Genomic DNA, 66,906 nt, shown 5'->3' on the forward strand with positions numbered 1-66,906 from the left:
CAAACCACAGGCGGGATGCCCTCTGGTCAAGCTTCCACGGTGGCCCTGCACCCGGGTGGGGAGGACACATGTGGCAAGAGGGGCCAGGATTCCCCACAGGTTGAAGGCCCAGGTGCTGAGGATCAGGGTACCCCGAACAGAAGAAGGGCAGCTAGCAGAGGACACTGGGTGGCTGGGAGAAGGGGGACCGGGACCCCGGGTTCCAGGGGTGGTATGGGGAGGTCGCCTGAGGCAGGGCCCCTCCCCCCCCCAAAGTCACGTCACTCTGAGCTCTCCCTGTTGCTGTCCCTCAAGGACCTCTGAAGTGACCTTTTGAGAGGGACGGTCAGATTACAGGCCAGCTTTGGCTGGAGGCCACCAGCCTAGAGCAGGGGTCCCTGGGAACTGCAGTCCTGTGGCCCACAGGGGTAGAACTGAAGCACCCCCTACACAGACACACACACACAACATTGGCCAGTGGCATTAGGTCTCCCCATGACGCAGCTGCCAGGTGACTGAGTGAAGGCCTTCTCCCATTCATTTCTCCCACCTGGGGCCTCACACTGGACAGGCCTAAAGAGTGGGTCAGAAACGTATGGACCCCAAGGGGGGAAAACTGCGGGGGTGTGGGAATGGTGGTGTGCTGAATTGGGCGATTGGGATTGACATGTATACACTGATGTGTATAAAGTTGATGACTAATAAGAACCTGCTGTATAAAAAAAAGAGTGGGCCAGGTTCCCAAATGTGACTTCACCCGTAAAATGGGAGCTCCTGCACCCCGGGAATGTTACACCATTCCTCCCCAGGGCCTGGCAGCTACAGATCCTTCCTTCTGCGGCTTTGGCTGCCCCCAGTTCACTGCTGGTGTCCTGGCCCCAGCACTGATTTGCTGTGGGAACTTAGGGTGGTTGCTTTACTTTTCTGAGCCTTGAATTCCTTCAAGAAATGTATACTCTCAAGTGAGAATATAATTCCCTGCTTCCTCCAGCCACTGCCTCCTAGTCTTGTGGAGGCTGATCTCAGATCCTGCTTTGTTCTTTGAGCAAAAGGAGCCCAGGGCCTGGAGCTATTTCAAAGGATGCCTGGGCTTCCTGGGGCCGGGTGGTGGGCCGGTGGAAGGGGAGAACTGGGTGCTCCGGTCTGAGGGCCAAGAAAGCAGGTCAGAGGCCGGGACAGCAGCAGGATGCTATCGAGTCTGGTTCAAGGAAGGCCAAGCTGTTTCTGAGGACTCTCTGCGCCACAGCAGACCCAGCCCTGGAATTACCACCCTAGTATGGGGGCCAAACTCCAAGTCTTCCAAAGGCCAAGCTCTGCTCTACCCCTACTCCCAAACAGCGTCTGTTCTGGTCTTCCATAGTGCGTGCTCCAGAGCAGAGAAAAAAGACCATGAAGAGAACACCAAAACACAGATGCCATGAGAACATAGAAACCTTCCTCTTAAAACGTTTGCATTTTAAGTTTTTTACACCTTGTATTTCAAAAGAATGCCTGGTGGCTCTCAGGTCTCACAGTTCCCACCCTCAGCCTTTCGTCCCGGGCTGTGCCTCTGGGGAGGTTCACCCCACCCTCCACCAAGCACCTGGTCTCTGCACTTGGCCAGCATCTTGGGCTGCCTGGCCCGTGGTTCCTTGTGGAGGGCCGGGTAGAGCTCAGAAGCTCCTTGGTACAGTTGTCGACAAGGTAGCGCCAGTTCCCCTGTTGTCACCTCATGCCCCAACTGTGGCTGCGTGCTCTGGCCACACAAACCTTTGCACTGACCCCTAATTTTCCTGCCACTATGGACCTGCTCCTAACAGAGCATTCCTAGCTTCTTATCCTGCTCCCCATGTCAACTCAATCCACGCCCCCTCCCTGCTCATCAACTTAGTGCTCACGCCGCCCCTGCACTCAAGGCACTTGCTGAACTGGGACACATCCTGTTTCTCTTGGGAAACAGATGTACTTTGAACTGGTTTCTCCAACTACCTTTCTTGTGGGCTCTTTCGGTCTTTGTTGCGTCATTGGCACCCACTCAAACTTTCCAGTCTTTTCCAAAGGTGACGCCACCTCAGGAGACCCTCTTTTATTTTGCTTCCCCCAGGCCCAGCAGGATGGAAACTTGAAGGCTGAAACTGACCTGTTTCCCCAAGTCCTTCTCCCCTTTCACCCCCAGTAGTGTTGCATGCATAGATTTTAAAGAACCCTGAGAGCACCTTCCCAACCTGAAATAACTCAAGTTGTTTACATCCGACTAGGTTTCTAATCAGAAATCCTGCCTCCTTCCCAGGACCAATCTTGGGTTCCTCCAGAGGCCTTGGCTGGGTCTCAGTAACACATCCCTGACGGTGACCTTTCCCAACCGACATTCCTTTCACCAACCTAGCTTTGAGGAGGTGGGGAGACACTGCTGCTGCAGCAGAACAGAAACAGGGTCAAGTAGAGGGCTCTTCTCTACCCTAGGTGTCCAAGGCAGGTGGGAGAGCACTTCTCCCTCCCGTTCCACCACAAAGGCAGGTGCTTGCTGTGGTTCCGAGGGCCAAGCCTTCCTGCTGTCTCTCTTCCATTTCAGGGCCTTGAGCTGCTTGGAGAAAGGCCACTGATGCCTCCTTCAGCCACTTGTTACCCCCCCAAAACCTTAACGAAAGCTGACGGCAGGGAACAGAAAGGGAGTGAGCCCAGGAATGGAGCTGGCCCCAGGGGAGAGAAACGGAGATAGCTGGGCTGTGGTTAAGTCATTTATTGATTTTATTTCTAAAACCCACATAGCGCCACTTTGCCTCTTCCAGAGCTTCAAAGAGCTAATTAACTGCCCCATGAGCCCACCAGGGAAACCAAGCTTGTGGGGGGAAGCAATGAGATGAAGCCGAAGTCAAGGAGAGTTGCCAGGCCCCAGGCCCTGCCCCCATTCTGTCACCTAAGAACAAAGAGAAAAGATCTCCCTGCTCCCTTTCAGTCAACTGAAGTTTAGGGCTTGCTTAGGAAGACCCAGGGAACAGGTCTGGGTTCTGAGGCTTCATTAACCCCTGCTGGGCCTACAGCAAACACAGGCACCCTGGATGGGACCCAGACACGCAAGGCTCTGCTCCAGATAAAACAGCAGCAGCCAGCCCCAGCCTGAAGCTGGAAAGCAGCCCAGGCCAGCGTTGTGCCGTCCCCGCTGGCCAGGAGCCGTGGGCAACAGAAGCTTGCTGTCCCTCAGCCTCCTGGAAGGAAGGAAAGCTAGTGGGAAAGGGCAGGCCCCAGCGCAGCTCTCCCCAAGGGAACTGTAGCAAAGCAGCAGCAGCTAAACAAGACCCTCACTGCCCCATGTTATGTCCTGAGATGTACTTTTCTGGTGCCACCATGGGCCCTATCTACCACCCCAGACACCAAAGACCAAAACAGCCTGAGACCCTCTGTGAAGTGCTTACAAAGCACAAGGCGAGTGCCCTTCTCCTGCCCCACCTCTCCCCGAAGCCTGCAGTGTGGCAGGCTGCGAGTCACCAGCAGAGAGAGAAAAAGCCACTTGACGGTTTTAACTTTAGCAGCTCTGAGCCTGACAGGCAGGATTAGTTGGCTTGACCTTTAGTGCCGATGCCTCCCTAGGCCCAGGACCTCACAGTCAGGTGGCAGCTTCCAAGTACAAATCACAACTGGAGCTCATCGCATGGGGAGGTCCAAGCCCCAGGGAAAGGCCTTCGAAGAGAGAGACCAGGGAGGGGGTCACCAGGTTCTCAGCCATTAACTACTAAGGCAGAGGGAGGAGGTGGGGCCGCCCACACACCAGCTTCCCTTAGCGAAACTGCACAGGGAGGTAGATGGGGGCTTCCTTAATGAAGGTCCCAGAGGCTCTCCAGGAAGAAAAGGACAAGTACGGCCAGGAGCTGAACGCAGGTAAGGTAACTGGTGCTGGTGCTGATGGTGGCAGAGGGGATTTAAAAGAAAAGGAAATAAACAGACCCAGAAAACCACACTGCTCTTTTATTCAATGGAACATCCCCCTTTAACGCAGTGTTGAATCATACACCAAAAAAAAAAAAAAAAAAAAAAAAAAAAAAAAAAAAAGCCCAGAGAAATTTCTGCAGATAAACCAGTGAAGAGAACGCGCATTATACATTATTATCAACATAATCACACCATTAAGAGGAAGGAGGAAAAAAAAGAAGCAGAACGGAAAACAAAGGGCTCAAACCCCTAGACACTGCAAAACACTGACATTTGGGACTAAAATAAATTTGAAAAGGAAACCTTCCAGGAAAGAGAGGAACAAATGGAATCTGAGGCAGCTCAGGTGCTCAGGGGCGTGGAAAGGGCGCTCCTGGCTGGCAGACAAGCCCACGGCAGCATAGGTGGCCCCGACTGCTGGCAGGGATGCCAGGACGGAAATGGACCCTGGACCTGGGGGTCAACCCGCTAGTCTACAAAGGTGACAGAGACAAAACCCCACGCTTAAAATTAGGGGAAAAAAAAATCTCAGGGCGACTATGGCACCTTGAAAATCTTAGAACCAAAGGAACCCCCCACTAGCCTGACATTGGTGGCCAAAAGCCTTTGCCTAAGAACCATTTGTTCCTCTCTCCTTAGAAAGAGAAGAACGAGGAATGAAAAAGGGAAAGGAATCTAATTGCAGCAGAAGACCGGGGAGAGCATCTCCTTGGACGGAGTCTGAAGAAAGGAAAAGATAAGGAAATAACAAAGGAAAAAGAAAAAATTAATAAAAAATTTCACAATATGGAGCCAGCGTGTTCCGATTCCGTCCATAAAAATAACTCAGGCTGCTTTGCCGAACCATCCTGTCCACCAGGGGCGCTGCTGAGGCTGTCTGCCTGGAAGGGTCACCAATGGGCGCGGAAAGTCCTCACTCTCATGGCTCGGGCCATCGCCGCCGCGGGGAGGGATCCTGGCGGCCCGGTTTGGGGAGAGGCAAAGGGATTTGGGTGAGGAGAGAAAGAAGACAAAGAAGACACTCGATGCTACGGGGCGCCAGGAGAGCCCAAGCTGGCGCCCCTACTACCACCTGCCCGTTCCTAAGCGAGGCCTCAGTCGCTTGGCCCAGCCCGGTGCGTGCACACACACACATGCGTGCACACAATCACATGCGTGCGTCCCAATGTCTGGCTCCATATGGTGAGGTTCGGCGTGTGTTTAAACGAGACCAATTCTCTCTATATATAATATATATTTTCTTAAAAAACCGAGTCTAGTTCTGTGGTGGAGGCGGTGGGGGAGCTGGAGGCATCCCGAAGGGTGGCATGCCCGCCACCCCCATGCCCATCATGGTGACAAAGTTAGAAGGGTCCATGGGAGGCGGAGGAGGAGGGGGCGGGGCATACATCATGCCGGCGGAACCAGGCGGCGGAGGCGGCGGAGGGGGAGGGGCCCCGGGCGGCAGAGGCGGCTGGACCCCTGGGGGCAGGGGCACCATAGTGGGGTTGCCTTGCATCTGAGGGGCTCCTGGAGAAGCTGCGGCAGCCGCCTGCTGCTGTTGCCATGGCGGGATGGACCCTGTGCCAGCGCTCGTGGTGGTAGTCGTCGTATCTGGGGTGGTAAAGAAGCCCAAGGTCACACGCGCGGGGGCACACCGCGGTTCTCTGCGGCTGCTGCCTTGGGATGGGGGGGCGAGGGACGCCTGCTCCTGGCTTGGCATGCGGTACGGTGGTGGGGGGCGGGCGGGCAGGGCTGTCCTGGCGATGGGGGTGGAGGGGTGGGCAGGACTACCCTGGGGTCAGCCTCAAGGTCTCTAGGCTTAACAGAGTAAGCCCTTTGTCACCAATGCCCCTGGAAGGGCTGAGGGGAAGGTACCAGACACAAGAACCGGCTCTGACATCCCTCCGCCCATCCGCCGCCACCACCGAACGGCACATTCAACCTCAAGGCCACAGCTACTCTCCCCGCTGCCCCCGATCCCATCCCCACAGTCTCTCAGGCCCCAATCACATCCCTCTGCAGAGCAGGCATGCACCACCCCAACCCGGGCCTAACGCGTAGGCTTGGGCCAGCCAGCAGCTCACCCAGCAGAGCCTGGACTTCTGGCACCCTACCTATGATGGCGGCTCCCCTCCAGGCCCCCTCAAACCTCTCCCCAGACACAACCACACCAAACGTCAGCTCTCCTCCCCGAGGCCCCCGGGGGCCACAAGGCCCTTCTGTTTACCCTGCAGCAGAGACCAGAGTCTCACCCCAAGGTGTCTGCCTGCCTGTCTGCCAGGGTCTCTCATTCCTCTCAGCCCCCTCCCCCGCAATCCCACCCACCCCCACAAGCCCAAAATATTCCACTCACTTTGCTGCCATGGCAAAGGGGTACTGGAAGCCATACTGCTGCTGGGCGGAGGGGGCGGTGGAGGCTGCTGCTGCTGCTGCTGCCATGGGGGAAGAGGACCAGAGGGAGGGGGTGGAGGCTGCCCACTGGGAGGCGGCGGCGGCGGCGGCATCATGCCCATAGGTGGTGGCGGCATCATACCTGCAGCCAGGTGGAGACAAGGGTGAGGCCTCAGTGGAAGAGAGGCATTTGCAACAGAGCCCCCACTCACTCCCAGGCCTGGGAGGCGACACCCCAAAGTGAGCAAACGGCCAGGTTCCATTACCTTTTCCTTGATGCAGGCGATAGACCCCAGAGCCCACAGGCGTACTTCCCAGGTACTGATCTTGATGGAAGGAAAGAGCAGGAACTTAGCAGGACATTGGAACTGGCCAGGGAGGATGCCGCCCCACCAGCAGCTTAGCCGCACAGCTTGCAATCACTACCCGCACAAGAGCAGTTCTGGGACTCCGCCTCTAAGCAGCAGGCTTGTGCCTACCCCACACAGAAGTCCCTCCCTGAACCAGGACGGAACCTTCTTCCTGGCCTGGAGCCCAAGCCTTGGCAAGAGACTCAGTACCAATACCCGATGGCTCTGAGACCTGCTTCCAGTGTGCAGTGACGATACAAACCCTTGCTTATCCCAAAGCCCCAAGGTTTCTGGTCTGACACTTACTTACCCATTGGAGGAGGGCCATGGTGCCCAGGTGGGTGGGGGCCCTGGTTCATCGGTGGTGGCGGCGGCTGCATCCAAGGAGGAGGGGGTCCATTCGGGTTGTGCTGCATGGGATGTCCACCGTGCCCGCCCGTCAGGCTGGGTAACGGGTGTGGGAAGCTGTGCGGGCCACCTCCGGGCCCACCAGGGCCACCTCCGTGCATGCCATGGTAGGGCCGACTCTCTGACGGGCCAGAATTCATCCAGGGTGGGCGGCTCTGGGTAGTGGACATGAGAGACTACGTGAGAGCATTTCCCGCCAGCGTCCCTGCCTGCTCCCCCTGGTGGCAACACTGTTCTTTCGGCTATGCCACAGGACCAGAACACAAGGACAAGATCTTCCCCAAACTGAGAGGTCCCCAAACATTCCTGACGTCCCGAAAGAACAATGTTGCCGCCCATGTCCACCTGTTCTACCCAAATCACCTGGCCACGTTCCCCCAGTCTCTTCAGAAGACAAGGGGGGCCAGGCTGTAAGAACCAGCCCTTGAAGCTCACCGGTGGAGGTGGATTGCTGGCGGGAGCAGCGGGCCGAGGTGCACTGGCCAGGGGTGTGGTGGCAGGCCCAGAGGTGGAGCCCACAGATGCGGGCACAGGTGCCTCCCCCAGTTCGGCCATGAGGGACAAGTATTCCTTATCCATCCGCGCTTTATCCTGAGCTGACTGGGGGTCACCAGGCCTGAAGGTGGGGTGGGGGACACAAAAACAGAAAAGGAAAAAACCCTCCTTAAGATAGAAACCTTTACTCTGAGAAATTTACACAGAGAAAGTTCTGAGGAATTCAGTCACCCTTTCTAACTCCTTCCTCAAAATAGTCTCATCAGCTTTTCAGTTCCATGCCCAGCTCTGCCACTGGGATTACATGTACCTCTGCCACAGCAGAGACCCTTAGGGCAAGCACAGAGGAGAGAGGAAGCACCAGACCAGAGCCAACCACGCCAGCCAGGAAAGCACAGGTTTTTCTACAATAGCAAGTTTCATCAATTTCTACATTCCAGGTCTGAGGGAAGGAACATCTATGCCAAGACCGGAGCAACTGCCAGAACTTCCTTAACAAAGCTTTTTATATTTGCCACCCAAAGTAGAAAAACATTGCTATCAAATGCTGGTTCGCAACTGGTCGGAACTGCACAGGATTGCTGTCTTCTTATACCCACCTTAAGCAACAAATGGCAGTTAACATTAAGCCACTGTGAAAACACCTATACCCAGAAGGGAAGTTTTCCAGTTTCCCTGGGCTCAAGATAAGCAATAAAATAGGGATGTTTTGCATCAGCTGTTTCTAATCATTCTGGGTTTTCGAGCACACCATTACAGACCACATTCACAGAAAGAAAGCTTCTCTTGGGTCTGCAGGTTAACAGGAACTGTCTTGTATACCACGGGCTACCAGGAAACCCTCACCTTTGGAATTTGCAATCGGAAGCAATGTGGCCAGCCCCTCCACACTTGGTACACACTGTGGTATTGGTAATGCTGCGGGTCTCTGAGCTCTGCCAGGGTCTTAAGATCCTGTTGACAGAAAAAAGTCACCTGAAGGGCTATGGCCAATCACCCTTCTTCCATAGGTTCTTCAGGTCTCTGTGCACTCCCCTCTAAACTAATCACATACACACCTGTTATCATCTTCCCGAAGGGTCCCATTCAAACGAGCCAACTCTCGAAGCTGCATCTTCCGTAGATCGTTCTGGTCCTCAGGAGTCTCGATACCCTGCTTCAGAATGTTTCTTATCTGGTGGAGATGCAACGGGCACAGTTATGTAAGTCCTGGGACACCACCTAGAATTCTGGCTAGAGGCTTCCTTTCTGGCTCCCTCACCTGTTCTACTGCTTTCTTCACATTCTCCATGGTATTGGCAGTAACCAGGGCATGAAGCGGCTCATCTTCTCCTGGCAGCATCTGGCCATCTTTGCGCCCGACTTTCCCTTCTTTCACAGAGCCTTTCCCCCGGATCATGATCTTGGCATTACACTCCTTCTCTATGTTCTTCAAGGTGTTCCCTCTGTCAAAGGCAGAAAAGACCATTGTCATACCTGACACACAAATTCACACGCCAGAGTGGCTCGCTGGGCACTGGAAGGAAACCATGAGTGCAGAGAATGGGATTTTCCCACCAAGAGCTCCATGATCTCTAAGTTAAGGTCACAGACACAGCAATCCTCAAGATCTGACTTCCCTGCGGTGAAATGGGGAAGTTAAAAGAGATTTTCTCACAAAAAGGCATGCACTCAGCCAAAGTGAACATCCTACCAAAAACAGGAAGATAAGCCACCAGTGGCACCCAAACAGGCACAAGACAGACACATCTCCCAGGTCCTTAGGAATTCTATATTCCACAGGATAGTAGTTACTCACCTGGGCCCAATCAGCAGCCCCACAAAGTTGATTTCTGGATACTCATCTTGTGGAATCATTACTTTATCGCTCACACGTGTTGCTGGAGGTCTAAGAAAGAAAAGACTCATAGACTCTGCCCACTTCCAAGATGACACAAATCGACAGCTCTTCTAGAACTAACCCGACACCACTTGTTAATTACAGGTGACTGGGGGTAAGGAATAAGAGATTAGTACCAAAACTGCTCTACCAGACCACACCTAATCCGCAGGTGTCCTTGTCCCAGATCACCTGGCCCCCACTTACTTGTAATCTGCAGGTGGCTTGAAATCAGGGTTGAGGGCAACCATTTCCGTGATGAGGTTATGCCGCTCCTCTTCAAGCTTTTTGCGGGTGCGGAACTCGCGAGTGTTAAGCCGCTTCCCCTCGCTATTGTAGATGGGCTCAGGGGAAGGGGACCTGTGGGAAACAGACCACCATCACTGTTCTGCCTTCACTTTTCTCTCATTCCCACACGGGCTAAAATAAGTCTTCCCCAGCCCCTCTGCCTCTCAGACCCTAACTCAACACTCTTCGGAGGAACCGACCATAACGTGTGCTATTCACGATCGTGTGGAATGAGGAGGTGGAAGCTGGCTTAGCATTAGGGGGACTGGGGTGTGTGTGAGAAAGAAAAAAGTAGTTTTGCTTCTAAAAGTGATAAGAGGGAAAAAAAGTCTGTCCTTCTGGGGGGAAATCTCTAGATTGTAAATGGCAAGGACAGTATCATCCTCTGGAGTCTTCTTGCCAGATATGAATTTGCTTTCATTTGAAAAAAAAAATAACATTACAACTTTATGAACCACGGAAACCCCAAGTTTAGGTAAAACGTTAACTCTTGCAGAGCTCATGTCCTATCAGGAAGAGAGTCTACACCCCTACCACATAGTAAGTCTGAGCTCTTTAACCCAATGCAACTGGGACTCAAGGCTACTGCAGCTACTTGGCCCCCACAATGGAGAGAGATGGTTCAAGGCTTCGTCTCTGCTTTTCCTTCAATGGCCTGGCTGGCTGTGTCCAAGGCCCAGGAGGTCAACCTGTTTTCTGGCTGTTCGAGGTTGGGGAGTCTGGGTAGAGAAAACGGTTAAATTGCTAAAGCAGCTTCTGTGAGAGGCTGCAAATGCAGATTTGGTCAAGTACTTGTCTAGGGTCTGAACCTGCAAACAGCAAGGGGAAAACCTATGATTCTCCACCAGAGTTTACAAGTCCAGAAAGCAGATTTTCTCTCTCTCTTTTTTTAAGGAGTAAAATGCTGTTGCTACAAGTAAAAAATAGTAATGATAAAATGGTCAGTTTACCACAGCTGGATTTTGCGGTAATTAAAAAAAAAAGAAAAGTTACACTCCTAGAATTCTGAGTTAAGATTACAAAAAGGACCATAGCTTGATATTCTGAATGAAAATTTAGTAGCAGCTGCAAGAAGGGAAGAGACCATGTGGATCAGGTTATTTTAAAAACATCCTGAAAGTAGTCAAAGACTCCTATACCCTTGATTTAGTTGAGAGAACCTTGCCTAGTTGGAGAGCAAGGACTGAACTCGGCTGCTCCCACTGTCTTCAGCCTAAAGGGAACCATGTCATACCACGTTACACACACGATGGAATAAAAGGTCAGGTTTGTTCATGGCTAATGACGGCTAAATGACACCTCCGTTTCTAGCATTTGTATAAACTGTTAGCACAATCCAATAATAGTGAACAAAAACAAACATACCCCAGCTTATTAGACTATCATCTTACACATTTAAGTCTATAAGAGATTTTAAAGCATTTTTAACTGTGCAACTTGAGCAAAATCAAAATGGCATAAAGTGGCTTCATACTGAGAATACACCTTCTTAAGAAATAATCTTAGTAAGAAACTCATATCATTTCCCTCCAACCTGGGTTCTTTCAAAGCAAAACCATAAGGCATTAATTAAGGCCTCTTTCAAACTGAATACAAGGGAGAAAAAAAAACTCTGCTCTTTTTATTTCTAACATGTTTGACGTTTCTAATTCCCACCTCATTCATAGCTGTCTAGATTAAGCATTTCTGGCTAATCACCAGTTTTACCAGCACCAAATTGGTCATTTAAAAGCCCCGCAACAGTGAACCTCTTTCCAAATTGTGGAAGTGAAAGGCAAAAGCCAATATTCTAGAGGTCAGATTGGCCCAACTTCTTCGCTTTGAATAGGCATTGTATTATAGAACATCTAGTTTCTAATCCAAATTCTCCAGGAAGCAAAGGTTTGTTAAAAATTCAACTTTTTGAGGAATTGCCTGGTAACCTGTAGACATGTCATTAAAGGGAAAAAGGCCAAAAAGGCACTAACAGTTGTGGTCTACAACCTATAATTCAAATCTTAAAAAAAAAGTCAAAATATAAAACATAATACAACCCTCCAACCAAAATCTACTGGTGAAAAAATAATAAATTTAATTAAATAAAATTAAAAGCATCAATATGGAGAAATAAGTTAATTTGTTTCCTGACAAAGGGCAGCAGAAAGATGCTTAAGTGAGTGGCTTCTAAAACCATTACATCATCTTCCTGATTTAACAAGTTATTAAAATGGGTAACAAAACCCAAAACACTACTTTTTTAAAGCAAAGTGTTTTGAACTATGCTGCATGCACTAAGAGAAACTTCACTGAGAGGGAGGCGTACTGCCCTTCTATTAAATGGATCAGATTTTAGCTGCTCAAATATTAACCTGCCAATAAAATTCCTGTTTAAAAAGTTCATTTCCCTCAGACTTTTTACTTTTCAGAGGTGAGAGAAATTATAAACTGAAATGACAAGACCACAGCTGTTTGAAGACCACACTCCCTTAAAAAAAAAAAGTAATTTAGGGTTGGTTGCTTGCCTTCCCAAAACAGGTGAGAATATTCTGGCCCCTCCCAACACCCCCAGGCAATGGCCAAGGCTGAAAATTAACTGGCAGTGAAGGAAGTTGGTTAGAATCTTGTCTACTTTAAAACCATGTCAAAACCATGAGCAAGAGACTGCAGCAATGAGCTAACCAGAATGAATTTCTGGCCTTCTCAGATTCAGTGATGTTCAAAAATATTCTTATTCCCTACATTGTGTAGTACCTGTGAGGAAAACTTTACACGTGGGCTGTCAGCCAAAGCAGGTACTGAAACAGCTGGTTAACGGGCCACCTCACTGTCCCTACCGGTGGGTAAATCAGGTTAAAAATCTACAGGCTTACCAAATGAAAACCGGTTGTCCGTTTTCCTGTAACTTTCGATTCTGCTAGTAATTAAATTTCATTCCAATTTTCTAACTGATGACTGACCATATATACTGCTAATTTACACTCTAGTTCCCAGAATGGTCACAGTACCAGTCTTCTTACTAGGATTTTATTGAACTGACACAACATGTTGCCACCAGTAAAACGTATTGAGAAAAAGGTAAAAGCGTTACTGTCAGCTGGTTAAAACTGTTTCCCAACCTGTCCTCAGGGTTAGGGGGGATGCCCAGGTCTCCTGTGCGCAGTTTACGAGTCAGGTCTTCTATCTGCAGTTGCACTGGAAGAAACCAGGTTAGGAAAGAAAAAAAAAGGATGGAAAAAAGACAATGTTACCAAAAAACATCTCAAATCTCAACAACAAGCATGAAGAACTCGGAGACTTTGAAAGGGACGACTGATCAGTGAACACATTGAGGCAAAAACCCCAACCACCTATTGGCAGGAGTCCATTTACATCTATAAGTATCTTTCACTTCAAAATGGTTATCACTTAAGGAAGCAAACAATTTGTTGGAAGAGGGGTTAGCAGTATAGACTGTTCGCTAAGGCTAACATCAAAGCAATTATTAGGAGGTGTCTCACCTCTCCATCCCCACCAAGGCTTGCTATACAATTGGTACCCAGAACTAAACCACGTTATCACCAGTATCCTGTTCCCACCAAATTACATTCTTGAGTGCAAGACTCTTAGAGTTTATTTTTCCTTCATTAAATATTAAACATAACCCAAAATGAGACTCAATTAACATGGGACAAGGAAAAACACCAGTTAAGCAAAGATCATTTTCATTGATACCAGGCTTAAAATTCCTTAAATAAGACATTTAATAACCAATTCAACAATCTCATATAAGTTTGTACATAACTCTTTGTGTAAAACCAGATCCAAAGGATCTTCCAATACCTGTTGTTTCTTATTCAAATTTTATGACAATCCATATACCTTAATAAACCAGTAACCATTAAGATGCAAGAAGTCTGTTTTTAGACTTGCTCCTTATGCAGGGAGTAAAAGTAGGGGTGCAGAGGATGAAAAGTGTGGGTCAAGGACAGTATGTGTGGCCCTCAGACCTTGACAAATGAGGCTGTATGTGAAAAAGAGAGATGAGGGTTTCACAAAAGTTCAGTGATTCCAGGGAAATATTACCCGGATGATTTCTCAAGATAATGGCACTGCATAGCCAAACCACTTTCTTCGGCATGCTGAAGACCACCTGTTTCTTACCTTTGTAGCATCTGAGTGTTCTAAACAGATACTTCTAAATAAGGGCAAGTTTTACTGGGTTGGGTTAAAGTTGAGTTTGCTCCAAGAATTAATGCATGTCTAACCCCAGACACCCTTCTAATTTTAAATACATCCTACAGGGATATATCACACAGCCACTCAAACTCTGAAGAAATGAAAATCCACGTTAATATCAAGAGAAGATATTGGGGGCATTCTGTACAAGGCAGTATGTACCATGAAAGACAGAAATGCAATAAGACACACATGGGCCCCTAAGCTCTTTTATGCCAGAAATGTTCTGACTTGGCAGTCAAGTATTAGCTCAACAGCTCAAGGTGAAAGTCACCTTCATGGAGATAGGCAGTCATCTTAACTGGACTGTAGGGGTGTGGGATCTGATCTGAGGAAATTGTTGGCACTTAAATCAAAAGGCTGCTATCTTCCTTGGAGCAGAGACCTACAGTAACCTAGGCTCTCATTCTCTCTACTTTGATTATAGCTATAAACAGCCCTTAGGGCCCAGAGCATTAACTCCCTCCAAGGGAAGAGAGCGGGAGATGTAAAGAATGAGTTTGTTTTTCTCATTTTCTACATCTGCTTGTGTCCTTGGGATATCACTCCACTAGGAACATTTTCATAAGGTTATCAAGACCCAGACCAGTCAAATATGAGACATAAAGGGATGGGTGGGAGTAGGTTGAACAGTGGGGAGAGAATTATTAGTATTGTAAAAAAGAGACAGACAATTCCAACACCTCAAAATTCTCAGCAATCTAGAAACACAAGAGATTAAGATCCTCAAGAACAACGGCCTTGAAGTTTTTTTTATTCGTGAAGGCCACAACCTCACGGGTCTAGGAGGCGTCTGCCCTAATTTACTCCAAAGGGGATGTTTACTTGGTTAGTAAGAAATGTTTATCAAGTGAACTTTTTTGAGACACCTGCACAAGTACATAAATAAAGGTAAAACTTGCATTAATAACCTTGTATTTAAAAAAAAGGTAATTTTGAGGTTTATTTCATTTCTACTGTGGACATTCTTACTTCTCAAAATTTCTCAACAGTTAAGATATTTTATCCTAACCACCTCATTATTCCATATCCAAGCAGTATCCCTTTCCCTGCAGAGTTCTTTAGTAGTAAACACAAGAGCCCTCATTTCAAGACAGCTCTCCACAAAAGACCAAACCAGAAAAGATGCTAAAGGAAAGGTTAAATTCAACAAAATGGTAAAAAAGGGGTGCACTGTAAACACACTTTCAGAACCACTTTTTGATTAAACTGAGCTTTTTTTTCCCTTTTAGGAAGTACCTATAAAAAATAAAAGACCACATTTTAGGGAAGGGAGGAATATGAAATTATGGTGAAAGCCCATGCTGTGAAAAAGGTACTTGGTTTACAATACCTGCAGTGTTCTCCAGTGGGGCCGTGTCCAGAGAGGCATAAAACACTCACCTCATCAACTGGCAATGAACAGCAGCTGAAAAGGGTGGGGTGTAGTGCTGGACTGGGGACTATTCTCACTCCTAAGTGGGCCCCTCTACCCTCCTGGCACTCATGGAGAACACTGCTGTTACCAACAGACCAAAACAAGGAGCTACAAATGCAGGACTCACAAAGCAAAAACTGATAGATTATACCAAAGTCGCAAGTACACCTGACCATACCTCCTCTCAAAAAAGAGAAAACTTTAAAGTCCCAAACTTTCAACAGATAAAATGTTGCTCAGAATAGTAACAATCCGAAAATGCATTTGGGTGCAGAACGTGTATTTACCTATATAAGCTCTTTCTTGTTCCCGAGTAAGTCCAGGGGGGATAACTGTAGGCATTCCTGGAATCACCGTCTTCTGTTCCATTGTGTCTTGGTTCCAGCGGCTCCTCTTCCGCTTCTTACTGGGAAAGTCTAAAAGAAATAAAGTTCATCAGATGCAAATATAAACTAGCAGAGAAAGTGCCAACAGAAGTTTAGGATGCTTATGATTATTACACACAACCTCAGCAGACTGTGAAACTGAGAGCTTGACCTAAAATGGAAATGGCAAAGAATGGAAGACAAACCTGAGAAGTCAAGAGACATGGCCACTAGAAGGGGACCTGGACCTGGGTCTGAAAAGTTAACATTTCACATTTATAATTTTTGCCCACAGAAATTCTGTGAAGTACGTAAACAAGGTAACAAATCTCAATGCATAAAGTTTCAAGTAGTAAAATAAAATATTGAGAAGATAATATACTACGTGGTTGTCCATAAACACCTTAACAGCCCCAGAGAAAATAAGAGTAGACTAAACACTCAGACAAGCCTGTAAAGCAATATTGGGACCTGCTGGCTCCTCCCACCTCCCCATCAGCCACCTGTCTAAGGGGGCCAAAACACAACTAAACCTATAGTTACTAACTGAAAAAACTGGATTCTTCCGCAAGATCACTTTTTTCTCAGAAATTTCTCAGAAATCAGCATTCAATTTTCCTGGCCAGTTGGACATTTAGTGTCTAAAAGATGCATCAAAAGTTCAACAAGGAACAAGCTATACAAAAACAGCCAAATCCTCCTTCTCCAGTACACAGGCAGAAACTCCCTAGCATTCAGTACACAAAAGTGTTCTTCTCAGGGGCCAGACCTAGGGGGAACGCCTCAAGAGGAGAAGGCATGTCACATTTCTTAGGTAGACAAAGGGAGATTAGAAAACGTACAGAATTTCCTCCCCCAAAAACAGCCACAAAAAATCAGACCCAACCATCCTCTGAAGACTTTCAACCTCTTTGGTTCTCTGTAGTGAAAACCCTGCCTTACTGTAGCAGTCGAAGAGCTACTCGGGGTACTTTTCTCCCTTTAGGACTCTTCTACAACCAGGAAAAGGACGCTCCACGTCATCAACTGACCCTTTCACACGCTCCAGACTTGCACACCCAACACCCCATTCACTCACTCGACCCCCTCCACACCTCTCCCCTACACCAGGATGGAGAGCAACAGAGGGTCCCCCCCACCTAGGCTTTCAGGCTGGCCGCGAAGCCCGGCCGCCACACTGCGCCTGCGCGCAACAAACTTCCTCCCGCCAGGCCCCCACCCCTAACGCGCGTGCGCACTCGAGGCCCGAGAACTCGGCCGCGCGCCCCGTGGCGCCTCCGCCCGGGTCTCCCCGTGCGCGCGCGCCCCAGCCGCGTGCAGCCGCCGTCGCCGCCGCCGCGCGCCCCTCAGCCGGCCGGGCCCATCCGCGCAGCGCCTGTCGCGCTCTCTCGGCCCGACTCACCTCCTCCGCCACCGGCCGGGCCCGGCTGCTGGTCCTGACGCGGCGGCTGGGGTGGCGGCTGCGGTGGCGACACGCGCTGGTAGAGCGGCGGCGGAGGGGGCGGCTGCGGCGACGGGTACGAGGAGCCCGGGGAGGGCGGCGGCGGCTGCTGGGGAGGCGGGGGGGGCGGCGGCGGGGGCGGCGGGGGCGGCGGCGGCAGCGCCGCGAAGGGGAAGGCCGCGGTCAGGGCCCCCACCGAGCCCACGGGCGGGGGCGGCGGCGGCCCGGACACCAGCAGCCCCGTCCCAGGCCCGGGGGCAGGCGGTGGCCCCGGCTCGAAGCCCCCTTTGGGGCCAGGGAGGCCCAGCTTACCCAGCGGCGTGGCGTTCGCTCCGGTCGCCATGGCGCCCCCCAGGGACCGGCACCGGCGGCTCCTCTTCGGCGGCGGTTTCTCCTTCGCGAATCTTCTGGGGGGAGGGGACCTGACTGTGCTGCCGCGGAGCGCGCGGAGCCCGTCCTCTCACGCGGCGGGCGGCGGCGGCGGCGCGAGACGCACAAAGAGGGAGGAGAGAGGGCGCCGCGGGGGCGGGTCGGGGGCGACGGGGCCGGAGCCTGGATTGGGCCGGGCCGAGGCAAGGGGTCGAAATCGGCGGCCTCCGATTGGCGGAGCCTTAGCCCTTCTCGATGCGCGCTGGGATTGGCCGGACCGTTAGGCCAGGCGAGGAAATGGCGGCTGAGCCTGGAGAGCTGGGAGGTGTCGCAGCGCGCACTTCATTTGTTACTGCGCGAACTGAGCTCGGAGTCCAGAAGGGAGGGGATAGGGTGGGGCAAACCCTGTGACGTTTGGGGCCAAGAGCTCTCCCATTGGCTGGAGATGATGGAGTCAATCAAACTCGGTTGCGTCGTAGTGTCATGGGATTGGCTGTCGCTGGTTCGATTCTTTAGTCTACTCCCTTCCCCCGGGGAGTAGTTTCGCTGGGTTTAAGCGCGAGGTCGCAGCGCAGAAGTCCGGGAGAAGGAGATTTAGGGTCGCGGGGAACGGAGCAGCAGTGCGCATGCGTAGTTGGCCCAAAACCCGCCCCCAGCACCTGGCTTCAGCTTCGGCCCTCGGGTCCGACGCGGAAGCTCTTGGTGACGTCAGTCCTCGATTCGGTTGGTAACCCGGAACCGAGGGACGGGGGAGGGGCTGGCGCGGGCGGGTAAACCAGATTCGTTGACAACTCAGGTAAAAGGGGACTTCCTGCTTTTGAAAAAAATTAAAGTGGAAAAAACAAAAGCTATGAAATAGTCTTGTTGACGGATTAAGAATGATATCTGAGCCGATGGAGGTACATATATCTTACGTGGAAAGCAATATGAAGTTGTCAATTCCAAAATTAGTTTACATATATAGTGCATTTTGATTACAATCCCAACGAGGTTGGGGCTGATTAAATCATCTTTAAGTCATATAAAATAACTGAAAATAGTGGGGAAACTTGTAAACGAGATTGAGGCTGAGCTTGCCTTTCCAGATAATACACAGTATAAAAGACAGTAATGAAACAATGTGTTATTGTTGTAGGAAAAACAGATTAGTGCAACAGAATAGAGTCTGGAAATTGATTCCCTACAATACCTGCCAAAAAGGTGGTATTTCAATTCAGTAAGGAAAAGATTTAGCTAGTAAATGGTATAGAGTCCTAAATCTAAACAATAAAACAGACACGATACAACTTAGGAGATTATCAGGGTCATCTAGGGGTAGAGACTTTATGAAGACAGGAAACTCAAAATATAAAGAGAAAATATACTTGATTACCAAAGAAACCTATGATAGAAGTCAACAGACAATAATACATTAGGAAAATATACTTGCCATACATATGATAAAGAGCTAATATCTATAATATGCAAAGAAGTCTTGAAAACTAATTAGAAAAAAGACAAAAACAAGAGAAAATGAGCAAACACTGAATAGGCAAGTCTCAGAACAGCAAATCCAAACAGCCAAAAAAACATGAAAGGTACTAACAGCCCCAGCAGGGGAGTGCAAATTAAGGTGATAATAAGAAATCTTTAAATAACAATCAAATAGAAAAAAAAAAAGGTGCTAACACCTACTATGAATTCTTTTTTGGAAAGCATTCTGTTACCTGTTAAAATTGTACCCCTTGCAGGAAAAATTTAAAAAATCTTTCAATGTAGCAGTCCAAGTCCTGGGAATCTGCCCCAAAGCAAGGCATGTGATTATATAATGTAATGAGTTCAAAGTCTTCTACTGCATTTACTGCAGCCTTGTTTGTAATGGCAAAAACCTGGAAATGAAGTAAATTACCATCAATATGTGAATGGCTGAATAAACTAGATCACCCATAACCGGGATTAGTAGGCAGCCTTGGAAAGCAGTTAATCCACCAGGTTGGTGAACATATTAATGTAACAGGAGGGTGATGCATCCTGACTCCACGGGTCAGGGTGAAGCTTCTGGGCTCAGGACTCTTCCAGACCTTGCCACCCAATGCATGTCTTCATCTAGCTGTTCATTTAAAAGTAGCCTTTAAAATAAATTGGTAATCATAAATATTGCACTTTCCTGAGTTCTGTGTGTCATTCTAGCAAATCATTGAACCTGAAGGGGGCTGTGGGAAACCCCGAATTTGTAGCCAAGTTGGACAGAGATGTGGGTAGCCTGGTGACCCGGGACTTGTGATTGAACTCCTTAACTTGTGGGGTCTTCCCCAACTCAGGTAATTCATGTCAGAAGTGAATTGCAGGGGACTTCCCTGGTGGTCCAGTGGTTAAGAATCCACCTTCCACTGCAGGGGACCTGGGTTCGATCCCTGGTCAGGGAACTAAGATCTCCATGTGCAGCAGGACAACTAAGCCCACGCACTGCAACTACTGAGCCCCCAGCCAAAACTAAGACCTGATGCAGCCAAAAATAAATTTAAAAAATTTTTTTAAAGAATTGAATTGTAGGACAGTTGGTATCAGAGAATTGGTGTCAGAACATAAAGAGCAAGAAGTTTCAGGATTTCCCTGGTGGTCCAGTGGTTAAGACTCTGCCCTTCCACTGCTGGGGACAATGGTTTGATCCCTGGTTGGGGAAGTAAGATCCTGCATGCCGCAGAGTGCAGCCAAAAAAAAAAAAAAAAAAAAGGTTTTGACCCCTACTTACTAATCCCTGGCATTTTCTATCTTTTAACTCTAATCTGATAGTTGAGAAACCCCAGGCCCCTGGCAAGATCGGGAGGTAGTAACATCATGCAGCTAGCTGAGCCTAGAGGGAGCAAATCCGTGGCTGTTCACCACAACCAACCCCCCTCCACCCTGCATCCAGCCTTTGGAGAGCCCTGTACATGATTCCATTGCCCGAATTAGGAATAATAATATCTACGATGGAGTGAGCACACGTGATGCACCAAGTACTTTTCATAACTTTTTCCTCTGGAAAACCATGTTTATTTACAACTCCCAGTTAAAAGTAATTTGAGCAAGGTGGGGGGATGGGTATTGGAATTTGTGAGTTAGCTACAGATTAGAAATAATAGCAAAGTAGTTATGTACAAATCACATATCTGGTAAAGGACTTTTATCCAGGGTCCCAAAACTCAACAATAATAAACAACTCCTGGGCTTCCCTGGTGGCACAGTGGTTAAGAATCCGCCTGCCAATGCAGGGGACACAGGTTCAAGCCATGGTCTGGGAAGATCCCACATGCCGCAGAGCAACTAAGCCTGTGTAGCAACAGCTACTGAACCTGTGCGCTAGAGCCCCCGAGCCACAACTACTGAGCCCGGGTGCCATAACTACTGAAACCCGCACGCCTGGAGCCTGTGCTCTGCAACAAGAGAAGCCACCGCAATGAGAAGCCCACACATGCTGCAACTAGAGAAAGCCCGCACGCAGCAACGAAGACCCAACACAGCCAAAAATAAATAAAATTTTTTTTAAAAAAGAAAAGAAACAACTTGTGTGGTGATGGAGGTGTCAACTAGTTGTAATCATTTCACAGTATATATATGTGTATCAAATCATCACACTGTATACCTTAAACTTACATGTTTTATGTCACTTATATCTCAATAAAGCTGGAAAAAAACCTATTTTTTAAAAGCAAAAGATTTTTTTTTAATTTATTTATTTATTTTTGGCTACATTGGATCTTTGTTGTTGCGCGGCTTTCTGTAGTTGTGTCGGGGCGGGGGGGGGGCTGCGGTGCGCAGGCTTCTCAATGCGGTAACTTCTCTTGTTGCGGAGCATGGGCTCTAGGCACACGGGCTTCAATAGTTGTGACACGTGGGCTCAGTAGTTGTGGCTCGCGGGCTCTAGAGCACAGGCTCAGTAGTTGTGGCACACGGGCTTAGTTGCTCCGTGGTATGTGGGATCTTCCCGGACCAGGGCTTGAACCTGTATCCCCTGTGTTGGCAGGCAGATTTTAACCACTGTGCCACCAGGGAAGTCCCAAAGCAAAAGATTTGAATCCACACTTTACCAAAGAACTCACTTTATTGTGCTTTGCTTTACTGCACTTCGCAGATTGTGTTTACAGATTGAAGGTTTGTGGCAACAGTGTCAAGCCAGTCTGTTGGTGCCATTTTCCCAACAACATTCGCTCCCTTTGTGTATATCTGTCACATTTTGGCAGTTCTCACAATATTTCAAACGCTCAACCAGCAAAAAGATACAACTCGCTGAAGGATCAGATGATGGTTAGCAATTTTATTTAACAATAAGGTATTTTTTAATTAAGGTGTGTATATTTATTAAAGACATAATGCTATCACACACTTAATAGACTATGGTATAGTGTAAACATAACTTTCATATGCACTGGAAAACCAAAAAATTCACGGGATTCCCTTTATTGTGGTGGCCTGGAACAGAACCTGCAGTATGTCTGAGGTGTACCTGTAGATGGTAAATAAGCACAGGAAAAGATGCTCAACATCATTAGTCATGAAGGAAATACAAATTAAAACCACTATGAGATACCACTACATATGTGTTTGAGTGGCTAAAATTAAACAAGACTGACAATACCAAGTGTTAGCAAGGACTTGGAGGAGCTAGAACTCAACTACCCTGCTGGTGGGAATGCAAAATGGTACAACCACTTTGGAACACAGCTTGGTAGTTTCTTAAAAAGTGAGAGCTTCCCTGGTGGTGCAGTGGTTGAGAGTCCGCCTGCTAATGCAGGGGACATGGGTTCGTGCCCCAGTCCGGGAAGATCCCACATGCCGCGGAGCAGCTGGGCCCATGAGCCATGGCTGCTGAGCCTGTGTGTCCGGAGCCTGTGCTCTGCAATGGGAGAGGCCACAACAGTGAGAGGCCCGTGTACTGCAAAAAAAAATAATAAATATATAAAAAAATTTTTAAAAAGTGAAATAAGGTTTAAAATAATAATTTTTTAAAATTAGAATTAAACAAAAGAGAAAAAAAATGAAACAACACCTACCATATGACCCAGCCCTTCCACTAGAAAGCATTTACTCAAGAGAAATGAAAGTATATATCCACACAAAGACACGTACATGAATGTTCATAGCAACTTTATTTGTAATAAATAGTCCAAAACAGGAAACAGCCAAACGTGTATCAACAGGCAACTAGCTAAACAAACGGTGGTACATCCATATGATGGAATACTACTTGGCAATAAAAGGAATGACCATTAATACATGCAACAACATGGATGAATCTCAAAATAATGATGCTTAGTGAAAGAAGCCAAATAAGGAGTACGTACAATATGATTCTATTTATATAAATTCTGAAAAATTCAAATTCATCTATAGTGACAGAAAACGGATCAGTGGTTACTTCGGGATGGGGAGGCAAGGAGGAACAGGAGGCCCTGATTACAAAGAGGAAGAAGCTCTGCAGGTGATGGAAATGTTTCTCTCGATTGCAATAATGGTTTCACTGATGTGTATGTGTGAAAATCATCAAATAGTACATTTTTAATAGATGCAGTTCATTGTGTGCCAATTATACCTCAGTAAAGCTGTTTTAAAAGAAGCAACAGAAGAAGGCAGCTAGAGGGACCTGCCCATAGCTTGTCACTGGGACATTTTCATTATCTCCACTTGATTTTATCATCTGGGAAAGGATTATGTTGCCTGTTTGATTTTGTTTTTTAAGCCATTACAGAGTTTTTTTAAGTGGTTACTTTAAAATATCTAAACTTACGTTTTCTTACTTTTTTTTTGGCTGTGCGGCGTGGCATGGGGGATCTTAGTTCCCAGATCAGGGAGCGAACCAGTGCCCCCTGCAGTGGAAGCACAGAGTCCTATCCACTGAGCCACCAGGGAATTCCCTCACATAGTATTTGATACATACAAAAGGGTGTGTGGAACCTTATGTGCATTAGGAACTGAGCTATAAATCGAATACTCATGAACCCACCACACAGCCTGAGAAGCAAGATATTACCAACACCTTTGCAAATTCCTGGGATCCTTCCTTACCCCATTCCCACTCCCCTCACAGGGGCCATCATGTGAATTTTGTGCTTTTTCTTCCCCTGATCTCCTAAGTGTTTTATCACACGTGCTTAAATCACCAAACAATAGATGGTTTAGTTTTGCTTATTTTTGCTATCATACTGTGTGTCATTTTATGCAATTTGCTGTTTTCACTCAGCATTACATCTCTATGATTCATCTGTGTCATTGCATTATGTGTACTACAATACTTCCAATCCTCCCTATACCCTGCCGATAGACTTAGGACATGGTCTACCTGGGGAAAACACAGCTCAGCAAACTCATCCAGTCCAGGGGCCCAACTCTAGGGCCTCCTCTTCACAATATCACGCTCATTCCTTCACTCAGAAAGCATGATTGAGGGCCTTCTGTGCACCAGGCAGTGACCAGGCACTGGACATACCACTGTGAGCACGGCCGATGCCCTGCTGTCTTGAAGCACACATTCTGGTTGTCACCTCTCACCTTGACCCTCACTTGACTCGGCTATGGGCCAGCTACCCGAACATCCTGGGGTGCCCTAGCCTCTTCCGCTGACCCACGGGATGGCTTACAGAGGCTGATCTGACCCATCCCAGAGGCTTCTGCCCAGGGAGGGCAGTGTGACAGTAGTTGTCACAAGGACAAAGACAGCCAGCTCTGACCCAGCAAGGCCACTTCCGGGAATTAATCCTACGGGACACTTGAATACCTACACAGTGGCACTGGCGTAAGAGTATTTATTGCTGCATCATTTGTAATAGCAAACTAGTAGAAACAACTGAAATTTCCATCAATAGGGATCTAACTACAGTTAATTCACATTAGTTATGGGAAACCCATACAGTGGAATACCAGCTATAAAAGAACAAAGTGGGAGGCACTGATCATGGAAAGCTCTCAAGGACAGATTTTTTTTTTTTTTTTGGCCACTCACTCAGCTTGCAGGATCTTAGTATCCCGAGTAGGGATCGAACCCGGGCCCTCAGCAGTGAAAGCACGGAGTCCTAACCCCTGGACCGCCGGGGAATTCCCTCCAGGACAGATCTTAAAGGGCAAGATTAGAACAGTGTGTGGAATATATTACCGTGTATGTAAGAAACAGGGAAGACTAAAGCATACCATTACTTCTTAAATATGCATAAGTACTTCCAGAAGGTTTATAAGTAACTGGGACCTGAATAGGAGACTTCTCATTGTATTTACTTTGTATTTTTTTAAAAATTGTGTACCTATGGCCAAGGGCTACCTATTAAAAAACATACAGATAAAATAACAATTTTGGTCTTTCAGTGCATATTCCCTGGCTTCTTGGCCTTTCTTTGGCTGGTGGCCAGACTCTGCTGGCAGCAAATATTTTATCAGGGGCCCCTGCTTTTCCCAGGCACCCCTGCTTTGGCACATTACATTCTGACACCCCCCAACCCTCCTTTAGAGTGTTGGGGCAACCTGCCACAAGGTGGCACTGTCTGCTGCCTGCTGCTCTGTGGGCTGAAAGTCCTCTCCAGGTACCTGGGGTCAAGGGTCAGGGGTCTCTGTCCACGGAGCAGCCTGGTCAGTGCCTGGGGCCACAGGGGGCTCCCTGGTCTGGGGGTGTGGAGCCCGCTAAGAGGGAAATGTAGGAGAATGACGATGCAAAGCACAAGGCCAGCAACAGGTGGACGAATGTGCCCTCGAGATGCAGGCTCCAGCAAGGGCAGCTCCCCTCACTGGGGGCGGGTCCACATCTTGGTAGGGGCCCCTCTGGGAGCCCAGGGATGGGCACTGAAGAGACCCTCTGGGAATTCTTGCTAAATGGACACAGGCTGATCTTCCCAGAGTCTAGCTTGGTGAGCACACCCATGTTCAGTAATCCTGGCCTGACAGAGCAACTGATATCCAGGCAGCAGGTGGGAGGCCGGGAGGCAGCCCCAGGCCTGGGTGGGGGATACAGGTCAGGGCAGGCTGTCTCCAAAGGCTGCAGCCTCCCTGGCGCTGGGTGGAGCAGCCCTTGGCGGGCCTCTCCTGGGCCCTTCCATAGGCTACCTGGTGAGATCTCATATGGGACAGGGGTGCTCGGACGAGTCCCTTGTTTAGTGCCTCCACCGGCCCCATCTGCATGACTCCTTGGCCACAAAAGAGACCTCACACTGCAAGGCTGAGGGCTCATCCTGAGCAAGGGAGCCCAGGAAGACACAGAGACCCTGAGATGCCACGGAGGGCCATGGCCTCCCCCTCACCTCTGCCTGGCTCCCCATGAGAGCCACCAGAACACTGGTGGCCTCCCTTCCATGTTATATCCACAGCACCTGGTGCCACAGAAAGAAAGAAAGGTGTCCTGGAGGGAGAGGTAGAGGGAGATGAGGCAGGTGGGCTCAGCTCCCCCCAAACCAGAGGGACCAGTGGAATAAAATCAAACCAGCTTTAATACCAATATAGTCTCTCTTTTAAATACCATGTTCCCCAGGACAGAGCACAGGGGCAGGCTCTTGGCAGGAAGAGTGGAAAGGAAATGTGGAACCGAATGGAATGGATAGCCCCGGGCCTGCCCCCAACCAGCCCAGGGCCCCTGCCAGGGGGCACTGGGGACTGGCTGCCTGCCGGGGAGGGGGAGGTGACAGCAGCTTCCTCTGGTCCAGTTATTGCAGAGGTGTGGGGTAAGCACCCTTACCCTCCCCAGCCCCCAAACTCTTCTCAGGATTTCTGCCCTTCAGACCAGCAGAGCCGAGGCCTGGGCTCCTCTGATCTGGGAGGGGCCCCTCTGCCTAAAAGAACTGCTGCTAAGGCCTGGAGTGGGCGGGGGATGCCCCCGGCCAGGCCGGCCCACTGGCTCAGTAACTGCTCTGATGGCCTGTGAGAATGTAGAGGTTGCTGTGAGCCCCCGGCTTGTCGGTGGGAATGCTCTCAAGGATGATGTCTCTGGAGGGGAGAGAACCGGAGGTGAGCAAGGTGGGAAGACACTTGGGCACCTCCACCTGGCCTGGAAAGCGTCTGAAGGGGAGGCCAGGGCACTGTGTCCTACCTGTGGGCCCCAAGCACTCGGAAGATCCTTGTCTCGTCTGTGATCTCCTGGGTCACCTGGGAAGAAAAGGGGGACTGAGGCTGCCCCAGAGGTCCTCTCCTAAAAGGTGGGGACACCTGGGTGGGGAGCCACCAGGGTCCTGAGTGTCACTCACCTCATTAGTGTCCAGGCTGCGGCCTTGCATCCCATGGCTCCAGAAGGCCAGCACACTGTCCTGCAGACACACTAGGAGCGGCCAGGCGGCCATCAGCCCTGCACCTGCCCTGGGGACACTGGCTCCCCCAGCTATACCCTGGGCCCAGGTCTGGACCACAGAGGACCTCACGGACTGGGCCGCAGGTGACCAACATGGCTCTCAAGAGGGGCTGGGGGACCTGCCTCCTTGTCCTGCTGCCAGCCCCAGGCCCCGGGGCCACATCATGTGCTCCAGGCCAGGGATACTCCCACTCCCACCTCTGTCTGCTCACTTACCCACAGTCTCAATGGGGAAGTCAAAGGTCAGCACAGGCGCCAGCGTCACCGTGGGCTCGCCCAGCAGGTTGACGATCCTCACGCAGCCTATACAGGGGGCGGGCTGGTGGGCGGGGCGGGGCGGGGTGGCCCCCTTCTGGGGAGACAGACCCACCTGGCCTCCCTCACCACCCCCTTCTAGCCCCCAGCCCTGATACCAGGAACACTCACGGTCAAAGCAGACTAGGACTGTGTCCCTGTCCACCTGGATCACCTGCTGGGCTGAGCCCGGAAGCCCCTCTGCAGGCAGAGAAGGGAGACACAGCCTGGCTGAGCCACCAGCCCCACTCTGGCCCCAAGAGGAAGAGCTGGGGGTGTGCATCAGCCGGCTTTCCCCACAGTGCATTGCGCAATAGCTGGGTGGGGTCACGATGCCCAGTCTCACTGCACAGCAGGGGAACCGATGCTTGGCAGCAAAGTGACCCATCACAAGGGGCAGGGCTGAGGCCCAGGGAGGCTTTGGGGGGCAGAGGCTCTGGAGCCAGGAGAGCCAGGCTTCATGACCCAGTCACTGTGTGACCTCGAATCTCTGGGCCTCAGTTTCTTCATTTGTAACCCAGGCACGACGATGCCTACCTTGCAGGGCCATTGTGGGGATCAAGAGTAGAATCCCATGAGACCCCTGGCTGGGGGTCTGGGCTACCGCAAGGACTTGGTCCAGGGCACCTTCCCCCTGCTTTACCCACTGGCACTCACTCTGCTCCCCTGAGCTGTCCCAACACCCAGTGTCCTTCCTTGCTCAGAATGGAGGCCTCTGGCACCTGCCTTCCCCAGCTTGGCTCTGTCCCTGCAGCCCCTGCAGGGTTGGTCAGGTTTTCTTAGCTGCTGAGCTGAAGAGAAGCTTGGAGCTTCAGGTCCCCAAGGTCTCCGTGGAGCCATAAGCTGTGAGGAACTTCCCCCTCTCCCTTCCCTCCCCCTCCCCCTCCCTCCCCCTCCCCTCCCCTTCTCCCTCTCTCTCTCTATATATATATATCACATGCACATACACACACTCACATACAGCAGCCTGGCCCTCCAGCTCACCGGGTGGGAGGAGGATGTCCGGTGTCAGGCCAGCCTCCAGTGGCAGGACATGGAACAGGACGCGGCAGCCAGGCCCCTCGGGGCCCTCAGCCCCCACGCACACCTGCGGTAGCTCCTTCCCATCCAGCACCAGCGGCTCCAGCATCCTTGCTGGGCTGGGCACGGGGCTGGAGAAGTTCTGGGGGCAGCAGGGGCGCTCAGGTCTACATTTCTCCTCCCAGAAACCCTGCCACCCGCCCGGGGGTCCCCCCACCGGCACCGTACCTTTAGCAGCAGGAATTTCTGCAGCGGCTCATACCACTGCAGCAGAAGCAGACTGGTGGGCAGCGCGGCCAGCAGGAAGGTGCTGCCTGTGTGCGGATTCCGCACTGCGAGAGAGGGGGTGGTGGGGCCGGGGCTGTGCCCACCCGCGCCCACCCGGCCCCGCCCACCACACCCAGCTCTTACCCACGCGACACTGCAGGCAGCCTTTGGTGTCAGGAATCTTGGTGGACAGGGCAAAGCGCCTGTGGGGTGGCAACCAGGGCAGGCGTCACGGGTGCCACCCTGGGCAAGGCCCCCTGCAGAGCCCTAAGGGGAGGGTACTAACACCTTCCCCGCCTCACAGGTGGCAGAGGCTCAGAGAGGTCAAGCCCCTGGCCCGAGTATCCGAGAAGCCACGAAACTGTGAATCGCGCAGGATGTGACGCAGTGCTTGTGGTTCCAGCACCCGCTATACAGCCTGGAGCGTGTACATCCAGTCCAGGGGTTTGGATCACAGAGTTACCTCTCACCGTGCGACTTGGGGCAAGGCACTGAACCTCTCCGGGCCTCAACTGCTTCACCTGCTTCACCTGCAGCTTCACCAGCAGTACCCTCAGGACTTGACCTCTCCGGGCCTCAACTGCTTCACCTGCAGCCTGGGGATAACCGTGGTACCCCCCTCACAGGGTCGCAGTGAGGCCTAAGTGAGTTAACTCAGGGGAGGAGCGTGCAGCAGAGCCTGCCACATCAGGTGCCCTCACAAAAGGCTAACTTTTCTCATCCCGTTATTATTACTTTCCCACCTATTTTCAGTCATCGAAAATACTTTTTAGGCAAAGGCAGGGTGTAAATAAAGAAATAACTGAAAAAAGCGAGGGTGCAGGAGGACGGCAAGCTAATGCGGCCTCCAGCTCCTCCGGCGGCCAGAGCACTCAGGGCCGGTCCCCACCTGACACACTGCAAGTCACAGATGAGCACGCCGGGCCGAGAACATGATGACTCCCGAGAAAACGGCAAACGCCCTGCCCTCTCCTGCTTCAGGGCAGGCTATTCCAGGGGGGCACCAGTGGGTGCCGAGGGAGAAGTGGGGTCCCTTTTTGGTTACTGGCTGTCCCCCAAACCCTCAGGGGACCTTCCAAACCTGCTTCTTCCCTTGGGGAACAGGGCTACACGTCAGCAGCCCTGCCACCTCCTCCCACTGACCCAGCCCTGTCTGCACCCTCTGCTGGGATGTGGGCCCCGCCAAGGAAGCCAGCACCTCTGTCTCCGCCTCTGTCCTCACTCTCCTCTCTCCCCTTGTTCCTTCCACTCTCTTTCCCAGCTGGCCTTCAGATGGGACAGAGGCGGACATTTTTTGTTTTTTTTTCCCAACAATTCAAGATCTCTGCTGTGATACTGTGATTTCCCAAACACACACCCAAAGCTGCCTGTGACTTGGGCCTGTAATGTACCTGTTTCCTGCAGGTCCTGGGCCAAAGCAGAGGTTGGCTTCGGACTGAGGTCAGGAAGCCCCAAGGCCACGGGGCTCCCGATGTGCTCCTCAAGCGAGCCCGCTGAATCATGGCCCTGGGCCCCTCATCTCCCCTCGGCCCGGCCTCCCATGCCCTCCTCACCGGCTTCCACCACCCACCGGGTCATGACGATGTCTAAGCCCACAGCCCGCCTCCCCGCTCAGAACTCAGCACCATCCCCCACCCCCCAGCCCCCGCCAAGGGCCGAGGCCCCACTTGCACATTTCACACTCCATGTGACAACACTGAATTCTGCTCCACCCACAGCTGATGACAGCTCCATCCTTCCCATTGCCTAGGCCAAAAGCTTGGAGTCATCCTTGACTCCCCTTTCTCTTCCATCCACCAACTGTCCGGAAATCCTGTTGGTTCAGTTTTCAAAATAAAACAGGACTCCGACCGCTTTTCTACTCCTTCACGGCCTCCCTGGCCCAAGCCGCCATCATGTCCCACCTGATGGTGCCACAGCCTCCTGATGGGTCTCCGCATCCGCCCGCGTCCCCTCCAGTCTCCTCCCAGCTCAGCAGCCAGAGTGACCCGTGAAAACCTCAGTCATGCCACTCCTCTGCAGCGGCCCTCAGGCTGCTCTGAGTCAGGGGCAAAGCCCTCACTGTAGCTACAGAGCCCTCAGAGGCCAGCTCCCGCTCACTCCGTCCATCTGGACTCACTGGCCTCCTTGCTGTTCCTCATACAGGCAGGACGGCTCCAGCCCCCCAGATACCCTCAGGACCTGCTCCATCAACCCCTCCGAGTCTTTGCTCAAAAAGCACCTTCTCAGCGAGGTCTTTCCTGACCACCCTGCTCTTCTCCACGGGGCACTTTCCCCTCTGTGTCACCACCGCATAGACTCCTTCTCATGTCCGCTGTTGTCTGTCTCAACAGGAGGGTCTCGGGAATATAAGGGTCTCCAGTTCCCAAGTGTATCTCACGCCCAGGACACTGCCTGGCGCATACCGGGTGCTGAATGGCTGAATGAGGGACTCTACTGCCCTGTAAACGCGCCACTCAGTATGCTCTCTGGGGTCTCCCGGTCCCTGCCTTTCCCTCCAGCTCACTCTGATTAGTCCCCAAATCCTGTCAATCCCACTTCCTAAATATTGCTCGAGTCCATCTAGTTCTCACTGCCCTACACTGCCTTGGGTCACTACACCGGCCTCCTTTCCAGGCCCTTTCGCCAGCCTCCCCCTCCATTCCTCCTTCCCACTGTCACCAGAGAGGCCAGCAGATGTTCCTGTTTCCATCTGCCCAGACAAGCCCCTCTCTCCTTCCCCCAGCTCCAAGAGAGGGCACGGGACGCAGGCCTGGGCCCTGGCTCCTCATGCCCTTCCACAGTGACTAGCCCAGGGGTAGGCACGGACCTAAGCTAGGCCAGTGAGAACTGGCCCTGGACTTTTGTGGGAATTACTTGGAAACAGAGGTTCCAGTTCCATTGGGTTGTTAGCTAGTGGAACGCTGGCCTGGACCTGCAGGCAGCCATCACTGGACAAGAAAGCCTGCGTGAGAATGAAGGTGGCAAGAAGAAAACAGAGCCAGGAGATGCAGGAAGATGCCTGAGGATGCCACTTAAGCCTGGATCCAGCTGGACATGCAGCTGAGCCTACTCCTACACGAGCCCTTGTGCTTAAGCCGGTGAGTTGAATCACCTGCAACGGGAAAAATCCTGATTGACGTACAGAGGGATCCTTCTAAGATGCTCCGGGTCCGCTACCAGTCAGACAAAGCCCAGATCCTGGGCCTGGAGTCAACGGCAGGGCTCTGCCACCTGTGCAGCTTCCTCTTGGGCTGCTCCCCGTCCTCGCTCGGGCCAAACACCTTTAACTCCCCCGATCGCCTAGGAGAATTCACACTTGTTCCTCCCACTGCTAGAAGGCGGTTCCCTAACTCATCTGCCTGGATGACCCCCAGCGCTCTGTCAACGCCGCGAGCTCGCCTGGCCTCTCTGAGGCCTCCCCACCCCTTCCAGCTCTCCCCCCCGGCGCACCTCAGTCCCAGGAGCTGACTGTCAAGAACTCATTTGATTTGTCATCCCTAAGCCCAGCCTAATAAGACCTGCCGCATAGTAGGTACTCAGGAAACATTTGCCCCACAGCCTACCCACCGCAGCTCCCAGAGCTTGCCAGGTACATTCACATGCCCTGTCTCCTTCCCTCCCGACAGGTCTGGGTGCAGGGGCAGGGGAGGCTACCAACTATATTGACCTATGAGGAAACTGGGCCTCAGAGAGGCCAAGTGACGTGTCTAAGATCCCAACAGTCTCAGTACCAGGAAAGGCTGCATTCCAGCCCTGGCTCTGTCCCTTTGCCTCTCTCTCCTCCCTCATCCCCGCAGGGCCAGGCTCCCCAGGGTCCCTGACCTGGGGATGATGCGCTGAGTGAGGCGATTGGTGGGGATGGAGAGGGGGACCTGTTGCTGTAGCCGTCGCTGCTCAAACAAGCCTGGGAGGTCGTGGGCCCAGATGTGCGTGGATTTCCCTGCGGAGGGATGGGACGGAGGGGAGAGGGGCTCAGAGAGTGTTGGTGGGTGGGGCGCTGGCCCTGCCCCCGCCTGCCCCAACTGTACCTGAGAGTGACAGCAGCACGTTGTTCACGCAGTAAAGCCAGGCGCAGCGGTGTGAAATCAGCTGGAGGCCACAGAGCCATAGATGGACAGGGGTCAGCACCCCAGACGCCCAAGGCCCTCGGCCCTCCCCCGCCAGCCGGGCCTCACCTTCTCCAGCGTATCCTCATGCAGTTCATGCAGGTTGAGGGTGTAGATGCCTTCCTCGGCCCCCACCACCAGGAACTGGTCTGCAGGTTTGGGTATGGAGTCAGAGGTCAGCCACGTCCCCTGGCCCAAGCTGGGGATTCCCAGGCTCCTGCTTCCTCCCTGCCCCTGGCCTACCCCGGGTGACAGGGTGAATCCAGGTGACAGCAGCGTGGATCCGCAGGGGGCAGCCATTGAAGACCTTGGAGAAGCAGGCGCCCATCTGGAGAGGAGGCCAGAGGCTGATGAGGAAGCACCAGGTGGGGGGACGGGGCGGGGGGAGCCACAGGCGGTGAGGCAGAAGGCGGTGGGGAGGCGGAGCCATGCGCAAACGCTTACGTGCACCTTGGGGGTCGGGGGGAGCCCACGGCAGGATGACCTCTGGGAGGGAAGAAAGGAGTCAGGGCCACACCCCCAGCCTCCCATCTCCCCGACGCCCCCTACAGCACCGCCTCACCTCATGATCTTCCCGGTGCTTCACGGTGGCCCAGGCAGTGGAGAGCAGCGGGGGGCTGTCCGGGCATGGGAGAGCTGCAGGTGCGGTTCCTGCAGGCACAGACCTGCCGTGAATTCCGGTCCTGGACCGCCCCCTGCTTCCAGGGGCCTGCCTCCTCGTCCCCGGAGCCTGGGGCTCACCTGGGAGGCTGGATTGAAGGTCCTCAGCCGGAGGCTCAGTGAGGGATGGCTCCAAGAACGGGGCCCTCTTGATGGTTCCTATGGTATCATCTGGGGAGTCCAGCTCCTGGCAGGAGGGTCAGCGGACCCAGCCCAGCTGTTAGCAGGTGACCCTGTAACCTACCCCCACCCCAACTGCACCCGCTATCGCACTGTCCCCCATCCCCATCCCCCGCTCCCCTCCTCTCCGTACCTTGAGTTCCAAGGCTGGCCGGATGGTCAGGCTCCTGTCGGGGACAAATCAGAGGGAGATGAGGTGTGAGATGTGACTGGGTCCTGAGCCCAGCTGCCCCCCACCTCCTCCGGGCCCTGGCCCCTCACCTTTCCTCCAGGGCCTCCTGGACTGACTGCAGCAGGCTCCTGGGTAGAGAGGGGAAGGGATCAGAGGTCAGCCTTTCCTCCTGCCCCTCCCCCCCCACAGCTCCCCCACCCCCCTCACTCACGAGCTCAGCTCCTCCTTTCCCAGCAGCGTCCACTCCTCTTCCCACTGTGGGGAAACCGAGTCAGAAAGACCGGGAGGGAGGCAGAGAGACAGACAGGCAACGTGAGAGAGTGCTGGAGAGATTGTGGGAGAGAGAGATGGCAGACAGACAGACAGATGGAAAGTGAGATTGGTAACAAGCAGGAGGACTGTGAGAAAGACAACGAGAGGCCGAGAAAGTGTGAAAAAGGGCCAAACAGACAAACAAGGAGAGAGAAGGAGACAGAGAGACAGTGAGGGAAAAGGGCAGGGAGGGACTGAGATCGCGTGGGTGAGAAAGATGCTGATAAGTAGAGACAGCGAGAGAGCAGAGATGGTGAGTCAGCCAACCCAGCAGTCACAGCGACTGAGGCAGAGAAGAACGTGCCGAAGGGGGCGGGGGCGTCCTCAGACGAGTGACAGGCCCACGTTTTAGAAAGGCGTGGTCACCCTGCCACCCCCAGCCGACTGTCCAAAACAACCTGCCCCAGGAAGGAGCCCCCAGGCTTCCGGGTCCCTGGGCGGACAGGCCTGCTTGGACAGCTCTCCCGGGCCGAAGGCCAGGCTGCTGCTGCTTCACGGCTCCTGAGTTTGAGGTGCTCGGTCACCCGCACAGCTCCCCAGCCCAGCCCTCTGCCCCACCCTGCCCCACCGCCAGCCCCTCACCGGCTCATTCAGTGGGTCTGTTTCCTTCCTTCGTGGGGCACCAAACTTCACCTGGTGAACTGGAGGGCCCAGATCCAGGGGTTAGGGGGGCCAGAGCCTCAGGACTGACCCCTTAACTCACACCAGATCCACACGCACAGCCCCCCAATCCACACAGCCCCCCACCAAATCCACACACAGCCGCCAATCCACACAGCCCCCCACGAAAGCAGACTCACACTGGATCTCCGAGGGGGTCCTCTCGGCTGGGCCATGCTGCCCCCGGGAGTGAATGGTGTCGGGAAACATGTCATAAGTCTACGAGAGAGCACAGACAGCGGACACGTGTCCACGCTCACCTCACACCAGGTATTCCTCGAGCTGCTCTACACACACTGACGTGTCTGTTTTCACGAAAACGCCCTGAGATGATCGCGAGATTAAATGGCACCCTCGTTTCACAGGTGAGAAAACCAGCACAGAGAGGCCAGTAACTCGCCAAAGATCACAGAGAAAGCAGAAGATGGCTTAACTAGGGTCACGGTCACGCTGGGCCAAGGGCAAGAACCTATCACAGTGGGGCAGCAAGGAGGCAAACCGGCTCAGGGAAGATTCCTAATGGGTGGGCTCGACCAGACTGAAGCTCCATGTACTGGAAACACACAAGCTGAAGGGCCCTTGACTTCTGTCATCTCTGCATGCCTATGACCAGACCAGGCCAAAGCCCAGTCCCCAGCGGCTCTCACTTACCTCCAGGTCACAGTCTTCTGGGGAGGGGGTTCCCAGGTGGGGGTCATTGGCCTTGTCCAACAGCTGTGTGAGGAGAGCCCGAGGCAACTGCTGGGTCGTGAAGGGGTGCTGGAGGATGGAGGGGGTGCAGGTTGGTCCCTGGCCTCCGGGTCCCTGCTTCTGAGCATCTAGCCCCCTGCCCCACCCCCCTACCTCCCACCTGCAGGAGCTTCTCTGCTGTTGGCCTCTTCTTGGGGTTCTTGGTCAAGGCAAGCTTGAGGAAGTGATGGAAATACTGGGTCCTAGTGGATACAAGAGACCCCACCCGCAGGCCCAGATTAGCCCTCAGGCAGGCCATCCTGCCACCACTACTGAGGAGTCTGCTGGGCCTGCCCAGGAAGGAGCCAGCCTGAGACCAAGGGCAGCTGGCCTGAGCAACACTGCTATTGCGACACGGCAGCGCCTCCATCATCAACCATCTGCCCTTCTTCTTTGTCCACGCTGGTCCCCAGCCCAGAGGCAGGGCCCAGGCCCCTCCCGCGGATGGTCTGTGGAGGCCCAGAGAGGGCAGGGCCCTCGAGGCTGCACGCTGGGGGGTGGCAGAAGGCTCCTCTGCCCCCATGGGGCTGGGCTGAAAAGGGGGCCCCAGCAAGGGATGTGGGCCCTCACCAGCGAGTCTTGTCTCTCAGCTTTGGCGGCTGGAAGCTGCTCTTTGACATCAGCATCAAGGCCCTGTGGAGACCACAGGTCAGGGGTCGAGGATCACAGGGTTCTTGGGGTCACGCAAGGGGCAAGTATTCAGCTGACCTCATGGGGTGCAGGTGGAAGAGAGGGGGCTGCAGCTCGCCCAGCTCGATGGCGGTGATGCCCAGGGCCCAGATGTCACACAGCTCATTGTAGCCACCTTTGCGCTCCACGGCGGCCACCTCTGGGGCCATCCTAGAGGCGGGGTCACAGATGAGACGGCCAGGTGCCCCGCTGTGGCCCCCACCCCCTCAGCCAGAGGTGCAGCCTCACCAGTATGGAGTCCCAATGAAAGACCTCCTCTTCGCCACAGACGCCGTCAGCTCGCCTGACACCCCAAAGTCAGCTACAGGGAGAAAGAGCTGCTCTCACCCGACCTCTGGCTGCCACTCCCCACCCCCTTTCAGGGCTCAGGCTCAGGATGCACCTGGCAGGGCTCAGAAAACAGGCAGCCCAGGTTCAGCCACAACTGCCACAGGCACAAGGCAAAGCCAGGTCCCCTCCTGGGAGGGATCAACCACCTTCTCTCCACGACCAAGTGCCCGGTCCCATGTTAGACTCCATACGAACCCAACCACATCCAACTTCTAGCAGGAAGGGAGAACTGTTCCACTTTCTAAATGGGGAAACTGAGGCTCAAGTGGTAAAATGACTTGCTCAAGGACAAGCTGCACTTGAAAGTAGGCTCTAAGACTCCAGGAGCTCCCATAGAACCCTCACCCTGATTGTGTCCCCAGGGTACTGACCCAGCTTGACATCTCCCTGGAGGGTGAGGAGAAGGTTGGCTCCCTGTGGGAATGGAGGAGAGAGAATCCCGTCTGGTGCCCCCAAGAGCCTCCTCCTCCCTCCCACAATGCCCTTGGCCAGACCCCTACCTTGATGTCTCTGTGGATCTTCCCCTGAGAATGCAAGTGGTGCAGCCCCTGGGGACGAAGAGGAGCCCCTGAGAGCAGCTACCCAGTATATCCCACCTCTCCTGAACCCCCTCTCAGGACTGGGGCCCCCCACCCAAGCTGCTTCCTCCTCCCCTCTCCCCAAACAGGAAATGACTGAGCCAAAAGGGAAATGGGCTGCTTCCGGCAACACGGCTGGGGCCCCTTCCCCGCAGGACCCACAGCCCCTCAGGCACCTTTGCCTGAGCACTCCACCCACCCCACCCCGCAACACACACACTGGCCAGCTGGGCTCCCTGCCCTGCTCCAGGGGACTGGGGGTGTGAGTAGCCCTATGGGCCCAGCTACCTTCAGTGCCTCTCGGCAGACATAGGCAATCTGCCGTTCCTCCAGGGGCCCGGTGGCTGAAATGGGAGGGGTAAGGGCTGGCAGGGGGGTCTGGGGGAATATGCTGACCCTCCCAGGATCCACCCTGTGTGGGGTAAGCAGCAGGCATTGCTGGTGAAAGGGGAGTTGGCCACATCCCCTCCCGACATAGGCTGGGATATACAGCCCAGAAAAGGACAGCATTTCTCTCAAGGTCACACAGCTAGTGAGAAGTGGAGAGGGGCCCAAATCCAGGGCCCCAGCTCTCCCCTCCGGCCCTGCGTTGCGGTGGGGATGGGAAGAAGGCTGTGACCCTCTGTGGCCTGGAGTCCTGGCCCTCACCGTGGTAAATCTCCTGCAGGGACCCCCCTCCGCAGAACTCCATGCAGATCCACAAGCGGTCATTCCTGGGGTGACACAGAGCTGGGGTGGGCACATGGTAGGGCCATATGGGGGCTGCCTGGGGGTAAGCAAGGGGATAAAGCAGCCTCACCTGAGGTAGCTGCCAATATAGGCCACCACATTGGGGTGGCGGCACTCACGCAGGATGGTGATTTCCTGCTGAAGGGAGCTGATGTCGTCCCCTGGGAAACACAGGGCATCATGAAGGGGGCCGCCTTAACTCAATGCCCCCATCTGCAAAATGGGCACAGAGTGCCTCCTCTCTCCAGGGCAGACAGGTGCCAGCGGACAGTACCTCCCGAGGCCTGCTTCTCAGGGGGTCTCGGAAATGTCAACTCTCACACCGCGCCCGCTCTGCGGCCCTCTGCCCTCCCTCCAGCGCTGAGGCCCTGGCTCCGGGCCCTCACCTGGGTCTAGTTTGACTATCTTGACCGCAGCCAGTTCGGACGTGACCGTGTCGCGGGCCTGCAGGGGCGGAGGGGGTGAAGCGAGATGAGGAGGGGCGGGGCTGGGGGCTGGATCCCGCAGCAGGGCACGGAACGCGTACCCTCCTCTCCTCTCTCCCGTCCGTCCCGCCGCCCGGCGCACCTTGTAGACGTCGCCATAGGTCCCGGCCCCCACGCGCTGCAGCAGCTCGAAGCGGTCCCGCGGATCCTGCAGCGACACATCCTGCAGCAGCGCCATGGCCCGGCGCCGGGCGGGCGCGAGCTGCGAGGCCGCGGAGCCGGCGCGGGGCGGCGCGGGGCGGGGCGGGGTGGGACCGCCGAGGCGGGCGCCGGTGGCTCAGAGGCCGCGGGGGCGGGGCCGGGACCCGGGGCGGGGCCAGGCCGGGGATGCCCCGCCGCCCGGCCAGGAGGAGGCGCCAGCGGCACCAACCCTCCGCAGCTAGGGAAAGTCCCGAGCCCGGGAGGAGCTGATGGTGCCGAGGCTCTTCTGCCGGCCACCAGTTCCTCGCGCTCTACAGGTGGGGAGCCCGAAACCCGGAGGGCCGGAAGGCAGAGGAAAGAGGGGGAGCTCCACTCCCAAATTCCCAGATGAAACACGGACAAGTACTTTTTTTTTTTTTTTTTTACAAAATGTATTCATCTTCCTTGGAACTGAAAAATAAATCTATGTACAAAACAGGAAGCGATCAGGCTCCCCTCACCCACTCGCAAACCCCTGCAGATTTCCTCCAGAGTCCCCCGAGACGGGATGGACCCCGGGGAGGTTCCCAGAGGGTCGGAAGAGAGGTCTGCTCTGATCTGGGGCCAGTTTGGTCAGGAAGCGGGTGGGGCTCAGGATTCGCACACGCCGGGAGCGGAGTTTCGTGTCCCGGCCTCGCGACAGGGAAGGAAGCTAGGATTTCCAAGTTCTGGAAGCGTTACTTAAGTTCTTTGCGGTAGGGGGCTTGGATTCCCAAGGAATGGAATTTTGAAGGGCGGAAATGTACTCCTAGGGGCTGAGCGGGGTCCTTGGTTCCCGGGCTGTGGGTGGGACCTGTGCTCCTAGGGTTTAGGGTGAAACAGCCCTATGGGCTGGAAGCAACCCTGAGCCAACACTGGTCAGGCCTAAGGTTAGAGCCTCGGTTCTGAGATGGAGCCTGAGCTTCCCGTAGTTGGACCTTTAAAGATGGGTGAAGGACTCAGGGTAAGGTTTCAATTGGCCGGCTGGGATTCTGGGGGATGGGCTGTATATTCCAGTGACTGGGCGGAGCCCTCGGTTCGGGCGCTGGGTGGAGTCTACTCTGGGAACCTGCAGCCTGAGTTCCGGGTAGGGGTGAGGCCTGGAGGCGGGGCCTAGGCCCCTAGGCCAGGGGCGGAGCCTGGGCTCGCTAGGGGGGCTGGGGTGGAACCTAATCCTGATTGAGGGCGGGCTCCGAGTGGGCCGCTACTGAGACCCGGGTACTTCAGAGGCCCTTGCGCTGCCGCTTGAGGAATGAAAGAGTGTAGTCACTAGGTGTAGACACCTTCTGCTTCTTCATCTGCACTTGTGACTGAGCCGTGAGCTGCAGCTTGATGGCGCTCGAATTGATCTTGGTGGCCACCAGCAGCTCCTTCATGCCCTTCATCTTCTCGCTCTGAAAAGTGAGCACCGGACCCTCCGGTGGCGGCGAGGCGGCGGGCGCCAGCGCTGGAGCCGCGCTGCCGCCTTCAGGGCCGCGGGCAGTGCTCGGGACGGTGCCTGGGGGCTTCCGGGGGGGTCCTGGCACCGCACCCTGGCCCGCGCCTGGGCCCTTGTCCAGCGCCGGCTTCTTAGGCGGCGGAGGCTCCTCAGGCTTGGATTCCCGCCGCGGGCCCCGCCGCCGGCCTTCTCGGGCTTCCTCGCCCCAAGGCTCTTCTGCCTCGGCCGCCTCTGCCTCTCGGCTCACTATGCGTACCTTCTGCCGCACCTGGGCCGCATGGGGGCGGGGGCAAGCGGAGGAAGAGGTTGCAGGCCAGTGGGTCGAACCCCAAGACCCAGCCAAGACCATCCTGTCGTGGAGCCTCGGTCTCACCCGCACCCAAAGGGGATGGACAGATCCCCTTCAGGGCTACAAAGGTTCTGACTCCGCTGTAGCTGCTGTCACCACCTGTCCTCCCCAGCCACCCTGCACAGCTGTCCCTCACCTGTCCCTCAAAACGGCCCAGGGACTGCACAAGGAAGGTGGCCCAGCCCACGTGCAGCACGGGCGTGGGACTGCCCTCTTCCCATTTGCAGATGCCATCGTAGAATCGCAGCAGATGGGCGAAACACTCTGGGTCCTGGAGGGCAGAACCCTGGCTCTGGGTGCCCTGGGAAAGGGGGAAAGGAGGACACAGTTCAGACCCCATTACTCACCCCTCATCAGAGGGCACAGGCCAGACCTCTCGCCTGGACAAAGAGCCCTGGCTCTGGCAGACGTGAGTATAGGTGGAGAGAATTCTTAGAACCGCCTTCCTTTTATAAAACCAGTCCTTAGCCAGCACTTGGGAGGAGGGAGGGACCATCCCTTACCTCCGTCTCACCCCCTCAGCTGAATGAGTGACCCTGACAGAGAAAGAGAGGGGCTTCCACCCCATTTACCTCAACTCCTCAAACCCAAGCCCAGGCCCTCAGCTACTGCATAAGAGAACACAGCTGTCTGCCTGAACCGGGCCACCTGTCTCATGTCATCCCCAGTCCCATGCAGCAGTCCCACGTCCTGTGACTGGGAGCCCTGCTCAGGTGGGAAGGCGTACACAGGCTGGAGGTCCAGCCCTTCACCTGGGTCTGCTCCCCTGGCCGCTCCTCGCTGGCCTCCAACAGGCTGGCAGCCTCTTTCAGCAGGTTGGGGATGACATCATTGGCTACTTCAAAGAACTCCTTGTAGATCTCCTCGTCTTCACGGCAGTAGTTGTAGCTGTGAGAGCAGCAGGGCACTGTGGGGTCTCGGCTATGGCGGTTACCCCCAGGGACCTGGCAGGGGATGGAGCCCTGGTTTCTTTTCCGGGGTCATCCAGGGACTGAGTGAACAGTTGGGGTCCTCACTCGAAAATGGTGGTGTCTGTGTCAGCCCAGAGCAAGAGTGAGGAGGGGGATGGGGAATGCAGATTCCACAGCTGGATGACAGCGGTTAGAAATTAGGAGGAAAGGGTGGGGAAGGAAAGGCGTGAAGCTCTCATTAGGGGTCCCTACCTCTTGGGTGATGGTGGCCTTGGCTGCCTAGTGACTGGATGGAGAGGTGATAGGGCTTGGGACCCAGGCCTCCCTCCTGGGTGAGGGTGGTTGGAAATTGGGTGGAGGGGGAAGAAAGGCCAGGCTGGGGCCCCGTGGGGGGATCCTCACTCCTGGATGACAGTAGCCGTGTCGGCCCAGGCCTGCAGGGCTTCACGCACGTTGCGGTTGCGACAATGGTAGCCAGCCAGGTACATGTAGGGGTAGATGTGCTCATCCCGGTAGTAGGTCTTGGCTGAGGCAATGCCCTGGGGATAGAGCAGAGGGGCCTCAGGGAGGCAGCTCCCAGCTGCCCCAGGTGGCACAAATGTCCCATTGGATCACACCCAGGAGGGGCAATAGGAAGATTCCAGAGAGTCTCATCTCCCACGTGACCTTACCCCCGGGCCATCCTCTCTACCAGGTGGGTCTGTAGGTCTGCACTGGGCTGGCCTTCCAAGCCCAGCCCAATGTCCCTCCTACCCCCAGCCCCACCAAGTTAACACCCCACCCCCCCCCCCACCCCCCCCCCCTCAGTGCTCTCACAGTGTTTGACCTCTACTATACTCCAAGAAGGACAATGATAGGCAGTAGAAAAGGCAGGGCCGAGGGGACAAATCCAGGACCTACCACTCCCAGGTAGGGAACCCAGAACACTCCTCAGACAGCCCTGACCGCCCTGAATACGCACACGGTAAATAGAAAACGAGGACTGAATGGGCGGTACCCCCCAATACACACAAAGTTCTTCTTGCCTCACCTGCCCCCTTCCAGTCCCAGATAAAAGGGAAACCCAGCCATTGTTGCACCTCCCTTCTGTACCCTCCTGAGATGTCCCCACCTTGTGGTAGAGGGTGAGTGGGTCCGGCCGGCCAGGGGTAGGCTCCAGCTCCTCCAGATCTGCCAGGTTCCCCAGCGCCATAGGGTACCTGGGAAAGGCTCATGAGTCCAGGCTGCCCCCCAGCCCACCCTGAGGCCCAGCCTGGCCACTTCCCTCTACTGACCTTTCCAGATGTCCCAGGTCATAGAGCAGCCAGAGCAGCTTCTAGGGGCCAAAGGAGAGAAGTGTGAGCCGGCAGGAGAGAGGGGGGTCCTCAGTCTACTAGGCAGACGGGGGTCCAGCACCAGTAGGGACCTCCCACCAGGTAGGAAAAGCCAGAATTCAGAACTAGCCCCTTATTGAAGTCAAAGCGCTTTCACGTCTCAATTCTCCCCTCCCAAGAGCCCCAGGAAAGTCCAGGCCAGGAATGATTCACCCACATTACAGAAGGGGGAGCTGAAGCTCAGGAAAGGAAAGCGCCCTGGCCCAGGCTCCCACAGGCACCCCTCACCTGCTGCAGCTGCAGCAGCTCCAGGGAGTCAGTGTGCAGGTCAATGGAAGGGTTGATGGCGCACACCATAAATGCCACCTCCATCTTGCGGTCACAGCGCATGTATGATCCTTTCAGGTACAGCCAGCTCTTGGGAGAGGACAAGACCAGATGTCTCACGATGGCCTACCTGTGCCTGCTCTAGGGAATGACAGCCAGGAGGGGGGTCCTCCCCTTCCTGACATATGTAGGTGGTGATAGGAAGAGGGCAGCATGGCCCAAGAAAGCAGAGCTCCTTGGGTGGCTTGGGCTAGGAGAGTATGGGGGGGGATGCAATACCCGCTCAGCCACACCCGCGTTGACTGTCTGGCCTCTGCGGTCCTCGTTGCCCTTGCCATGCCAGGTGACCTCAGCTGTTTGTTCTCCATTGGGCCCAAACACTACCCAGGCATGGTCCTCAGACAAGGCCAGGTGGACATCCCGGAGACCCAGGGCCTGGCAGGCCCCCACCACGGCAAAGGCCACACCAGAGCTGTCCAGTTTGGTGCCTGTGGAAGGGAAAGTAATGAAAGAGGGTCCTCTGAGCTCTGGCCTGGGGGAAGGGACCAGGTAGTGATGGGCCATGCACCCTCCCACACTCACCTCCAAGCCTGTGCTCAAACCTCAGGCACTCCTGCCCGTCTTCCCTCTATCCCTTTCCTCCTACGTGTTCAGAGACTCTCCTTCCCCCTTTACGTTCCCCATCCTCAACAGGAGACCTTGGATCTTTGGTAGTTCCACCCAGCTTTTGACCCTGTCTCTTCTCTTTCTCTGCAACTGTATTATATATTTCTGCTAGAATTTCCTCGTTTTATTGTACCTATTAGGTTATAACCAGGGACGGCAAAAACAGGACACTGGCCAACACTCCTTTTACACACCCACTGGCAGACACTCCCCATTTCTCTCTGTATTCTTTTCTTGCTAAACTCAGAAGCAGCCTCAGATTCCTTCTCAATATGGCACTCCAGGACCTGACTGCCAGTCAACTGGGCTTGGACCAAAGAGGAAAGCTCTTTGCAAGCCCTGAGCCTTCAGTTTCTTCAGGTGAAGCCCTGGTCTGTTCACTTTCAAAACATGTTCATAGACGTTTCATGGAATTGGCTCAAATGCAGCCCGATTTTGGCTCCTCACTCCCTAAATCTGCTGCTGCCCTCTATGCCTCAGGCTGGGCTGCAGGACTCCTGTAGCTGCTCAATGGCAGGGAGGGGGGTTCTGAGGGGGCAGAGGGTGGGCTAATGGATTTGGAGGCATGTGACTGGGGTCCAATCCCACCCTTGCCATTCTGTGTGACTTGAGAAGATCACTTTCCCTCCCTGGGCTTCAGTTTCCCTAGCTGCAAAGGGGGACATAACACTTGCCCCACCGCACAAGGCTCACAGGTCTCGAAAGGGCTCTGTAAACCACACAGTGTTGTGAAGAGGTGGGCCAAGGTTCACACGTGAGACAGGATTCTCGCCCCTTGCCACCTGTCGGGCTCCAACCTGTGATGAAGCTGAAGAGGGACTGGATGTGGGCCCGATCCTTGAAGTAGGAGCGGCTGAGGCTGTTCCAGATGACATCGGAGACCTTCTTTACCAGCTCGCGGCTGGAGACGCCCCCCTCTCGCGGGTAGAGAGACAGGTCGACGGCGCCGCGGATCTGGGCGGTGAAGCGGGCATAGAGCGCGGCGATGATGGACAGGTCGGCCACGGGGAAGTAGGTGAGGCCGCCAGGAGGGTCGGGCGCAGGGCTGGGCTGAAAAGTGAGCTCGGGCACGTTGGTGGGGATGACGCGGTTGACAGCTAGGAAGTGCTCCACGAAGCCCAGTACCAAGGATAGGAGCACCAGGTCCGGCTCCTCTCGGCCCAGCTCGGCAGCGAACAGGCGCACCACGTCGTCTATGGAGCGCAGCGGGAACAGCGTCTTCTGGGCGGCCTTCAGCCCCATGGCGGCGGGCCTCGGCCTGCGGGCGAGCGTGCGGAGGGAGGGTCGGGGGGGCACGGCCCAGGAGCCCCCCTCCCAGCCTCGACTAGCTTTCTACACCCCCACACACAGACACAATCCCTTGCTTCCCCGCCCCTTCACGCTCCGCTCATCTGCTCCGCCTCTTTCGTCGAAGAGACCCCTCAGCCGAGGCTGCGGGGCCTTCTTGTCCCCCACAACCCCAGGAGCCCCGGCCCCGATGGGGGTGCGCCCCTAGGACCCCACTGAGAACTCCCAATGGCCGCCCCGCCCCCTCTCTGCGCCCATACCCCCAGGGCCCTAGAGTCCGCGCGGAAGGCGCTCCTAGGCCAGGCCCCCCAAGTCCCAAGGAGAGTCCTGGCCTCGGTCCCCCGCGCCCACCTCCGCGCTTACATCCCACACAAGGCACAGCAGCGCCCACCGCCTGGAGCCTGCTGGGAAATGGAGTTCCGCCCCCTCGGGCCGCACCGCCTGCCGGGAAGTGGAGTCCGGGGCCCGCCCCTGTCCTTGCCGAGTCTTGAAATGGTGGCTGGGCCGGCCAGTCCGCGATGGCTTATGGGAGTGGTAGTCCCGCTGCTCTGGGCGCGGCAGAACCCAGAGGTAGGTGAGGAGAGGAGGCAGCGCCACCTTCCTGAGGTCCTCAGGGATTGGTCATTCCATTTCACGCCCACCCAGGTAGGCAGAGGAACCGCAGTGCATTCTGGGGGTTGTAGTCCGGAGAGTGAGCAGGCATCCTCAGCACTCGCTGAGCTTCTGTACGTCATCACGTGTCGGCAAGATGTGATGAAAACGGGTACTTTTAAACACTGCTGGAGCACTATAAACGTGTTCAGCCACTGTAGTTGGATATTTATCGGTACCCATTAACACGTAAATGTGCCTACTCTATGTCTAGTTTTCTGTCCGTGAGAAAATCTAACACGTGTGCAAAGAGGAACATCTAAAGAACCATTATAGTTATTTGTATACAAGAATTTGTATACAAGAAGAGTAAAGTAGCTCTATGCATCCTAAAATGGATCTTCAGGGCAAATTGTTGAGGGGAAAAAGCTACAGAGCGATATGTATGATAGGGTAGTATTTATTTACCATTTTAAAACTTCAAAACAATACTAAATTTCTACAGAATCATTCATTCACTTATTCATTTAACAAACAGATTTTTGGTGCCTATAATGGGCCAAGCACTCAGTCCCAGGCACTGGCTATGTAGCAGTGAATAAAACGGATTAAATTCCTGCCCTACTTCACCTCTGTGGGTTTTTTCCAGAAAAACCCATAAGTCTAGCCTATCCATGAGAAAACATCCAGCAAACCCAAACTGAGGGACTTTCAGACTGGTCGTACCTGACAGTTCCCCTCAAAAGTGTCAAGGTCATGAAAGACAAGGAAAGACTGAGAAACTGTTGCAGCTTAGAAGACACTAAGGAGACAGGACCACTAAATGCAGCGTGGTGTTCTGGATTGAATCCTGGACCAGAAAAAAAGGACATTAGTGGAAAAACTGGTGAATAGGGTGGCTGACTGTCCCAGCTTGCCCAAGTCTGAGGGGACTTCAGGGGAATGGGATTTTCAGTTTTAAAACGAAACCAGTCAAGTCTTGGGCAACTGTGAGCCCTACTTATGAAATTCAAATAAAACCTGTAGCTTCATTTATAGTTTTCATCAGTAAGTTTTAATAAATGTACCATGTTGTATAAGATGTTAACATTAGGGGAAATTGAGTGAGGGGTATATGGAAATGAGATCCCCAAGGACTGAGTTCTGGGACACCCCTTCATGGAGAGGTTGGGAGACCAGGAGGAACCAGCAAAGGATTCTGAGAGGGATCACCCAGAGAGATAGGAGGAAAACCAGACGGGCATCTGGTTCAGAAGACCAAGGCAGAGGGGTGATTGACAGGGTCGGGTGCTGCCCACAGGTCAGCAAGCTGAGCACCAAGGACTGACTGCATTTAGTTCTGTGAGAATCCCTGGTGACCACCTTAGGAGCAGTTTGAGAGCAAAAGCCCAGAGTTCTTGGGCTCAAGAAAAAAGAGGGGAAAGAAACTGAAGACAGTGATAATACACCACTCTTTCAGTGAGCTTTGCAGCAAAGGGAAGGAAAAAATCAAGATGGCAGCTGGAGGGGGAAGAGGGTCAAAGGAAGTCATGGTTGTGGCTGTTGTTTAATAGGAGAGAATGCAGGACTGATGACCCCGAACGAGTAGAGAGGATGGGAGTTCCTGAGTGACAGGCTTGTCCTTTGCTAGGAGCATGAACACAGTCTAGCCATAATAATTGGAGAGAAGGGGACTTCCCTGGTGGTTTAGTGGTTAAGAATCCGCCTGCCAATGCAGGGGACATGGGTTCGAGCCCTGGTCCGGGAAGATCCCACATGCCGCAGGCCCGTGCGCTACAACTGCTGAGCCTGCGCTCTAGAGCTCACACGTCACAGCTGCTGAACCCGCATGCCACAACTACTGAAGCCCGCACGCCTAGAGCCCGTGCTCCACAACAAAAGAAGCCACCGCAATGAGGAGCCCACGCCCCACGACGAAGAGTAGCCCACGCTCTCCGCAACTAGAGAAAGCCCCCGCAGCAGCGAAAACCCAACACAGCCAAAAATAAATAAATTAAATAAATAAAATTTAAAACTAATAATAATAATCGGAGAGAAGGCAGAATACACGGGTACTTTCATTTTCTCAATGAAATAAGAAGCCCAGTTGGTCTCCCTCCCAAATGCCACCTTCTCAATGAGGCTGACCCAGACCTGACCAGCCTACTTAAAATCACACTCTCCAACCCAAATTCCTCTTTCAGTCCCTCCACCCAACTCTACTTTTTTTTTTTTTTTCTTTCTAAAGCATTAACACCTTCTAGCACAGGGTTTCTCAACCTAGGCACTGTTGACATTTGGGGCTGGATAATTCATTGTAGTTGGGGGCTGTTTTGTACCCTGTAGGATGCTTAGCAGCCTCCCTGGCTTCTACCCCTTCCGGATGCCCCTCCCCCTGTTGTGACAATAGAAATGTCTCCGGACATTGCCAAATGTCCCTGGGGGGCAAAATTGCTCCTGGTTGAGAACCACTATTCCAGCATCTAATATAATTTACTTATTTGTCTATTATTTCTCTCCTACCACCAAAATATAAGCTCCACGAGGACAGGGAATGTGCCTGTTTTGTTCACTGACGTGTTCCATGTGCCTAGAATAGTGTCCCGCACATAATTGATGTTCAACAATTATTTGCTGAATAAATGAACAAATACATTCATACAAAGGAGTGATTATAACAATTGACTGGAATTTAGGCTGTTTGAGGGAGGAACGTAAGGACATAAGAGGGATGAGGGGCTGCAAAAATGTGGGAAAATCAATGGATTGTAGGTTCCAATGGGGTCAAAAGTTTATTGGAGTTGGGGTGCTAAAGAGAGCTGGAAAGATAGGGGTGTTGGATAGAGAGTAGGATGCTTGGGGTTGAGACGATAGGGAGACGGTTGGTGTCATTATTGGCAGTGAAAAGATTTAGGGGACTTCTGTGGCAGTCCAGTGGTTAGGATTCCACGCTCTCACTACCGAGGGCCAGACTTCAATCCCTGGTTGGGGAACTAAAATCCCACAAGCCATGCAGCTCGGCCAAAAAAAGAGATTTAGATCAGTGCTTCCGGTAGAAACCTAACATGAGCTGCATATGTAATTTTAAAATTTCTAGTAGCTACATTAAAAAAGTAAAAGATACAAGTGAGATTAATTTTAATAATATATATCCAAAACGTTATTTCAACTTGTAATCGATATAAAAATTATTAATGATAACATATTTTTTTCCCACACTAAGTCTTTGAAATCTGGTATGTATTTGTTTTGGCTGCGTTGGGTCTTCGTTACTGCACCAGGGCTTTCTCTGGCTGCAGGGACTACTCTTCATTGCGGTGCACAGGCCTCTTATTGTGGTGGCTTCTCTTGTTGCGGAGCACGGGCTCTAGGCACGTGGGCTTCAGTAGTCGTGGCTCGCGGGCTCTAGAGTGCGGGCTTAGTAGTTGTGGTGCACGGGCTTAGTTGCTCCTCAGTATGTGGGATCTTCCCGGACCAGGGATCGAACCCGTGTCCCCTGCATTGGTAGGCGGATTCTTAACCACTGCGCCACCAGGGAAGTCCCTGGTATGTGTTTTATACTCACAGCATATGTCAATTCAGACTAGTCACATTTCTTTTTTTTTTTTTAGTTCCCTGACCAGTGATCGAACCTGTGCCCCCTGCAGTGGAAGCACAGAGTCTTAACCACTGGACCACCAGGGAAGTCCCCAGACTAGTCTCATTTCAAGTGCTCAGTGGCCACACGTGACCAGTGGCTCCCATATAGGACAGTGCGGCTCTCCAGTATAGCTATGGGAGTGAGTGACTGGGATGAGATGGAAGGCAAGACAATGGGAGAAGATGGGTTAAGGAACCGAGAGGCCTGGCAGCTGGATCATCCACATGTATATCAAAGTCTCTAAGAACTAAAGTAGGAATAGGATGGAGAGAGTGACAGCAAGCCAGGAGCTAGAATTATCAAGAAATGAGTCATGCATGGGTTAGGAGATATCTGAAGCAAAGTGTGTGGTATAAGCTAATAACTTGAGCTCAAACCTAAGTTTTATTGTTTTTGTTTTTTTTCTTTTCTTTTCTTTTCTTTTCTTTTTTTTTTTCGGTACATGAGCCTCTCACTGCTGTGGCCTCTCCCGTTGCGGAGCACAGGCTCCGGACGCGCAGGCTCAGTGGCCATGGCTCACGGGCGCAGCCGCTCCGCGGCATGTGGGATCTTCCCGGACCGGGGCACGAACCCATGTCTCCTGCATCGGCAGGCGGACTCTCAAACACTGCGCCACCACGGAAGCCCAAACCTAAGTATTTGAAAGGAGGAGGGAGGAAGGTGTCTATCAGTGGCCATGGGGGAGGACCCCTACCCCATCTCCAGGCCCAATGGTGGGAGGGGTGTAGAAAGCCTGTGGGACATGGGGCAGCAAGCAACAGTGACCCCAGGGAGGGCAAAGTTTCTGACAGAGCAGGAGGGTTAAGGACCATTTGCAGCGGGGGCGAGGACACGGGAGATTTTGCTGAAGATGGACCATCAGCTCTAGAGTGCATGGTGAACAGCTACCAGGAGCTGAGGGTGGAGATGGGATCAGCTAAAGCGATGGCCAGAGCCATGGAGAACCTAGAGGCTTCAGTCCCTGCGGTGAAACTGAGCAACAGGGACAAAGAGTAGGACCGGTTCTGATGGTCTTGAGGCAGGGGTAGGGTGGTGGGCCGGCCGTGAGTGTGAGAGCACGGAGAGCGGGGCTTCCTGCCAAGGGTAGGAAGGGTTCTGAGGCTCCAACTTGATTCCCATTGATGGAGGCAAGGAGGCTGGTCCCTCTTGATGCCTGCCAGTAACATGTATGGGCATATATGGAACACTGACATAATTTTATGAGAGGAGGGCAGGGAGTCAAATGGGAATTCAGCCTCTAATTTACCAAAAAAAAAAAAAGTATATTATTGTAATTAAAATTAATTTAAAATAGCATCTGCTATATAATATCTTGACAAAAATATTAAATCTGACTTTAATGAAGAAACAATCAGGACAAATGCAAATTGTGGGTTATTCTACACTCTGCACTTCCACTGTAGGAGAAGAGGGTTCGATCCCTGGTCAGGGCAGTAGGATCCCATATGTTGTGTGGTATGGCCGAAAAAAAAAAAAAAAAAGTTAATATCATGAAAGATGGCCCAGAAAGGTGGGAGGAGAAAGTTGTTGTAGATTAAAGGAGATTCAAGAGACACACGAACCAAATGCAACACGTGATCTAGAATTGGATGCTCAATTTTTTTTTAATGCTACAGAGAACATTTTTGACACAATTATATCAGAAACTGGGTGGCTTAAACAGAAATGTATCATTTCACAGTTCTGGAGGCTGGAAGTCCAAGATCAAAATGTCAGCAGGATTTGTTACTCCTGAGAGCTGTGACAGAACCTATTCCAGGCTTCTCTCCGAGCTGCTGGTGGCTTGTTGGCAAATCTATGGCATTCCTTGGCTTGTAGAAGCATCACCCTGATCTCTGCCTTCATCATTGCAGGGTGTTCTCCCTGTGTGTTGTGTGTCCCTGTGTCCAAATTTCCCCTTTTCTAAAGGACACCAGTCATATTGGACTAGGGCCCACCCTAATGACCTCATCTTAACTACTTACATCTGCAATGACTCTAGTTCCAAATAAGGTCACATACTGAGGTACTTGGGAATAGGACTTCATTTTTTAGGGGTCAAAATTCAACCCATAACAGATTGCTACAGAGTATCAATATTAAATCTCTTGAGGGCTTCTCTGGTGGCGCAGTGGTTAAGAATCTGCCTGCCAATGCAGGGGACACGGGTTCGAGCCCTGGTCTGGGAAAATCCCACGTGCTGTGGAACAACTAAACCCGTGCACCACAGCTACTGAGCCTGTGCTCTAGAGCCCGCGAGCCACAACTACTGAGCCCGTGCGCCGCAACTGCTGAAGCCCGTGCGCCTAGAGCCCGGCTCTGCAACAAGAGAAGCCACCACAGTGAGAAGCACGCGCACTGCAACGAACAGTAGCCTCCACTTGCCGCAACTAGAGAAAGCCTGCACGCAGCAATGAAGACCCAACGCAGCCAAAAATAAATAAATTAAATAAATAAATTTAAAAAAATATTAAATCTCTTGAGATACTAATAGTGACTTCTGGTGATTCCTTATTCTTTTTTTTCTTTTCTTTTTTTTTTTGGCCGCGCCACACAGCTTGCAGGATCTTAGTTCCCCGACCAGGATTGAACCTGAGCCCTCGGCAGTGAAAGCACAGAGTCCTAACCACTGGACCTGCCAGGTCAAAAAAAAAAAAAAAAAATGACATGTACTGCCAGCGAACTCTTGGTGGTTCCTTATACTTTTTAAAAAAAAAAAAATAAATTTATTTATTTATTTTTGAAGGTGAGAGGGCCCCGAAATATGGGGTGGTTAGTTTTTGTTTGTTTTAATTTATTTATTTTATTTATTACTTATTTTTGGCTATGTTGGGTCTTCGTTGCTGCGCACGGGCTTTCTCTAGTTGCGGTAAGCAGGTGCTACTCTTCGTTGCAGTGGCTTCTGTTGTTGAGGATCATGGGCTCTAGGCATGTGGGCTTCAGTAGTTGCAGCACGTGGGCTCAGTAGTTGTGGCTCATGGGCTCTAGAGCGCAGGCTCAGTAGTTACGGTGCATGGGCTTAGTTGCTGTACGGCATGATGGTTCCTTATTCTTAAGAGACGGCTGCAAAGTATTTAGGTGCAAGGTTCAGACTGTCTGCAACTTACTTTCAAATGTTAGCAAAATACATGCTATGTATACACGTTTATATGGGTACAGAAGTAAAGCAAGAGCAGCAAAATGTTAACAATGGTGAATCTAAGTGAAGAGCGTAGGGAGTTCATATTCTCTCTTTTTTTTTTTAATATTTATTTATTTGGCTGTGCCAGCTCTTAGTTGTGGCACGCGGGGTCTTTTAGTTGCGGCATGCAGGCTCTTAGTTGCGGCATGTGGGATCTAGTTCCCTGACCAGGGATTGAACCCGGGCCGCCTACATTGGGAGCGCAGAGTCTTAACCACTGGACCACTAGGGGAGTCCCAGGGCGTTCATATCCTTTCAATCTTTCTGTAGGTTTGAAATTTGTCAACATAAAACTTTGGGAGAAAAAAAAATTTTTAATGTAAAACTGTGAAAATCTTTTGGCTAAATTATTGAGGGGTGCCAGGGAAACAGCCATTTCTCCACTTTGGTGAGGGTGGCTGGAGGCCCTAGCTTGCAAGAGGCCTCGGTGTCCCTGCCCTGGGCCCTCTCTTTGGGCTTCTGCATCTCCATAGGCAAACATTTCCTGAGTGCGCTGAAGGCATTTTACACTCATTGTCTCGCCAAAGTCTCACAAGAACCTCCCATGAGATGGATTTTATGATCCCCACTTACAGATGGGGAAACTGAGGCTTAGAGAGGTCCGGTATCTTGCCCATGATAGCAGAACTAGACTGGAATCAAGGCTGCACTCCTAACCAGGCCCTGGAATTTCCCGGGCACCCTCCAATCCGTATCTCTAACCAGGCCCCTTTCCCTAACTTTAGGGCCCTCCACAAGCCTTAGGGCACAGCCTGCCCTGATCCCAGCACTTATCCTCCTGCCTCACCCAGCCCAGCCTCAAGGCCTGGGTCCTGCCCAGTCATGGACACCCCAGATTAGAACAAGTGAGACCCCTCCCAGACCTCCCCTCCCCCTACTCCTCTCAGCAGTCTCACCTGGGTGGGGCAGCAGGATGTGCCCTTCTGATCCACTTCCTCCCGTCTCCACCCTGCTCTGGACCCCAAAGGCTGCCCTCTAGACCTGCAGAAACTCAGCTCTAGGGGCACCTGGCTGCTGCTTGGGTTTGGACCAAAGGAAGCAGGAGATGGGAGGGAGGGAGTAGAGTGAGGTGGAGGAATTAATTTCCTGGGCTGCCTTCCTGCTTGGCCATGGCCAAGTGCTTCTACTGAGAGCCACAGCTCCCGCAGGGTAACACCTGCCTTTTCCTGCCCGGCTGACCTGGGGGTGATAACAGCTCCTCACTGCGGCCGCAGCTCAGGGCACCGCCACTCCTTGGTGGGTTCCCCTGATGCTGCCCACACTTTTGTAAACCGTCCCTTCGCTTTTTTTAAAATTAATTAATTATTAGGCTGAGCTGAGTCTTCATTGCTGCACACGGGCTTTCTCTAGTTGTGGCGAGCGGGGGCCACTCTTCGTTGCGGTGCGCGGGCTTCTCATTGCGGTGGCTTCTCTTGTTGTGGAGCACGGGCTCTAGGTGTCTGGGCTTCAGTAGTTGTGGCTCTAGAGCGCAGGCTCAGTAGCTGTGGCGCAGGGGCTTAGTTGCTCCGCGGCATGTGGTATCTTCCTGGACCAGGGCTCGAGCCCGTGTCCCCTGCATTGGCAGGTGGATTCTTAACCACGGTGCCACCAGGGAAGTCCCGTCCCTTCGCTTTTAAACTCTCCTCACTTACCCCCATGTGAACATCATCCGATTTGTGAAAATACACATGAAGACAACCTGGTCTTCAGCTGTCTCTGATGCCCCCACTCCTCCCTCCATTTTCTAAATCCCAGGAAGACAGATCCAGGTGGGGAGGCCAGCAGCTTACAAAGTTGTCTTTATTGGTTTCTTACTGCCTCACAGAGTGTCAGGGTCTATCCCTCCCGGGAATATGGCATTTGAGGAGATAAATATTTATTTTGCTCCCTACTCATCAGTAGGGGGAGGTTTAATAAAAATAGTAATATAATAACAATAATAATGACTGTGATCAATAATAAAATGCCCCTATGATCCCCTAATACACAGGTGGTTGAAGCTTTGAGAAAAATGACCCCCCGCCTTTCTGCGAAGGGCCAGAGTGTGCCTGGAAACCCGTAGGGTGCCCATCTCCCACCAAGCAGCCCTTATAAATACCCCCCCATCCCATCCCTGGCTCGGAGTTATCTTCCTCCTGGACAAATTAGATGACAATGTCAGTTGGCTCTCAGAGCCCCTCCCTCTTCCCACCCCCACCGACTCCCCCCAGACAGAAGGCGCCTGTGCCTGTGCTCTCCTAGCTCCCTCTCCCTCCACCCCCTCCTCTGGCCTCTCTCTTCTCCATCGCTCCTCCTTTATCCTTCTGTCCTTCTCCTCTGGATGGCTTTCACCTCCTTCCAATCACTCTCCCCTCCTCTTGCACTTCCTTTCCTCCCCCTTGCCTCTCTCACCTCCTTCACCAACATCCTCTCCCTCCTTCTCTACCTCTTCCTCTGGATTAGAGCCTGTCTTTCCTGCCCTGACCCTGAGCAGAGACTGGGATATGCCCCAACTCAACCTCCTTGGGGGCTAGACAGTCCACAGCCACGACCCCAGACTGCTCCCAGGAACCCGGCCCCTCTCTGTCCCTCTTCTGGACTCTTGATCACAAGACTCCGGGGGCCTGGCCCTGGAAGTGACAGCTTTGGCAAAATCACCCCTGGACACTGGCGCAGAGGGGCCCCCAGGGCAGAAGGGGGCCATCCTATTCCCCATGGCTAGCACAGGCTGGGGCTGGGAGCAGAGTGAAGGGCGGGATGAGGGCTGGGAGTCAGATCCCGCCCCGGCCCTGTCCTAGCAACCCAGGCCATGGCTGCCCAGGCCAGGCCTGCCCTGAGTCCGAATTTCCACACGTTCCGGACCGGCCGGAATATGGCGTTCCTCAAGCTCTTTGCTCTCTCGCATCTCTCGGTCCTGGGATTGGGGGTTGGGCCCCGCCGGAGGGTGTCAAGGGGAGCTCTCAGATTCAGGGGCCAGGGGGAGGCTCCGGGGCCGTTCTGAGACCTGGAGTGGAAACAGAAGGAAGGCAGGGTAGAAGGAGGAAGGCAGGAGACTTCCCTGGTGGCACAGTGGTTACGACTCCGCCTGCCAATGCAGGGGACACGGGTTCGAGCCCTGGTCCGGGAAGATCCTACATGCCGCGGAGCAACTAAGCTCGTGCACCACAACTAATGAGCCCGCGAGCCACAACTACTGAGCCCGTTCGCCACAACTACTGAAGCCCGTATGCCTAGAGCCCGCGCTCCGCCACAAGGGAAGCCACCGCAGTGAGAAGCCCGCGCACCACAACGAAGAGTAGCCCCCGCTCGCCACAACTAGAGAAAGCCCGCATGCAGCAACGAACACGCAACGCAGCCAAAAATAAATAAATAAATTTATAAAAAAAAAAAAAAAAGAAAGAAAGAGGAAGCAGGACTCTTCCCTCACCAGGTCAGTGCCTCCCAGAGGCTTCCCCAGGACACATCCCTTGCTGCAGCAGGGCCATCGGAGGAGGTCAGATGAGAGGTGGGGTAGGGGTACGTGAGAAGAGCCTGAGGAAATCCTACTGAACTCTGGAGCCCAAACCAAAGCCCCTTTGTTCATTCACTCCATTCTACATTCAATCAACAAATAGGCTTTACTCCAAGCAGAAGACAAACTTGACCCCCACAATCAAGGAACCCAGATGAAAATCACAGCACAGCAGGATCAACAGTTAGGAGGTGGAGGGAGGAGGGCGGCAGTGACCACGTGACCAGGCAGCCAAGTGGTCTCTGGAGAAGCTGACAGTGGTGCAGAACCTTGAAGATGGCCTGGCCCTTAATCGGGTGGACGACAGGAAAGGGTATTTCAAGAGAAGCAGGGGAGACAGCAGGGGTGAGGGCTTGGAGGTGTGAAAGAACATGGTGGTCCCAGGGCTCTGAGTGGCTTGGTGCGGCTGCAGTGGGGGCGGCAGTTGGAGACGTGGCTGGAGGGGGAGTGGGAGCCTTCCCAAGTCCTTAGATCTTCCTGGTCCCCAGCCAGAGTGGACTGCTCCCTCCTCTGACCTCTCGCCCACAGGAGTTCCTAGAGCGGGAAATCCCTAGCAGTCCAGCGGCTAGGACTCTGCACTCTCACTGCTGAGGGCCTGGGTTCAATCTCTGGCCGGGGAACTAAGATCCCGCAAGCCATGTGGCGTGGCCAAAAAAAAAATCCAAGAGCTCCCCTGCTGTGGTGCTCTCCCCTTGTGCCAGGTACCTCCTACAGGTCTCATAACAATAACCTCATTTTACAGGCGAGGCAAGCTCAGAGAGGCTGGGCACCTCGCCCGGGGCCACACTGCTGGTACAGTCAGAGCCAAGACAGGCAGACCTCGGCTGACCTGCCTCCAGGCCCCTGCTGGGACCCACTAAGGGGCGAGACAGGGGAGAGTCAGCATCTCTTAGCATCCAAGGCAGGGATGGGCTCAGCTTGTTCTCTGGCCTCAGGTCCAGCACGAAACAGAAATGCCTGCCTTTCAACGGGGAAAGGGAGAGCCCCCACTGGCTCACCTGTATCAGGGAGGCCACGGGGCTCAGAGATCCCTGGGGGCAGGACACCGACTCGCTGGACAGAGACGTCCAAGGCTTCCTCTTCACTGCTCCAGGAGCAGGATGAGCAAGGGGACAAAAATCCAGGGTCAGGTTTGAAGGGTCCAAAGGGGATGGAAACACGGGGGAGGGACGCAGAGGTAGTGGAGGCTGTGAGGCTGTCCTTACTGTGGTCCGCGTCTCCAGCGAGGCCGTCACTGACCATGGAAGCCGGGCGCCGCGGGGCCTCGGAGAAGCTGTGGGGCCGCTGCAGGCCAGAGCTGCGGGCACCTGGGCCCTTCTCTTCCGGAGCCTGTTGGGGACAGGGTGGAAGGCTGGAACCAGGTCAAATGAACTGCGTACGGCCTGGACGCCCTGAGGTCCCGGGTCCCAAGTAAGCAGAGGCCGGTGATTGGCTCAGCCTCAGCAGGGAGGCTTGGGATTGGCTCCAGAGGACTCACACTCACCGGGGGCAGGTCCCTGGCGCTGGGCCTTCCGTCGGCAGGGCCCACGTGCACCAGGTGGTTGAAGTTGGTGGGCGTTGAGATGAGCTTGGAGCGCACAAAAGGGTCCTTCAGCATCTCCCTACAGGGGGAAGGGGTGAAGGGAGGGAGGCGGCGAAGGTGACACCTTCCTGCCCTCTCCGGGACAGCGAGGCTCGTGCTTCGTCCCGCCCCCAAGAGTAGGAGATCCCGCCCAGCCACCGTAACACGCACGCGCACCTGCGCTGCTGCTGCAGCTGCTCCTCCGACACGCGGAAGAAGAAGCGGCGCTTGCTCTTGGTGCGGAACAGCTGGCGCCGGCTGTTGTCGGTGAGGTTGGGGATGTCGAACTCGTCCTTATCTGCAGGAGCAGCAGAGAGCTGGGCGGTGCTCACAAGATCCCATGGCGCCAGTCAACTGGTGCTCAGGGTCACACCCCTTCCTCCCATCCCCACTCTCCCTCACCTGCCAGCAGGTTCCTGAGGTAGGTCAGGCGGACCTTCTCGGTGCCAAAGAGGAACAGGGAGCCCTCTGGGTTCAGGGGTCGCACCTGAGGCAACAGGCACAGAGGTCACGCCATACTACCCGACCACACCCCAGTCCAGCCCCAGGGATCTGAGCAGGCCCTCACCTTCTTGAGTGGCACCGTCTGGACCCATTCTGCTTTCCTCACATCAAACACATCGATGGCGTTCTCGCTCAGCACTGTCAGGTAGGGGGCTGCGTAACCTGTAGAGTGGGAAACTGTGCTGTGCAGCCCCAGGCAAGTGAGGCACCTCTCTGGGCTTGTTTCCCCCTCCCTATCACAGGGAACACCTTGTGTACTGTCACAGCACCGTAACTTCCACGCCCCACCAAAGGTCCTTCTCCCGGTTGCCCCACCCAAACTCCACAGCAAGTTAGAGATAACGATCAGGGAGCACTCACTCTAGCCACGCCAGCCTAGTTCTAACCATGTTGCATAGGTTTCCTCCTCTAATTCTCAAACAACTCCGGGCAGGTAGTATTATTGCCCCTAACTTAAGATGAGGGAACGGAAACCCCAGAGCTAAGTCACTCCGTGGTGAGTGAGAGCTGGGAATTGGCCCCCAGCAGTCTGGTCCCAACCCACAGGCCTCACCCCCAGACGGGCGATTGTTCATAAAAGGAGCGCTGTCCCTCTCTTCCAGGCTGTAGCCCATCACACCAGCTACCTGTGGACATGTGAGACTCCCCCGCTGCCCTGTCCATTCATTCATTCATTCCTCCAAACATTCATAGCCTCTGGGGTGCGCTTGCCTGGGCTGGGTACTGGATGTGATGAAGAATTGCAGGCCCCCCACACACAGAAGGTGCAGAGAGCCAGGGCAGAGGTGTGAACAGAGGTGGGGCAGCAAGAAGGAGCAAAGGACCGATTGTGGGGGGAGGGAGGGAGTGTGAAAGCTGTAATGATAGTGACAGCAATCATGGGGGTCATCTCTGGAGGGCCTACCAGCTCTAGGCCCTGAGCTGCCACTGGGGCTGGACTCGGTTAAGAGTTTGCCAAGTACGAAAAGGAGAGTACTTCAAGCAGGGGAAGATGATCCCATGCAAGCCACCGAGGGTGTGGTCGGGCAGGAGGACACACGCTGGCCTCCAAATCCAAGCTCAGGAGTTTGGGCAGGGCCCTGTCTTCCTCCAACGCGTGGGCTACACCGCAGGTGTCAGGCCCCACCCAGCCTGGCCCTCCAAAGGCCTCACCCCAACCCGTGGGCACTGCTGGCCACAGCAGCTCTTGGATGCGAGACTTGCGGCCGGCGCTGTCCACATAGACCCCGGCGGTGGTGAAGAGCAGCAGGAACTCACTGAGACTGAGCTCCACGGCGCCCAGGGCCTCACCCAGGCCCCCGCGGGATGGGGGCAGCTCCTCAGGCACCAGACCGGCTCCCAGCGCTAAGGGCGCAGCCTCGTTGAGCAGCGGGTAGAGGGTGAAGGCGCCAGCCGCGCCCACGCACAGCCGGTCACCCAGCAGCCCCAGGCTCTGCACAGGTGCTGGTGCCTGCAGCTCGCGGATGCGGCGCTGCCAGGGCCCCGGGCCTGGACCCAGTTGGTAGCAGAGCACCTGGCGCTTGACTGCGACACAGAGCACGGGGGTGCGGGCCTGCAGGATGCGCCCGGCTGCCAGGGCCTGGCAGCCTCGAGACTCGGGGATCTTGGCTCCTGATGCCTCCATGTTCTCCAGCTCGGCCAGGGCAAAGAGGCGCACGCTGGGGCCGCGGCCGCACAGCACGACCAGAAGGCCCGCGGTGGGGCTCACGGCCAGCCGCTGCACCCGCCGGCACTCACCCACCTGGAAGATGTCTGTGGGGTTGGCGAGGGAGAGTGTCACCGGCAGGTCGGTGAGGAGCGGGTCGGTGCCCAGCCTCCTCTGTCCCCTGGGGCTGACGCGCACCCACGCCCGCCCCGGCTGGGCCTGGTAGGTACCGTTGCTATGCAGGTGGATCACAAACAGTCCCTCCTCAGTGCCCAGAGCAAGCCGTTTCTGGTCTGGTGGAGGGAGGGAGGGAGAGGGTCAGGGGTCCAAAGGCCCATCCAGAGGCAGGAGACTGGGCAGGCTGCCTGCCCTTGCTAAGCTTAGGTTTCTCCTGAGGACACTGTCCCTGCATCACTGGACCCTTCTGTCCCAGAGTCTGGACTGGCTCTAATAGGGAAGGGCCACGGGGACAGGAGTCAGGGTAAGAGGCCCCCCACCCCGAGCTGTGGGATTTGGGGTAAGTCACGTCACCTCTCGGAGCCTTGGTTTCCCCTTATGTAAAACGGGGATAACAGTGGTTAACCTTTCTCACACAGCTGCTGTGAGGCTGTGGAGAGATGAAGCAGTGCAGGGTGAGTGTTAAGCTCACAGCAATCCCTGCTCGACAAATGCCCTCGTCCCCCGGCTCCAGACTGGCACAGGGGACCTGGAAGACGCGGGCAGTGGCTCCTGTAGCCCCCGTCCTGAGGGATTGCAGGGAGAGGTCCCAGCCCGCCGGGGCAGGGCCGCTTCGGGGCCTGGCTGCTGGGGGAGGCCAGGGAGCCTCCTCTCCTGTTCCCCAGCTGTCCGATACGGAGGCCCCACGGTGCACCAGGCTCCTGGCTGAACACAGCAGCCCCAAAGGAGACAGTGTGAGGCTCCCCCATGGTCACTTGGCTGCTGGTAAGAGTCAGGAGCGGAACCCTCCTTTATCTCTTCCTAAAGCCTCTGCTCTTTTCGCTCACTTGAGATTCTTTTAGAAAAAGCAGAAAGGAGGGCGCAGAGAAATGGAGTGGCAGAAGCCAGGCTCCCAACCCTCGGCCCAGGTCCCTCATCACACAGCTGTGCCCAGAGGAGTGGCGAGGAGGACACGTGCTGGAGAGTCCACAGCTCAGGGCTGCAGGGACTGGGCAGTGACAGCGGCCCTAGTGACCGTGGCAGCCCGGGACTCCTCCCCCGAGCCTGCCTGGGCGACGCCCCCTCTGCGTGAGGCTCACCGATGATGGCGGCACAGAGCGCGTGGGACAGCAGCGGCAGCCCGTTGTCGTAGGCCTCCTTGAGCGTGTACACCGGCCGGGGCCTGGGCCGTGCGTCCAGCAGCAGCTGCTGCAGCTCGCCCAGCACCTGCAGCCAGCGTTCCCGCTCACCCTCGCTCTCCGCCAACAGCAGCACGGTGCACGTGGCGGGCGGCACCGTCAGCTGGGAGGCCGTCACCTGCGGGCGGGGACCCAGGCTGGGGGGCAGAGGGCCAAGAGCCAGCCGTCCTTCCTCCCGTCCCTCTCTCCAGGGGCTGATGCTTATTAGCACCGGCCTCGGCTTGCCCGGGGCAGTGCTAGGTGCTGTCTTGCAGCAGGTGATAAGCCAGGTGGGCTGGTCAGACAAGCATGGGGAGGACTCCTCCAGAGCCGTGGGACCAGTGCCATCGGAGGGGAAGGATGGGGCATCGTGAGACCACAGGGTGGGGCCCCCTCACCCAGGCTAAGCAGTGAAAGACGACTTCCCAGAGGAAGAGACATTTCTGCCGGAGCCTGGGGGATGAGTGGAGTGACCCGGAGTGCTTGAGGTGGGGGAGGGGCAGGGAGCTGGTAGGGTCAGAGATGTGGGGCCTCAAGGCTACGGTTAGGAGCACGCTGAGGGCGATGGGAAGCCGCAGAAGCGTCCTAAACGCGGCAGGACACAACCAGCTTCATATATGGAAAACTGCACTGCAGGATGAAGTGTAGCTACACGGACCAGAAAGGAAGCCACTGTAGCCATCCATGTGGAGGCGAGGGGGGCGAGAGGAAGGGGGCAGCCATGGAGATGGAGAAAAGTGGCTGGAGTGGGGACAGCACAGAGGCAGACAGGGGTCTGGTCCATCACCCTCCCCCGCCACCCCGAACTCACCCTAAAGATGCGGGGCAGGTCCCTGGATTGGGCGTGGATAACATCCAAGGCCAGGACAGGCGTGGCCGAGAACTGGGGGTCCCTGGGAGGTTCATGGAGCAGGTCAGTGGTCGCACGGCCCCGGCTGCCCCCTTGACCCACACATCCCCTGCCCCAAACTACCGCCTGGCACCCACCTCAGATCCAGTGCCTGCAGGAGGGCCCCGCTGGCCGGGCTGAGCCTCGGGTCTGGGGCATCGAACAGCAGCAGGCGCGAGTCACTGAGGGCGGCAAACACTCGCTGCCAGCCCCGCCGGACGCCCGAGGGCCGTGGCACCTGCGGGAGAGCAGGCGTGGGAGGGCCTGCCAGGGCCCAGCCACCCACGCCCGTCTTCCTCCTCCCCCAGCGCGGGCTCACCGACAAGAAGCCCTCGTAGGCGGTGCCCGTGCCCGTTTCAGGGTGCACTCCCAGGGCCGTGTGGAGGAGGTCAGGGGGCACGGGGCAGGGTGGGGCCTGTGGGGCACAAGTCGAGTGACAGAAGTAGCCGCAAGCTGTGGGGAAAGCGGGAGCCGACGGGTGGTGTGAGGTGGGGTGCAGACAGCCCGGACCCAGGACCCTGGGCACTCCCAGCCCCAGCTCCCCTCGGCCTGGCACGGATTCCCCGTAAAGTGAGAAAAGAGAAAGGAAGCGGAGCAGTGGGGAATGCTGACCGGGAGGAGGCGCCAGTGGCCTGGGCTGAAACTGCCCGGGTGTGGCAGGCTTGGGGTCACTTCCGTTCCCTCCACCTAGGGGCTGTGGCGGGCGCGTGGGAGGCTGGTGTGCAGGGGGGTGAAGTGGGTGAGGGTCTCACCGTCACAGCCCAGGCCCTGGCGGCCCAGGCCCAGCATCAGCGAGGTGCAGCGGAGACACTTGGTGGGGGATGGGAAGCTCCGGGGGCGCAGTGTGTGTGAGCCAGGCTGGGGAGGGAGACACGCACATTACCCATGCCTGATCTCGGCCTCCGAGGGCCTCGCACCACCCCGCGCCCCCGCCACCGTCACCAACCCGGCCACCCTGAGGTTCACGCAAGACCAGTGCATTTGAGCCAGGTGGCAGTGTGAACTCTGAGCCCCAGCGAGCCTGTGGTCGTACTCAAAACTCATTGCCCATTTTTGGATTGGGTGGTTGGTTTTTTTGTTATTGAGCTGCATGAGCTGCTTATAAATTTTGGAGATTAATCCTTTGTCAGTTGCTTCATTTGCAAATATTTTCTCCCATTCTGAGGGTTGTCTTTTGGTCTTGTTTATGGTTTCCTTTGCTATGCAAAAGCTTTTAAGTTTCATCAGGTCCCATTTGTTTATTTTTGTTTTTATTTCCGTTTCTCTAGGAGGTGGGTCAGAAAGGATCTTGCTGTGATTTATGTCATAGAGTGTTCTGCCTATGTTTTCCTCTAAGAGTTTGATAGAAGACCTAAATAGACATTTCTCCAAAGAAGATATACAGAGTGCCAACAAACACATGAAAGAATGCTCAACATCACTAATCATTAGAGAAATGCAAATCAAAACTACAATGAGATATCATCTCACACCAGTCAGAATGGCCATCACCAAAAAATCTAGAAACAATAAATGCTGGAGAGGGTGTGGAGAAAAGGGAACCCTCTTGCACTGTTGGTGGGAATGTAAATTGATACAGCCACTGTGGAGAACAGTATGGAGGTTCCTTAAAAAACTACAAACAGAACTACCATATGACCCAGCAATCCCACTACTGGGCATATACCCTGAGAAAACCATAATTCAAAGAGAGTCATGTACCAAAATGTTCATTGCAGCTCTATGTACAATAGCCCGGAGATGGAAACAACCTAAGTGTCCATCATCGGATGAATGGATAAAGAAGATGTGGCACATATATACAATGGAACATTACTCAGCCATAATAAGAAACGAAATTGAGCTATTTGTAATGAGGTGGATAGACCTAGAGTCTGTCATACAGAGTGAAGTAAGTCAGAAAGAGAAAGTCAAATACCGTATGCTAACACATATATATGGAATTTAAGAAAAAAAAATGTCATGAAGAACCTAGGGGTAAGACAGGAATAAAGACACAGACCTACTAGAGAATGGACTTGAGGATATGGGGAGGGGGAAGGGTGAGCTGTGACAAAGTGAGAGAGTGGCATGGACATTATATATACACTACCAAATGTAAGGTAGGTAGCTAGTGGGAAGCAGCCGCATAGCACAGGGAGATCAGCTCGGAGCTTTGTGACCGCCTGGAGGGGTGGGATAGGGTGGGTGGGAGGGAGGGAGACGCAAGAGGGAGGAGATATGGGAACACATGTATATGTATAACTGATTCACTTTGTTATAAAGCAGAAACTAACACACCATTGTAAAGCAATCATACTCCAATAAAGATGTAAAAAAAAAAACAAACTCATTGCCACCACCGCCAGCCCCACTGCAGTCTGCCAGCCAGAACGCACGTGGGGGGAACCCAAGCGGGTCCTTGGAAACCTGGCAGAATGGCTTGGTGCCCCGGCTCCGCCCCGCCCCGCCGGGCACTGACCTTTGCAGGAGGACCTTCTGCAGGGGGTGTGGTAGCAGCAGGCGTTCTGGGGAACACACCCTGCAGGGGAGGGCGAGCAAACAGGTGAGCCATGCACAGGCAGAGGGTGGGGCCCAGGCCCCCCAACTGCGGGTCTCCTGTCGGTCCTCACCCCCAGGCGCAGGCTGCGGCGGCCCTCTGGCCTCAGCTCGGGCTCCAGCCCAGGCTTCAGGGCCTCTCCTGAGACACCGGGGTCCTTGGTGGAATCCTTCTGGGGAATGGGATGGGGGCAGAGTCAAGGTCCCTGTGTCCTCCCCTGGGACTCTGCCCCAGCCAGCCCCGCAACCGTTCTTACCTCTGAGCTCCGGAAGGACAGGAAGGGAATCAGGGAGTTTGAGGGCTTGGTGTCTGCAAACAGAGGGCATGGGTCACTGGGACCAGGGACTCCACCCTAACACTTGTCACTGAGGAAACCAGGGGCCAGGGCGGGGACCTCAGTTTCCACCTCAGTAAAATGGGGAAATGACCACAGGCCGGGAAGTGTCGGGGGGCTGGCATACAGCAGGTGCTCAGTAAGTGCTAGCTAACAGATAGTGGGTTAGGCGGCAGAGTCTGGAACAAACTCTTGTCTCCACAGCCCGGCCAGGCTGTCGTGGGACTCCCTTGGTGACCTGGAGCAGAGGACTTGCTCTAGGACAAGGCATGCAGACGGCCACTCACCCCCCGGCCCATGGGCCCGCAGCTCCTCCCGGAGGGTAGCCAGCTCCTGCTGCAGGCCCTGGTTGTGCCTCTCGACCTCCTGCAGACGGCTGGGGAGAACCAGGCAAGAGCTCGCCACAGGCCTCCGCGTGGGTCCTGGGCCCCTCGCAGTGCCTGCCCGTGGTCTCACCTCTCAGCCCGCAGCTGGGCCTCCTGCACCTGCGTCAGCCGCTCCTGCAGGCCCTGCTTGGCCCGTATCTCGGCCTCCAGTGCTGACTGCAGCTCCAGCCTGGCCGACGCCTCCATCTTCTGCAGCCGCCGTGCCTTCCACTGGTGATCCTGGTGGCCAGGGGGAATCAACGTGAGATGCCCCGAGGGCCTGGCTACCTCAGCGGCCCTCTCCCACCACACCACCTGGCCAGGCTCAAAGCCCCAGCTCTGCCCCTAACCTGGTGTGAGTTTAGGCAAGTCCCTGATCTTCTGTGAGCTAGCGTCCCTACCCGTGGAGTGCGGCTCCCGGCACCCCTCCCCCTGGGTGTCCCCGGGGCTCACCAGCGGCCGGGCAGGGAGAGTCTGGGTGCCCACGTTCCGCAAGGACTCCAGCTCCTCGGCCATCTTGGTGGCCAGCGCCTGCAGGTAGCCTCTTGACACCTTCTCATCATTCACCCTGATTGGGAAGGGGGCTCAGGGTCAGGGGCTGCGCCCTCAGCCCAGCCTGGGCCCAGCCCCCGCCCTCAGCCCCGGGGCACCCACCAGCTGAGGATGTCGGCAATCTGGGCCTCCCAGTTGCTCTCCGTCTCCCGCTGCGCGCCCTCCAGTCTCTGCTTGCTCTGCTGCTCCCGTTCCAGCTCCTCCACCAGCTGGGGGCCCGGTAGGAAGGAGGGCTCAGCCCCCAGGGGCCCCAGCGCCCCCGAGGCCCACCTGTGTCCACCCTCGCTCACCCACTATGGCTGGCCCGCAGCCCTGGCAGCTCTGCCCACCCGGCCTGCCGGCTCCCCGCCTCTGTCCCACCTCCTGCCTGTCTGTCCGGCCCTCTGCCCGCCCTGCTCACCCGCTGCTGCTCCCGGCTCAGCTGCTGGTTCTCCTCCTGCAGCCGGCACAGAGCCTCCTCCTTCCCACGCGGCCTGCGGGCGAGGAGGACGACTCCGTGACTCCCAGCTCGGGGCCTCGCCCTGTCCCCTGCCCCGGCTGCCCAGCTCACCCGTGGCTGCGGGCCTGCTCCAGCTGCACACGCAGGGCAGCCACCTCCTGCCTCAGCTGTGCTTCCTGAGGCCTGCTGCCCTCAGGCAATCCTGTGCCGTTGGTCTCAGAGGCGGTGTGGATGGTCTGCAGGACATGGAGAGGGGTCAGGGCAGGGGCCTGAGAAGCCATGGCCCACCCTACTCCTGGGGCCTGGCCCTGAGGACCCTGAGCGGGGCCAGGCCAAGAGAAGTACCGCTTGGCAGGGGGGCAGGCACCACCTTGATCTGGGGAGGCTCCTTCTCCAGGCTTCGTTCCTGCCGTCTCTGCAGCTGCATCACCTCCTGGCTCAGGGCGGCCACCTGGGCCTGCAGCTGGGATGGGAGCAGAGGCAGCCAGTGCTGACCTTGTCCACCCCAACTCTTTTTTTTTTTTTTGGCCGCTCCTCGCGGCATGTGGGCTCTTAGTTCCCCGACCAGGGATCAAACCCACGCCCCCTGCAGTGGAAGCGCGGAGTCTTAACCACTGGACCGCCAGGGAAGTCCCTGTCCACCCCAACTCTTGGCCTTGCTCCAGACTCTCAGGCTCGGCCGCCTGCAGCAGGAGTGGAGGCATTGGACCCTTGCCCACCCTACCTGTTCCCTCGCTCAGGCCTCGGCCAGCCACAGAGGGGGTGCAAAGGCACTTGGTGTTCCCGGCACCCCGAACCGAGCTCCCCAGCCTTCCTCCAGCCACACCAGAGGTCCTGGGGGCAGGGCCCTGTTGCTGTCCCCGCCCCCCATCACTCACCTCCCTCTGGGCATCCCAGGCTTCCTCCAGCTGGGAGCTCAGGGCCTGGGTCTCGCTGGCCATGGTCACCTCTCTCTCCTGGGCCTCCTGCAGCTTCCGGAGCAGCTCCTCCTGCCACCCCTGGGCCCTGCACAGCTCCTGCTCCTGCGCCCGCAGCCCCGCCCGCACCTCGACCAGCTCCTGGGGTCCAGGTGGCGGTGGGGAGGGCAAGGCCTGGAGTCAGTGCACAGACCTCCTTAGCATCGAACTCCGGGCCACTCAGCCACCTCCCCAAGCCCTACCTGGAGGAGCTGGTCTCTCTCCTGCTGCACGTCACTGTCCTGGCCTGGGCTACCAGCCGGGCGTCCATCCACCTTGCTGTCCCTCAGCGTCTCTGCCAGGAATTGTCACTGAGACCCGCACATGCTGAGAGCCCAGCCTCAGCCAGGAACTCTATGTGCAGTATCTCATGGAACCCTCACCCCAGCCTGGCCCATTTTCTACATGCAGACTCAAGAGAGTTTAAGATACTTCCCTAAGATCACACAGCATGTACGTACAGAGCAGGGGCAGGACTGGAACCCAGGTTGGACTCAGGTGTGCTGGGAAAACAGCTCGGCCCCCAAGGTGAGGGTAGAGGGGAAAGAGACGGGGTGCTAGGGG

The 66,906-nt window shown here is 54.6% G+C and overlaps 4 protein-coding genes across 20 annotated transcripts in view; all 4 read right to left on the reverse strand.

Moving 5' to 3' along the window:
• Positions 1–3,664: 3,664 nt before the first annotated feature.
• Positions 3,665–17,760, reverse strand: SF1 (splicing factor 1). 16 transcript variants are annotated; one of them, XM_082844828.1, is made up of 14 exons: positions 17,057–17,567; positions 15,577–15,705; positions 12,774–12,849; positions 9,598–9,750; positions 9,310–9,399; positions 8,773–8,956; positions 8,570–8,685; positions 8,358–8,465; positions 7,452–7,632; positions 6,919–7,192; positions 6,525–6,584; positions 6,221–6,400; positions 5,274–5,478; positions 3,665–4,840 (listed from the first exon to the last, which is right to left on the reverse strand). In XM_082844828.1, exons 1-14 carry the CDS (start codon positions 17,436–17,438, stop codon positions 4,711–4,713), a joined length of 2,268 nt encoding a protein of 755 aa, XP_082700954.1. In that variant the 5' UTR covers positions 17,439–17,567; the 3' UTR covers positions 3,665–4,710. The 16 variants fall into 16 exon arrangements, with proteins under 16 accessions (XP_082700954.1, XP_082700955.1, XP_082700961.1 ...); XM_082844835.1 differs by having other exon boundaries at positions 3,667–4,840; positions 6,915–7,192; positions 17,408–17,567; XM_082844831.1 differs by having other exon boundaries at positions 3,668–4,840; positions 17,408–17,567.
• Positions 17,761–25,878: 8,118 nt separating this feature from the next.
• Positions 25,879–37,611, reverse strand: MAP4K2 (mitogen-activated protein kinase kinase kinase kinase 2). Its single transcript, XM_082845796.1, has 30 exons — positions 37,521–37,611; positions 37,370–37,434; positions 37,010–37,065; positions 36,644–36,691; positions 36,515–36,557; positions 36,042–36,114; positions 35,832–35,963; positions 35,694–35,756; positions 35,245–35,326; positions 35,046–35,153; positions 34,535–34,613; positions 34,317–34,375; positions 33,634–33,677; positions 33,512–33,550; positions 33,384–33,417; positions 33,152–33,257; positions 32,973–33,061; positions 32,855–32,896; positions 32,654–32,738; positions 32,480–32,559; positions 32,333–32,393; positions 32,127–32,244; positions 28,467–28,525; positions 28,284–28,387; positions 28,020–28,197; positions 27,168–27,236; positions 26,958–27,044; positions 26,641–26,711; positions 26,487–26,542; positions 25,879–26,383 (listed from the first exon to the last, which is right to left on the reverse strand). The coding sequence occupies exons 2-30, from the start codon at positions 37,410–37,412 to the stop codon at positions 26,296–26,298; spliced, it is 2,196 nt and encodes a 731-aa protein (XP_082701922.1). The 5' UTR covers positions 37,413–37,434; positions 37,521–37,611; the 3' UTR covers positions 25,879–26,295.
• A 596-nt stretch (positions 37,612–38,207) lies between these two features.
• On the reverse strand, positions 38,208–44,777 carry MEN1 (menin 1). 2 transcript variants are annotated; one of them, XM_082845139.1, is made up of 10 exons: positions 44,737–44,777; positions 43,896–44,356; positions 42,712–42,920; positions 42,394–42,522; positions 42,067–42,107; positions 41,904–41,991; positions 41,195–41,331; positions 40,634–40,769; positions 40,018–40,182; positions 38,208–39,800 (listed from the first exon to the last, which is right to left on the reverse strand). In XM_082845139.1, exons 2-10 carry the CDS (start codon positions 44,338–44,340, stop codon positions 39,318–39,320), a joined length of 1,833 nt encoding a protein of 610 aa, XP_082701265.1. In that variant the 5' UTR covers positions 44,341–44,356; positions 44,737–44,777; the 3' UTR covers positions 38,208–39,317. The 2 variants fall into 2 exon arrangements, with proteins under 2 accessions (XP_082701265.1, XP_082701264.1); XM_082845138.1 differs by having other exon boundaries at positions 44,749–44,768.
• A 9,355-nt stretch (positions 44,778–54,132) lies between these two features.
• Positions 54,133–66,906, reverse strand: part of CDC42BPG (CDC42 binding protein kinase gamma) — a 20,138-nt gene continuing 7,364 nt past the window's right edge. The window contains exons 12-37 of the mRNA XM_082843765.1: positions 66,546–66,637; positions 66,265–66,444; positions 65,757–65,849; positions 65,498–65,622; positions 65,348–65,420; positions 65,050–65,156; positions 64,849–64,963; positions 64,487–64,635; positions 64,318–64,406; positions 63,953–64,005; positions 63,770–63,868; positions 63,619–63,678; positions 61,910–62,015; positions 61,477–61,610; positions 61,256–61,395; positions 61,080–61,161; positions 60,191–60,407; positions 59,165–59,227; positions 58,442–59,041; positions 57,354–57,451; positions 57,188–57,272; positions 56,963–57,083; positions 56,708–56,825; positions 56,430–56,553; positions 56,223–56,308; positions 54,133–54,717 (exon numbers count right to left, since the gene is read on the reverse strand). Coding sequence (XP_082699891.1) covers positions 54,661–54,717; positions 56,223–56,308; positions 56,430–56,553; positions 56,708–56,825; positions 56,963–57,083; positions 57,188–57,272; positions 57,354–57,451; positions 58,442–59,041; positions 59,165–59,227; positions 60,191–60,407; positions 61,080–61,161; positions 61,256–61,395; positions 61,477–61,610; positions 61,910–62,015; positions 63,619–63,678; positions 63,770–63,868; positions 63,953–64,005; positions 64,318–64,406; positions 64,487–64,635; positions 64,849–64,963; positions 65,050–65,156; positions 65,348–65,420; positions 65,498–65,622; positions 65,757–65,849; positions 66,265–66,444; positions 66,546–66,637 — 3,266 coding nt within the window. The 3' untranslated portion in view covers positions 54,133–54,660. The remainder of the gene's footprint in view (positions 54,718–56,222; positions 56,309–56,429; positions 56,554–56,707; positions 56,826–56,962; positions 57,084–57,187; positions 57,273–57,353; positions 57,452–58,441; positions 59,042–59,164; positions 59,228–60,190; positions 60,408–61,079; positions 61,162–61,255; positions 61,396–61,476; positions 61,611–61,909; positions 62,016–63,618; positions 63,679–63,769; positions 63,869–63,952; positions 64,006–64,317; positions 64,407–64,486; positions 64,636–64,848; positions 64,964–65,049; positions 65,157–65,347; positions 65,421–65,497; positions 65,623–65,756; positions 65,850–66,264; positions 66,445–66,545; positions 66,638–66,906) is intronic.

This window comes from Leucopleurus acutus, assembly GCF_964270905.1.
Source record: "Leucopleurus acutus genome assembly, chromosome: 8".
Taxonomy (NCBI): domain Eukaryota; kingdom Metazoa; phylum Chordata; class Mammalia; order Artiodactyla; family Delphinidae; genus Leucopleurus; species Leucopleurus acutus.

Bases quoted from the DNA above. Each gene is read 5' to 3' on its own strand.
- MEN1 (XM_082845138.1), bottom strand. The intron at 42,921-43,895 runs GTTGGAGCCCGA...TCCCTTCCACAG, and splicing joins CCTCTTCAGCTTCATCACAG to GCACCAAACTGGACAGCTCT. The intron at 40,770-41,194 runs GTGAGGATCCCC...CTGCTCTCACAG, and splicing joins ACGGCTACTGTCATCCAGGA to CTACAACTACTGCCGTGAAG.
- SF1 (XM_082844820.1), bottom strand. From the start codon at position 17,438: ATGGCGACCGGAGCGAACGCCACGCCGCTGGGTAAGCTGGGCCTCCCT. The intron at 8,686-8,772 runs GTGAGGGAGCCA...CATCTCCACCAG, and splicing joins TGAAGAAAGCAGTAGAACAG to ATAAGAAACATTCTGAAGCA. The intron at 8,466-8,569 runs GTGTGTATGTGA...TTCTGTCAACAG, and splicing joins CTTCGGGAAGATGATAACAG to GATCTTAAGACCCTGGCAGA.
- MAP4K2 (XM_082845796.1), bottom strand. From the start codon at position 37,412: ATGGAGTTCTGCGGAGGGGGGTCCCTGCAGGAGATTTACCACG. The intron at 33,551-33,633 runs GTGAGTGAGGGG...CTCTCTACCCAG, and splicing joins GGAAAGGAGGAGCTGAGCTC to GAGCCTGCTGCAGTCAGTCC. The intron at 33,062-33,151 runs GTGAGCCCCAGG...CTGTGCCTGCAG, and splicing joins CCTTCAATCCAGCCTCCCAG to GAACCGCACCTGCAGCTCTC.